The 64,558-nt window shown below is 46.0% G+C and overlaps 3 protein-coding genes across 3 annotated transcripts; 2 read left to right on the forward strand and 1 right to left on the reverse strand.

The window, feature by feature from the left end:
• Positions 1 to 8,487: 8,487 nt before the first annotated feature.
• LOC109756842 (uncharacterized) lies at positions 8,488 to 10,182 on the reverse strand. The gene is made up of 2 exons (XM_020315682.3): positions 9,307 to 10,182; positions 8,488 to 8,747 (listed from the first exon to the last, which is right to left on the reverse strand). Exons 1-2 carry the CDS (start codon positions 10,072 to 10,074, stop codon positions 8,691 to 8,693), a joined length of 825 nt encoding a protein of 274 aa, XP_020171271.1. The 5' UTR covers positions 10,075 to 10,182; the 3' UTR covers positions 8,488 to 8,690.
• A 24,044-nt stretch (positions 10,183 to 34,226) lies between these two features.
• Positions 34,227 to 38,261, forward strand: LOC109778068 (uncharacterized). Its single transcript, XM_020336619.4, has 7 exons — positions 34,227 to 34,527; positions 35,291 to 35,438; positions 35,530 to 35,583; positions 35,844 to 35,935; positions 36,572 to 36,798; positions 37,553 to 37,729; positions 37,806 to 38,261. The coding sequence occupies exons 1-7, from the start codon at positions 34,325 to 34,327 to the stop codon at positions 37,961 to 37,963; spliced, it is 1,059 nt and encodes a 352-aa protein (XP_020192208.2). The 5' UTR covers positions 34,227 to 34,324; the 3' UTR covers positions 37,964 to 38,261.
• A 4,006-nt stretch (positions 38,262 to 42,267) lies between these two features.
• On the forward strand, positions 42,268 to 45,320 carry LOC109778069 (histone-lysine N-methyltransferase ATXR6). Its single transcript, XM_045234409.2, has 6 exons — positions 42,268 to 42,707; positions 42,871 to 42,969; positions 43,889 to 44,112; positions 44,195 to 44,295; positions 44,376 to 44,588; positions 44,671 to 45,320. The coding sequence occupies exons 1-6, from the start codon at positions 42,356 to 42,358 to the stop codon at positions 44,828 to 44,830; spliced, it is 1,149 nt and encodes a 382-aa protein (XP_045090344.2). The 5' UTR covers positions 42,268 to 42,355; the 3' UTR covers positions 44,831 to 45,320.
• Positions 45,321 to 64,558: the final 19,238 nt, after the last annotated feature.

The raw sequence follows: 64,558 nt of genomic DNA on the forward strand, positions 1-64,558 counted from the left end.
CCATCAAACATGCATGCTACTTGTAATCCGCCATATTTCAAGTAAACTCCAAAAGATGGAAGCCTTTTATATGCCTCAATGAATGCAAGGCAGGTCACCAATCAGGTTATACATGTGACATATCCCTACGAATATATGGAAGTCAGTTGATCCATACAAACTTGGCAAACCTACTTCGATAACACAATCCTATAACAATACTAAAATAATGTGCTGTTAAGATCAAATTAAAGTTTTAAAACGATGCTTTCCTGCGTATTTCTAGTAGCGATAATTTTCCTGCATAATTCTACCGGCGGTAGCTTTTCCCCGCATTTTTCTGACGGTAATAGCGCACTGCCTTGTTCAAGGTTCATTACCTAGAAATGTTAATTCAGTGGAGATAACATGTAGGATACTACTGTGCCGACCGGTCAGCCACCTAAAACAAAACAATCGATGAATCAACATGCAACACCCACACAAAGTACAACTTTTTCTCCTACCAGATGTGCCTAATACTCATAATTAGTCACAGTACTTTAATATGAAATTTCTCCTTATGAACTATTTGCACCTTATGAGTCAGTCATAGTATTTTCAGATGAACTTTTTCTCCTACCAGATGTGCCTACTACTCATAATCAAGATATACATGTATGATTCGTAAGGTGAAAATATTTCATAAGGAGAAAAAGTTCATCTGAAAATACTATGGATGATTATGAGTAGCGTGAACATTTGGTAGGAGAAAAGTTGTACTTTGTGTCGGTGTTGTATATTGATTTGAAACGGCCCATTATTTTCAAAGTCAAGATTTCAGCGATGCCGCCTCGTTTGCATATATTAATTCTCCAATGCTTTTCATTGATGATGCCAGTACACCGAAAAAGAAACAAGCCTTCTCTCAAGAGGTACCAACATTGGTCACAGCTTGTAATACTCACTAAATAAGCACTGCACGTGGCGAACAATAATTGAATTTAGGTTGGTTGAAATTATATTTTTTGCTTCTTACAAAAATGAGATCCAAGAAGTTCATAGCATTGTTGTCTGAGGTTAATGTTACTATTCTCTCAATTGACGTTGCAGGGTTCTTTGTATAAACCCCTAGTGTGACGAGGAACTGAGGCCAAAAGTGGGGATGCTATTTGATGACATTGGCTCGGTAATGGAATTTTATAGAACATATGCACACCATGTTGGATTTGGTGTACGTCTTGGGCATCAAAAGATCGTTGATAATGTGCTTCAGTGGAAGCTCTTCTTGTGTGCAAAAGAAGGTTTTCGGCCCGAGAAAGGTATGGTTGTTGTTGATCCTTCAAAGAAAAGGAGAAAGGTGAAATTGACTATATGTGGTTATAGGTAATATTGTTCTTGTCGAACTCATGATTGCTCTTTAGTGATTAAACTGTCCAGTGCCTTCTCTATCCAGCATAGAAGCATTTAGGTTGTGTTTTGGGATGAATTTGTCTCTAATTTTCTTTCCATTTGGTATGTGCAGCAGACAATCGAATGGTATTTTGATGCATATTCATTTCATTAGGTAACGATGATTAAAAAATTAAGTACGAATGCATGACACTTCCATGGACCTGTCCTAACTGAATCTTATTTGCTAGGTGTGACATCTCCCAGCACAATAAAATTGATAAGCAAGAAGTAGCACAAGAAGATCGATAAGCAAGAAGCACTTGTACTGGAGGCAAAAGGCTATAGCTTTTTTGTTGTGTCCCATCAACATAGCAAAAGTTGATGCAGTTTCTAACGGCAATGCGTGTTCGGCGATGTTGATTTTAGTCCTTCATACTTATTAGTGTTGTCTGTGATGTACCAAAAATGATCCCCTCATGCTATGTAACAATATATGTATGTGTGTCTTCTGTTCTGTTATGTCTGGGATCGTGCAATTTAAAATGATGTTTGGTCATGATTTAAAGCGAATGGATTAATTGTCTCATGTCTAAAATATTTGTGATGATGTTCCCATGCATTTTAGACCAACATGTTTGGAGTTCTTGCATGATTCCGGATGTAACAGAGGCTACTAATGAAATCAAATATACGTCAAGTGGCCTACAGTACATATGAAATTTTTGTGCACAGGTAGATTTGAAAAATTGTCATATTTATGAGGTACAGAATGATTGATATATCCGAAATTTTGGGTGGTTATTGCAAAAGTTATCTTCTATGTAACTAGTACTAGGGGGTTTTCAAGAAATGTACAATGAGAACCCTGGACGTCAATTTGTACCAGTCATCTTCCATCCAATGGCCACGATTCGTTTTTTCTATTCTTTCACCCTAGGCCCTTCTTCTATTGTAGTTGCTCCCGTATTATGCGGGAAAACTATCGCTGCCGGAATGCGCGGGAAATCATCTTTCATAAAACATTAATTTGATATCTATAGCACCTTTTTTTAATCATAATAGAAAGTGTTGTTGAAGTAGATTGGTCTAGTTGGTACAGATTAAATGACTTTTGTTGATTCGTCGAGGTACGTCACATGTATATCTTGTCAGTGATCTGCCTTGCATTCATTGAGCCATAAAATATCCCTCACCTTTTGTACTTTATTTAAAATATGCCTAATTACGAGTAGGATGCACCTGATGGGAGATCTGCCATCCATTCATTCATGGGGATATGTCACATGTGTATCCTGCTGGTGATCTGCCTTCCATTCATTGTGCTGTAGAAAAGCCACCAAATTTTGTAGTTTATTTTAAAATTGTTGATTGCGAGTAGGATGCTCGTCTGATGGAAAAAAAATGATAATTTGTAGGGGGTGTGGTATGTTGATTTGTGAATTGTTTTATTTTGCATGGCTGACCGGTCAATCTAGTAGTATCCTGCATATATCTCCGGTTAATTAGAATTTCTAGTTACTAGGTAATGAACAGATGCAACGACCTATCACTGTTGCAGATGTGTGGGAAAGGTATTGCTTTCAAAATTATGAGAGAAACTATTGTTGCTGGAAATACGCGGGAAATCATTGTTAAAAAACTTTAATTTGATCTTAATAGCACTGTTTTATTTTTGTAATAGGGATGTGTTATTGAAATATACCGATCAAGTTTGTATGGCTTAAATGACTTCCATTTATTTGTGGGGATATGTCACCTGTATATCATGTCGATGATCTGCCTAGCTTTCATTGAGCCATAAAAAAGCCGCTGCCTTTTGTAGTTTATATAAAATATGACTGAAAATACACCTAAGACACTACTCTTAAAACTAAACTACTGCTGTTTTCAACTCTAAACTGCACCCAAGGAATTTTATTCGTAACTCCTAAACCATTTATCCGAATTGAGCAAATGATATAACATTGAAAAGCTGTTGAAAAAGGACTAACAATTTTGTGTTTAATTTTTTTTAAATCGCAATGGTTTAAGAATAGTTTTAAATATGTTTAAATTAATTTTGAATGAAATATACAAAAACATGAATTTTTTATCCGAACGAAGCAAATAGTATACAGTTAGAAAGCGATTGAATAGGGAAACTTTTTCATGTAGAGTTCTTCTTCAAACGGATGATGCTTTAAGAGGAGTATTCAAACACCGAAAAATGGCATCAATTTATTTGTTTCTAAACTGTGTCGGGATGAGCACGTGAACTTCTAGTAGCGAACTTTTTCATGTAGAGTTCTTCTTCAAACTGATGATGTTTTTTTTGCTTATCTCTCATCCCGAACTTCTAGGGTTGGGATTCCGAACTTCTATGTTTTATACCATCGAACTGTCCGCTTTTTTTCTTGTGCGTTTCTTGGTACTTTTCCATTTATTTATTTCTCTCTTTCTTAGAAACTCCTCAGATTTAACATATGGACTTGTATATTGTACGTACATGAACTTCTTGTGTTAGTCTCGAGAAATGCCTCCATTGTTTCCATGCAAATTTCAAGAAGTGAATGTATAGACTTCTCTAATTTCCATGGTGAACTTTCGTGACTCTAAACTTCTGTAACATGTCCCATGATGTTCTTGCCCTTTCCGATGAATCCACGTTGTTTATATTTTTATTTTGCCTTTACTTTTATATGAATTTCCCTTAATGTTGTATTTTAACTTCCAAAATTTTAAACCACGGGATTCCCTTTTAAACTTCATTTTCAGTTTTTTCTTCTAAACTTTTGAATTTTAAGTGTTACTTTTATTTTTATTTTCTCATGATCTAAACTGGTTACATCCTTTGAACTTCTTTCATTTATTTATTTTTCGTGTTTCTTACATGCAATCGAGTTACGCCCTTTTGAACTTTAAGTGTTTATTATTACTATTTTCTTTCTTATCAACCAAATAAGTTTCATCCTTTGAACATTTAGGGTTTGATTTTTCTTTTTAGTTTCCAGGAATTTGTAGTGGACATGTAGGTATATTGTTCTTTTTCAAACTTCCAGATCCACCGGGGATGAACCTCTAAGCCTTTTTTGAATTTTTTACTTTACTTCTCTTTTATTTTTGTAAACTTACTTGCGTTTAATTTTTTAAAATTCCTAAAAAAATTGCCCCATGAAGTTCTTTTTGTGGTGGAACTTCATTGGGTTTTATTTATGCACTTCTCGAGTCAGTTTTGCGAAATGCCTTTGATGTTTTTGAACATAAATTTCAAGAAGTGATCATATGGACTTTCTCCGACTTCTAAGGTGAATTTTTTCGCGCCTCCAAATTTTTGCAAATTTTTGTCTCATTAGCTTCCTGGCTTTTTCAGTGAATCCACACGGGGTTTTGTTTTGAACCTTTGTTATCTTAACTTTTCTGGATGTTGTCTCTAAATTTCCAAATAATCCACAATTGGTTTTTGGACTTTATATTCATTTTTGGCAACTATGAATTTCCATCTTTTAGGCTATTTCATCTAGACTATCATAACTTTGCAATATGAACTTCTTTATTTTAACTTTTGCCATCTCTTATTTAGGTTTTTCTTTACCTTTTCTATTTGAGCATGTAAAATTCTAGCGGCAACCTTTTTAGATTTTTAAACAAAAAAAATCACGATACTATGGGAACTCAAAGAAAAGACATTGCGATTTTTAAGTGAATTTCTTGATTTTTTTTAGAGTATATATATTTTTCGTCCCAAAACTCTTGGACCTTTTGTTGTGCAACCATCCCGTGTTTTCCCATGTGAACTTTGAGGGTTTTAGGTATTTTTAATTTAGTGACCTTCTTTTTATTTTTCACGTGGCTTTTTCTAAAACATCAAACTGCTCCATTCTTTTAGCTTGAACCTCTTTGTTTTAACTTGAACTTCCCTATTCGTCGGTTTGTATGGAAAATATGAACTTACCTTATCAGATGCTAGTGTTTACAATTCCACAAATGAAAGAGTTTTTACCCATGCACAAACATCTAAAACAAGTAATGATTTAAGAGAGCAGGAAATCACAAAGGAAAAAACAAGATATTTCTTAAGAATGTTCTCCCGGTTTGTTTCACGGTACACCCAAGAAGCAACACATGGACGGGAATGAAGACGTCGGTGAAGTAGCACCATGGACGGTGGCACATGAGGTTGGTGGTAGCTAGGGAAATTGCAGTGTTGCGGGTCCAAGACCGCCGGAGCAGTGCCATGGACGGGGGACGAGGGCCATGGTACTAGGAGCTCCATAGTGTCATTGGCTTGGGGTCGCCGAAGCTAGAGCAGTCGGCGGGGTGGGGGAAGATGATGGTGTAGCAGGGGGAATGCAAGCGGCATAGCGGCATGGCCACGGTCGGGGACCTCGATGGGACCTCGCGTGCTATCGGGAGATGAGGGCGTGGTGGGGCTGTTAGTGGTGGAGAAGTGTTGGAACCACGCGGGCCGCATCATTGGGGTACGGGGTGCCACAGGGTTAAGGCGGGCTCGCGAGTCGCGGCGGCTGGATGCGGAACAACGGGCCTGATTCTGGGGCGGTGTGAGTTGCAGCAGTAGCACACAGGAGTAGGTCGCGGTGGCACATTTGCACTGACTAGATTGGCAGCCTGCGGGGTCTGGCAGTAGTCACACATGTCGATGGTGGGGAGCGACGCAGTAGTTGGAGATGGAGGTGCGGAGGCAGCGCTCGTGGTGGGACAATGGGATGGCTTGCACACTGGGCCGACAATAGCGAACACGGGGAGGTGGGTTGGGATGTAGGAGATGGGATTAGGGTGAGATTTTTTTTCTCTTTTTTAGCCTCCTCGATTCGTTCGGTTTTCTAGATCTTGGGAACTAGGGCCCGCTCATATATAGGGGCGTCAGTTGCAAAATAATATTGCAGTTCTCTCATAGAGTTGTGTTGTGTTGCATGTTGTTCTCGCCCACATGGCATGCGTGTTACGTGTATGGATATAATGTGTATGTTGTGCGGAGGGGTTTGGATTGTGATATGCATTTGCTAGTTAAATGACTGGATTTTCATATCGCCGATCCCGGGTCCTGACACCCGTACTCCGAAACCCGACCCCTTTGAACACTATTTCTAAGGAGGGGAGAAATGTCTCTTCATGAGTTTATTCAAGTGATAGTGAATGGCATGCCTATGGGGAGCTCTTTATTACCTAAGGATGCTTAACAAATGATCAAATCTACCCTCATGATGAATATGTGGGAGGGTAGAAGGCGGTAATTTTCTAGTCCATGAGACTGTGACTTCCTAGTTGGGCTAGGGGGGATTGTGGCCCATGGGGGTAATTTTTCCGTCATATCAATGTTTTCTTCTTGAGCTTGGTCTTCTTTACTTCTTTGCCTTCAGCTTTCACTTGTTCTTTTATTCTCTCTTCCCATTTTGTCATTTTGACATGGTCTTTTATTTACTCTTCCTATTTTAACTTGGTCGTTTATTTTCTCTTCTATTTTTACTTCTTTGGACTTTTGTTGACCATGGTGGTTTGCCTAGACCCACGGTAGGTTGCTTTGACTTGTGTTGACTTACAAATATTCTTTGGCTCCCCTTGTGTCGAATCAATAAATTTGGGTTGAATACTCTACCCTCGAAAACTGTTGCAATCCCCTATACTTGTGGGTTATTAGTAGAGAAGTGTTGGAACCACACGGGCCACATCGTTGGAGTGCGGGGCGCCTTAGGGTTAAGGCGAGGAGTGGCGGCAGGATGCGGAACAACACGCGTGATCCTCGGGGGCTGTGAGTTGCAGCAGCAGCACACATGAATGGGTCGCGGTGGCACATGGGAACTAGCTAGATGGGATTTGGCGGCAGCCACGCATGTCGATGGTGGGGAGCGACGCAGTTGATCCGGGCATGGTGGTAGTTGGAGATGGAGGTGTGGAGGCAGTGCTCGTGGTAGGACAGCGGGGTGGGTGGCACGCTGGGTCGACAATGGCGAACATGAGGAAGTGGGTCGGGATGTAGGAGATGGGATTGGGGTGGATTTTTTTTCTCCTTTTCAGCCTCCTCGGTTTGTTCGGTTTTCTAGATCTTGGGAAATAGGGCCTGCTCATATATAAGGGCGTCGGTTGCAAAATAATATTGTAGTTCTGTCATAGAGTTGTGTTCTATTGCATGTTGTTCTGGCCCACATGGCATGTGTGTTACGTGTATGGATATAATGTGCATGTTGTGTGGAGGGGTTTGGATTGTGATATGCATTTTCTAGTTAAATGACTAGATTTTCATATCGCGATCCCGGGTCCAGACACTTGTAAGGTCCCCATACTCCGAAATCCGGACCCTTTGAGCACTGTTTCTAAGGAGGGGACAAATGTCTCCTTGCAAGTTTATTCAAGTGATAGTGAATGACATGACTATGGAGAGCCCTTTATTACCTAGGGATGCTTAACAGATGATCAAATCTACCCTCATGATGAATATGTGGAGGGTAGAAGGCGGTAATCTTTTAGTCCATGAGACTTTGACTTCCTAGTTGGGCTAGGGGGAATTGTGGCCCATGGGGGTAATTTTTCCATCATATCAATGTTTTCTTCTTGGGCTTGGTCTTCTTTGCCTTCAGCTTTCACTTGTTCTTTTATTCTCTCTTCTTATTTTGACATGGTCTTTTATTTACTCTTCCTATTTTGACATGGTCTTTTATTTACTCTTCCTATTTTGACTTGGTCTTTTATTTTCTCTTCCTATTTTTACTTGTTTGGACTTTTGTTGACCGGGGTGATTTGCCTGGACCCGCGGTAGCTTGCTTGGACTTGTCTTGACCACTTTGACTTTTGTTGACTTCTTTTGCCCTTTGTTGACCATCCAGTGGATGCCATGTAGGACTCGGGAGGGACCCAATACAAGTTTAGCTATTCCCTCAACAACACATATACGTGGCATCCAGCCATAAGAAAGCAAAGCTTGACATTTAACCAAATGTAGAAGCAAAACATCCCAGCATAATAAAGGCATGGCAGCAAAGCGTCTACCCATATGAAAGGAAAGCTTGACATATCTTTGGCGTGACCCTAAATTGGCGCCTAAATTTGATGCTATATCCCTCTACTTGCGATAAAAATACATTTAACGCAAAGCACAAGTAGCGATAAAAATCCTAGTACATAGATATACTATTAGCCTTGCTCTAATATCATTAACCGCAACCACACATAAAACGTTGCTACCTTTATTGCGTTAAATTTGCATTAGGTACATCATTATCCGTCATATAAAGCGCATACATGGTTGCTACCTTTGTTGCATTAAATTGGCAACATGTTGCGGTGCATAAAGCAGCTGCATTTTTAGCGATACTTTATCTGTCAGCCGTACGGTGATACTCCCTCTATGTCGGCTTGTAGCTCCATGGACTAATCTGCTTGACGCCCTTGCGGATGTTGGCCTGCCAGAAGAAACATGTTTTGCATTATTGTATTTGCATGCGTATGCGATGTGAAACAACTGATAAGAACGGGTGTGCACCAAATTTTGTTTAATTTCAGCCTGCTGTGGACTTCTATTCTTCTAGATTCTTGAGAAATTTGTGTATTTTCAGTGCAGCAGATAACTGGAGAGACCGACTAAAACACCAACAGGGGATGGGCAGATGTTCACTCGAGACTCGATTTGGGAGTGAGATCCAAATTTTCAAAATTGATAATGTGCCCATGCCATGGAGACCGCATACAGGATGAACTTCAGAAACTTTTCTATCAGATTAGATTGTGGCAATGTGTGTTTTGTTTGTTTTTTGAAGGAGTGTGTTTTGTTGTTTAGGAATTGGTAACATGCATAAAAGTAGTTTGCTTAATACTGTTTTACTTGTTGTCTCTCTCATATCTATCCATTTCTGGGACAAGTAATAGGGGAAGTATAACCAAAAGTAATAGCTACAGTAGAGGAGTGCAAACTCTGTCCTACGAAGAAACATAGCAGAGAGAAGGGAGAAGAGATTAACTCACCCAGAGATGCGATCTGGACATAGTGGGAAGGCTTCGGTTCCTCCTAAACCTCGTGATCCTCACCGACCCCTTGGCGCCGTCGTCGCCTACCTCGCCATCCTCCGAGTCCTCGCGCCCATCGGCTTGCCTGCGGCTGTGGTCATCAAAGAAGTAGGACATCGACGAAGACGACGAGGAGGACGCCGACGACGCCGCGGGCGAGAGGCATGACGCGTCCGGCGCCACGGCGTAGAGCTGACAGTGGCCGCCCTCCTTGCTGCCCGCTGTTGCCGCGCCCTTCCTCCAAGCAAAGAGGGCCCCGCCGGCGCGCAGATTCATCTGACAGCTCGCCGTCCTCGCGATCCTCCTAAGCGGCCTCGGCGGCTTGTTTCCGCCGCCGCCGCCGCCGAAGTAGGGGCCCTGGAGCACGGTCCTGGGGGAGGAGAGCGGGTGCTCCGCCGCTTGCAGCCGCGGCGGCAGCTTCAGCTTCAGCAGCACGGGGCGCGCATGGGCGCCGTGACCGTCCTCGTGACCGCCGGCCACTCTGGCAGTCGGGCCGCCGTCAGCAAGAACTGGGGCTGGGCTCGCGGAAGGGAGCGACAGGGCGCTCGGCCGGGCTGCGCGCAGCTTGGGTTTCCCCGGCGCGTCCTCCCAGAGAAACGGCACCGTGACGTGTGACCGGAACGGTGGCGGGGACGGGCACGCCGGCGAGGAGTCGAGGTCGAGCACCTTGCTCGTAAGCGACCGAGCGCGGACGTGGTAGAGCGCGGGCGCCTTGCCGGTGCTCATCGTCGTAGCCTCTCCCGCTCGCAAGACGGTCGTCCGTCGTATAACAGGATAGGCGAGTGCTGCAGAATGCAGGGGCTGCTCACACACGACGAGTGAAGTAGACGGGGAGCGGAGGCCGGCGCGTGTGGAGGCGTGACGCTGATAAATGGAGCGAAGTCGCACGGCATACGCATCGCATGACCCGTGAAATGAAATGGACAAGCGTGGATGGAGAAACCGATGAAATGGCGCGCCTTGAAGTTTTCAGCGAGGGGGACAGTGCGGCCGGCTGATGGATGGAGACGCGCATGACCCATCGTCTACGCCAAATGCAGCGTTACCCCGGCTCCTTACCGGTCCATGCAAGGATGCAACGGACAAACAAACTACTTGAATCCCGGCTCTCTCACGGCCAGTCATCCCTGTGAAGTCACTACAGGAAATAACTGCTACCGGCCAAAAAAATATATGTTTGCCGAGTATTCAAAATACTTGGCAAAGGGCAAAAGTATTACTCGGCAAAGCATGCTGGACTTACAACATCTCCAACGCCAACCGTTCGATTGTACGGTCCGGACGTGTTTTCACATCCAACACGATTCTGTATCGGTCCGCTTGGCGGTCCGGACATACTTTTTTCCGTAAACTCGAAACAATGTGAGGGGTTTTACGGGCATTCGGACCGCTGCCACGCCCATGTCTGACTAACCTGACCCACTCAAAATCATCCTCCTCTCCCGCGTACTTTCCCGCCCAACGCCAGCTGCCCGCATTCATGCCGCTGTGTAGCGGCCGCTCCGCATTGACGCCGGCCTAGAGCGGACGCGGCCTCTCACTGGCGCCGGCATTGAAGAAGCGCGCCAGCCGAGAGCGCCGCCCGCACCGCGCCCCCGTAGTCTGCGCTTGTTTCATGTCGGAGAGACGTTTACTTGACGGGTCGGGACGGATATCTATAACTCTCGTTCAATGCCCGTCCGTACGTATGCCGTCATTAAGCAGACTCGCCGGCCGAGGAACCAACTCCGACACCGCGCATTGACACACCCGGATGCTTGGCCTCACCGGAATCCTCTATTTAAAGGCGGACACACAAAGCTAACTCCACACCACAACACATCCGCTCCACATCCTCCTCCCTTGCATCACATCCGCCATGACCACAAGCTCTAGCGCTTTGTGGGAGAGCCTATCCTCGGAGCAGAAGCACGATGGCAGACCCTCCGCGCCTGGCGGATCGAGCAGGGTATGCCGGCCAGCTCGCCCGAGGTCGCCGACAACAACCCCAAGATGGAGACGGGCTCCAGCGATGACTTCGCACTGGACCCCGCGCATGTGCATGACAGCTTGACCATGGAGCAGGCGCAGACACACTTCGACGCCGCCATTGCGGAGGAGAAGCCTGCGTCGGCGCCTATGTTGGCGTTCTAGCAGGCGCAGGAGGAGCAGCGATACAACTTATTCCTCCTCGAGCAACACCTGCTGGCGGAGGACCAAATCTACGACGAGCTTGCAAGCAAAGGAGGCCGTGACCGCCATGGTCGAGCCGAACCCGGGAGCAGCGGGCGCTCTTAGAGGCCGCATGTGCTGAAGCCGCCGCTGGCAACACAGAGGTGGCGCAGCCGGACATGGACACGCTCAAACACGCGCTGGTGTTGGCAGTCCGTCGTCGACCTCGCATCCACCGACACTGACGACGGACAGTGAAGGAAATATGCCCTAGAGGCAATAATAAAGTTGTTATTTATATTTCCTTATATCATGATAAATGTTTATTACTCATGCTAGAATTGTATTAACCGGAAACTTGATACATGTGTGAACACATAGACAAAACAAAGTGTCCCTAGTATGCCTCTACTTGACTAGCTCCTTAATCAAAGATGGTTAAGTTTCCTGAACATAGACATGTGTTGTCATTTGATGAACGGGATCACATCATTAGAGAATGATGTGATGGACAAGACCCGTCCGCTAGCTTAGCATAATGATCGTTAAGTTTTATTGCTATTGCTTTCTTCATGACTTATACATATTCCTTTGACTATGAGATTATGCAACTCCCGAATACCGAGGAACACCTTGTGTGCTATCAAACGTCACAACGTAACTGGGTTATTATAAGATGCTCTGCAGGTGTCTCCGAAGGTGTTTGTTGGGTTGGCATAGATCGAGATTAGGATTTGTCACTCCGAGTATCAGAGAGGTATCTCTGGGCCCTCTCGGTAATGCACATCATGATAAGCCTTGCAAGCAATGTGACTAATGAGTTAGTTGCGGGATGATGCATTACGGAATGAGTAAAGAGGACTTGTTGGTAACGAGATTGAACTAGGTATGAGGATACCGACGATCAAATCTCGGGCAAGTAACATACCGATGACAAAGGGAATGACGTATGTTGTCATTGCGATTTGACCGATAAAGATCTTCGTAGAATATGTAGGAACCAATATGAGCATCTAGGTTCCGCTGTTGGTTATTGATCGGAGATGTGTCTCGGTCATGCCTACATAGTACTCGAACCCGTAGGGTCCGCACGCATAACGTTCGATGATGATTTGTATTATGACTTATGTGTTTTGGTGACCGAAGACTGTTTGGAGTCCCGGATGAGACCACGGACATGACGAGGAGTCTCGAAATGGTCGAGAGGTAAAGATTGATATATTGGACGATAGTATTCGGACACCGGAATGGTTTCGGAGTGTTTCGGATATTTATCGGAGTACCGAGGGGTTACCGGAATCCCACAGGGAAAGTAATTGGCCAACATGGGCCATAGGGGAGAGACAGAGCAGCCCACAAGGGGTGGCACGCGCCCCCCCCATGGGCAGTCCGAATTGGACAAGGGAAGGGGGCGCGGCCCCCCTTTCCTTCTCCCTCTCCCTCTCCTTCCCCATTTCCCCCTCCGAAAGAAGGAAGGGGCGACTAGGACTAGGAGTCCTAGTGGGTCTCCCCCCACTTGGCGCGCCCCCTAGGGCCGGCCTCCTCCCCTCTCCTCCTTTATATACGAGAGCAGGGGGCACCCCAAAGGACATCAATTGTTTTTTAGCCGTGTGCAGTGGCCCCCTCCACCGTTTACTCCTCCGGTCATATTGTCGTAGTGCTTAGGCGAAGCCCTGCGCGGATCACATCACCATCACCGTCACCACGCCGTCCTGCTGATGAAACTCTCCCTCGACACTTTGCTGGATCAAGAGTTCGAGGGACGTCATCGAGCTGAATGTGTGCTGAACTCGGAGGTGCCGCACGTTCGGTACTTGATCGGTTGGATCGCGAAGACGTTTGACTACATCAACCGCGTTAAACTAATGCTTCCCTTTTGGTTTATGAGGGTACGTGGACACACTCTCCCCCTCTCGTTGCTATGCATCTCCTACATAGATCTTGAGTGATCATAGGAAAATTTTGGAAATTGCATGCTACGTTCCCCAACAGTGGCATCCAAGCCAGGTCTATGCGTAGATGATATGCACGAGTAGAACACAAAGAGTTGTGGGCGATCATAGTCATACTGCTTACCACCAACGTCTTATTATGATTCGGCGGTATGGTTGGATGAAGCGGCCCAAACCAACCTTACATGACCACGTTCATGAGACCGGTTCCACCGACAGACATGCAACTTGTTTTGCATAAAGGTGGCTGGCGGGTGTCTGTTTCTCCAAATTTATTTGAATCGAATTTGACTACGGCCGGTCCTTGTTAAAGGTTAAAACAGCACACTTGACGAAAAATCGTTGTGGTTTTGATGTGTAGGTAAGAACGCTTCTTACTAGAAGCCCATAGCAGCCACGTAAAACTTGCAACAACAAAGTAGAGGACGTCTAACTTGTTTTTGCAGGGCATGTTGTGATGTGATATGGTCAAGACATGATGTGATATACGTTATTGTATGAGATGATCATGTTTTGTAAAAGTTTTCGGCAAATGGCAGGAGCCTTATGGTTGTCGCTTTATTGTATGAAATGCAATCGCCATGTAATTGCTTTACTTTATCACTATGAGTTAGCGATAGTTGTAGAAGCATTAGTTGGCGAGACGACAACGACGCTACGATGGAGATCAAGGTGTCAAGCCGGTGACGATGGAGATCATGACGGTGCTTTGGAGATGGAGATCAAAGGCACAAGATGATGATGGCCATATCATGTCACATATTTTGATTGCATGTGATGTTTATCTTTTATGCATCTTATTTTGCTTAGTACGGCGGTAGCATTATAAAATGATCCCTCACTAAAATTTCAAGGTATAAGTGTTCTCCCTGAGTATCCACCATTGCGACAGTTTGTCGTGCCGAGACAACACGTGATGATCGGGTGTGATAAGCTCTACGTTCACATACAACGGGTGCAAGACAGTTTTGCACGTGCAGAATACTCGGGTTAAACTTGACGAGCCTAGCATGTACAGACATGGCCTCGGAACACTGAGACCGAAAGGTCGAACGTGAATCATATAGTAGATATGATCAACATAGAGATGTTCACCATCGAAAACTACTCCGTCTCACGTGATGATCGGACATGGTTTAGTTGATATGGATCACGTGATCATTTAGATGACTCGAGGGATGTCTATCTATGTGGGAGTTCTTAAGTAATATGATTAATTGAACTTAAATTTATCATGAACTTAGTCCTGATAGTTTTTGCATATCCATGTTGTAGATCAATGGCCCGTGCTACCGTTCCCTTGAATTTTAATGAGTTCCTAGAGAAAGCTAAGTTGAAAGATGATGGTGGCAACTACACGGACTGTGTCCGTAACTTGAGGATTATCCTCATTGTTGCACAGAAGAATTACGTCCTTGATGCACCACTAGGTGCAAGGCCTGCTCCATGAGCAACTTCGGACGTTATGAATGTCTGGCAAGCTAAATTTGATGACTACTCGATAGTTCGGTGTGCCATGCTTTACGCCTTAGAATCGGGACTTCAAAGACGTTTTGAACGTCATGGAGCATATGAGATGTTCAAGAAGTTGAAGTTAATATTTCAAGCAAATGCCCGAGTTGAGAGATATGAAGTCTCCAACAAGTTCTATAGCTGCAAGATGGAGGAGAACAGTTCTGTCAGTGAACACATGCTCAGAATGTCTGGGTACCATAACCACTTGACTCAACTGGGAATTAATCTTCCGGAACAATGGAGCAAGCCACTGACTTATTGGAAATAATACATGCTGATGTATGCGGTCCGATGAGTGTAGAGGCTCGCGGCGGGTATCGTTATTTTCTGACCTTCACAAATGATTTGAGCATATATGGGTATATCTACTTAATGAAACACAAGTCTGAAACATTTGAAAAGTTCAAAGAATTTCAGAGTGAAGTGGAAAATCATCGTAACAAGAAAATAAAGTTTCTAAGATTTGATCGCGGAGGCGAATATTTGAGTTACGAGTTTGATCTTCATTTAAAACAATGTGGAATAGTTTCACAACTCAGGCCACCTGGAACACCACAGCGTAATGGTGTGTCCGAACGTCGTAACCGTACTTTATTAGATATGGTGTGATCTATGATGTCTCTTACCGATTTACCACTATCGTTTTGGGGTTATACATTAGAGACAGTTGTATTCACATTAAATAGGGCACCATCTAAATCCGTTGAGACGACACCATATGAACTATGGTTTGGCAAGAAACCTAAGCTGTCGTTTCTTAAAGTTTGGGGTTGCGATGCTTATGTGAAAAAGCTTCAGCCTGATAAGCTCGAACCCAAATCGGAGAAGTGTGTTTTCATTGGATACCCAAAAGAAACTGTTGGTACACCTTCTATCACAGATCCGAAGGCAAGATATTTGTTGCTAAGAATGGACCTTTCTAGAGAAGGAGTTTCTCTCGAAAGAAGTGAGTGGGAGGAAAGTAGAACTTGATGAGGTAATTGTACCTTCTCTCGAGTTGGAAAGTAGTTCATCACAGAAATCAGTTCCAGTGATGCCTACACCAATTAGTGAGGAAGTTAATGATGATGATCATGAAACTTCAGATCAAGTTACTACCGAACCTCGTAGGTCAACCAGAGTACGTTCCACACCAGAGTGGTATGGGTATCCTGTTCTGGAAGTCATGTTACTAGACCATGACGAACCTACGAACTATGAGGAAGCGATGATGAGCCCAGATTCCACGAAATGGCTTGAGGCTATGAAATCTGAGATGGGATCCATTTATGAGAACAAAGTATGGACTTTGGTTGACTTGCTCGATGATCGGCAAGCCATAGAAAATAAATGGATCTTCAAGAAGAAGACTGACGCAGACGGTAATGTTACTGTCTACAAAGCTCGACTTGTTGCGAAAGGTTTTCTACAAGTTCAAGGAGTTGACTACGATGAGACCTTCTCACCCGTAGCGATGCTTAAGTCTGTCCGAATCATGTTAGCAATTGCCGCATTTTATGATTATGAAATTTGGCAAATGGATGTCAAAACTGCATTCCTTAATGAATTTCTTAAAGAAGAGTTGTATATGATGCAACTAGAAGGTTTTGTCGATCCTAAATGTGCTAACAAAGTGTGCAAGCTCCAGCGATCCATTTACGGAGCAAGCCTCTCGGAGTTGGAATATCTGCTTTGATAGTGTGATCAAAGCATATGGTTTTATATAGACTTTTGAAGAAGCCTGTATTTACAAGAAAGTGAGTGGAAGCTCTGTAGCATTTCTAATATTATATGTGGATGACATATTATTGATTGGAAATGATATAGAATTTCTGGATAGCATAAAAGGATACTTGAATAAGAATTTTTAAATGAAAGACCTCGGTCAAGCTGCTTATATATTGGGCATCAAGATCTATAGAGATAGATCAAGACGCTTAATTGGACTTTCACAAAGCACATACCTTGATAAAGTTTTGAAGAAGTTCAAAATGAATCAGTCAAAGAAAGGGTTCTTACCTGTGTTACAAGGTGTGAAGTTGAGTCAGACTCAATGCCCGACCACTGTAGAAGATAGAGAGAAAATGGAAGTCATTCCCTATGCCTCAGCCATAGGTTCTATCATGTATGCAATGTTGTGTACCAGACCTGATGTGTGCCTTACTATAAGTTTAGCAGGGAGGTACCAAAGTAATCCAGGAGTGGATCACTGGACAGCGGTCAAGAACATCCTGAAATACCTGAAAAGGACTAAGGATATATTTCTCGTTTATGGAGGTGACAAAGAGCTCGTCATAAATGGTTACGTTGATGCTAGCTTTGACACTGATCCGGATGACTCTAAGTCGCAAACCGGATACGTCTTTATATTGAATGGTGGAGCTGTCAGTTGGTGCAATTCCAAGCAAAGCGTCGTGGCGGGATCTACGTGTGAAGCGGAGTACATAGCTGCTTTGGAAGCAGCAAATGAAGGAGTCTGGATGAAGGAGTTCATTTCCGATCTAGGTGTAATACCTAGTGTATCGGGTCCAATGAAAATCTTTTTTGACAATACTGGAGCAATTGCCTTAGCGAAGTAATCCAGATTTCACAAGAGAACCAAACACATCAAGAGACGCTTCGACTCCATCTGCGATCAAGTCAAGGAGGGAGACATAGATATTTGCAAAATACATACGGATCTGAATGTTGCAGACCCGTTGACTAAGCCTCTTCCACGAGCAAAACATGATCAGCACCAAGACTCCATGGGTGTTAGAATCATTACAATGTAATCTAGATTATTGACTCTAGTGCAAGTGGGAGACTGAAGGAAATATGCCCTAGAGGCAATAATAAAGTTGTTATTTATGAAAGAACATGCGGTGCCCCATGTTTGGTTTTGGTAATTGATGACAATCTCTATGGACTAATGGTTGCCTTGAGTTATATTTGAAGGATTTGTCCATAGGCATTTCTTGAAGTCCATGTGTTGGTTTCAAGGAGTTTATGTGGTGACCAAGGTGTTATTAAGGAATTATCCAAAGATTGGTCATGTGAGAGTTGAGCTTATTGCAAGCATGTCTTGAAGAAGAAGATTGTGTGATCATTCATGTTTACCTTCTAGACATCATCCAAATGAAGAGAGTTGGAAAGAGTCAAGGTTGATCAAGACTAAGTCAAGAGTGAATCAAGTTGATCAACACACAAAGCGCACAAGATGTACCGAGGGATCAAGCGATCCCATGGTATGGTAAGCATTGTCAATTACGCTTTGTGTACTAACCTATGGTCTTCGTGAGAGTTCCTTGTGGGGTTAGGTTGCGGTGTGCAAGTTCAAGTGAAGCGGGCAAGTTCAAGTAAAGCATCACGAAGAGATCAAATGCTTGAAGCTTGCCATCCATTGTGGTGACAATGGACTTGTGAAGATGTGCGGAAGGGTGGCTCACCCATAGTGGAGTATGGAGGAGCAATCGACTAGTCTTCATCGAGCCAACGCAATCAAGAAAGGTGGTCCATCTTGAGGGAGTCAAGATCGTCATCATCTAGCTCAAGTGGACCATGTGCAAGGCAAAGGTTTGCTCTTGATAGGTTTTCTATTTTACCGGTCTCATGATGGTAGTTGGGAGTGTTGGAAATATGCCCTAGAGGCAATAATAAAATGGTTATTATTATATTTCCTTGTTCATGATAATTGTCTATTGTTCATGCTATAATTGTGTTATCCGGAAATCGTAATACATGTGTGAATACATAGACCACAACATGTCCCTAATGAGCCTCTAGTTGACTAGCTCGTTGATCAACAGATAGTCATGGTTTCCTGACTATGGACATTGGATGTCATTGATAACGGGATCACATCATTAGGAGAATGATGTGATGGACAAGACCCAATCCAAAGCGTAGCACAAGATCGTGTAGTTCGTTTGCTAGAGCTTTTCCAAATGTCAAGTATCATTTCCTTAGACCATGAGATTGTGCAACTCCCGGATACCATAGGAGTGCTTTGGGTGTGCCAAACGTCACAACGTAACTGGGTGGCTGTAAAGGTGCACTACGGGTATCTCCGAAAGTGTCTGTTGGGTTGGCACGAATCGAGACTGGGATTTGTCACTCCGTATGACGGAGAGGTATCTCTGGGCCCACTTGGTAATGCACATCATAATGAGCTCAATATGACCAAGTGTTTGGTCACGGGATCATGCATTACGGTACGAGTAAAGTGACTTGCCGGTAACGAGATTGAACAAGGTATTGGGATACCGACGATCGAATCTCGGGCAAGTAACATACCGATTGACAAAGGGAATTGTATACGGGATTGATTGAATCCTCGACATCGTGGTTCATCCGATGAGATCATCGTGGAACATGTGGGAGCCAACATGGGTATCCAGGTCCCGCTGTTGGTTATTGACCGGAGAGTCGTCTCGGTCATGTCTGCATGTCTCCCGAACCCGTAGGGTCTACACACTTAAGGTTCCGTGACGCTAGGGTTGTAGAGATATTAGTATGCGGAAATCCAAAAGTTGTTCGAAGTCCCGGATGAGATCCCGGACGTCACGAGGAGTTCCGGAATGGTCCGGAGGTGAAGAATTGCATATAGGAAGTCCAGTTCCGGCCACCGGGAAAGTTTCGGGGTCACCGGTATTTTACCGGGACCATCGGAAGGGTCCCGGGGGGTCCACCGGGTGGGGCCACCTATCCCGGAGGGCCCCATGGGCTGAAGTGGGAGGGGAACCAGCCCCTGTTGGGCTGGTGCGCCCCCCTTGGGCCTCCCCCTGCGCCTAGGGTTGGAAACCCTAGGGGTGGGGGGCGCCCCACTTGGCTTTGGGGGCAAGCCACCCCCTTGGCCACCGCCCCCCCTTGGAGATTGGATCTCCTAGGGCCAGCGCCCCCCCAGGGGCCCTATATAAAGAGGGGGGAGGGAGGGCAGCCGCACCGAAGCCCCTGGCGCCTCCCTCTCCCTCCCGTGACACCTCTCCCTCTCGCTGAGCTTGGCGAAGCCCTGCCGAGATCCCCGCTGCTTCCACCACCACGCCGTCGTGCTGCTGGATCTCCATCAACCTCTCCCTCCCCCTTGCTGGATCAAGAAGGAGGAGACGTCTTCCCCAACCGTACGTGTGTTGAACGCGGAGGTGTCGTCCGTTCGGCGCTCGGTCATCGGTGATTTGGATCACGACGAGTACGACTCCATCAACCCCGTTCACTTGAACGCTTCCGCTCGCGATCTACAAGGGTATGTAGATGCACTCTTTTCCCTCTCGTTGCTAGAAGACTCCATAGATTGTTCTTGGTGATGCGTAGAATTTTTTTTAATTTCTGCAACGATCTCCAACAGTGGCATCATGAGCTAGGTCTATGCGTAGTTTCTATGCACGAGTAGAACACAAACTTGTTGTGGGCGTAGATGTTGTCAATTTTCTTGCCACTACTAGTCTTATCTTGTTTCGGCGGCATCGTGGGATGAAGCGGCCCGGACCGACCTTACACGTACGCTTACATGAGACAGGTTCCACCGACTGACATGCACTAGTTGCATAAGGTGGCTAGCGGGTGTCTGTCTCTCCCACTTTAGTCGAATCGGATTTGATGAAAAGGGTCCTTATGAAGGGTAAATAGAAGTTGGCATATCACGTTGTGGTTTTACGTAGGTAAGAAACGTTCTTGCTAGAAACCTATAGAAGCCACGTAAAAACATGCAACAACAATTAGAGGACGTCTAACTTATTTTTGCAGCATATGCCTTGTGAGGTGATATGGCTAAAAGGATGTGATGAATGAAATATATGTGATGTATGAGATTGATCATGTTCTTGTAATAGGAATCACGACTTGCATGTCGATGAGTATGACAACCGGCAGGAGCCATAGGAGTTGTCTTTATTTTTTGTATGACCTGCGTGTCATTAAATAACGCCATGTAAATTACTTTACTTTATTGCTAAACACGTTAGCCATAGAAGTAGAAGTAATCGTTGGCGTGACAACTTCATGAAGACACGATGATGTAGATCATGGTGTCATGCCGGTGACGAAGATGATCATGGCGCCCCGAAGATGGAGATCAAAGAAGCAATATGATACTGGCCATATCATGTCACTATTTGATTGCATGTGATGTTTATCATGTTTTACATCTTATTTGCTTAGAACGACGGTAGCTTAAATAAGATGATCCCTCGCAATAATTTCAAGAAAGTGTTCCCCCTAACTGTGCACCGTTGTGAAGGTTCGTTGTTTCGAAGCACCACGTGATGATCGGGTGTGATAGATTCTAACGTTCGAATACAACGGGTGTAAGCCAGATTTGCACACGCAATACACTTAGGTTGACTTGACGAGCCTAGCATGTACAGACATGGCCTCGGAACACGGAAGACCGAAAGGTCGAGCATGAGTCGTATAGAAGATACGATCAACATGAAGATGTTCACCGATGTTGACTAGTCCGTCTCACGTGATGATCGGACACGGCCTAGTTGACTCGGATCATGTTTCACTTAGATGACTAGAGGGATGTCTATCTGAGTGGGAGTTCTTTGAATAATTTGATTAGATGAACTTAATTATCATGAACTTAGTCTAAAATCTTTACAATATGTCTTGTAGATCAAATGGCCCACGCTAATGTTGCCCTCAACTTCAATGCGTTCCTAGAGAAAACCAAGCTGAAAGATGATGGCAGCAACTATACGGACTGGGTCTGGAACCTGAGGATCATCCTCATAGCTGCCAAGAAAGATTATGTCCTAGAAGCACCGCTAGGTGACGCACCCATCCCAGAGAACCAAGACGTTATGAACGCTTGGCAGCAGCGTGCTGATGATTACTCCCTCGTTCAGTGCGGCATGCTTTACAGCTTAGAACTGGGGCTCCAAAAGCGTTTTGAGCAACACGGAGCATATGAGATGTTCGAAGAGCTGAAAATGGTTTTCCAAGCTCATGCCCGGGTCGAGAGATATGAAGTCTCCGACAAGTTCTTCAGTTGTAAGATGGAGGAAAATAGTTCTGTCAGTGAGCACATACTCAAAATGTCTGGGTTACACAACCGCTTGACTCAGCTGGGAGTTAATCTCCCGGATGACGCGGTCATTGACAGAATCCTTCAGTCACTTCCACCGAGCTACAAGAGCTTTGTGATGAACTTCAATATGCAGGGGATGGAAAAGACCATTCCTGAGGTATATTCAATGCTGAAATCAGCGGAGGTGGAGATCAAAAAGGAACATCAAGTGTTGATGGTGAATAAAACCACTAAGTTCAAGAAAGGCAAGGGTAAGAAGAACTTCAAGAAGGACGGCAAGGGAGTTGCCGCGCCCGGTAAGCCAGTTGCCGGGAAGAAGCCAAAGAATGGACCCAAGCCTGAGACTGAGTGCTTTTATTGCAAGGGAAGTGGTCACTGGAAGCGGAACTGCCCCAAGTACTTGGCGGACAAGAAGGCCGGCAACACCAAAGGTATATGTGATATACATGTTATTGATGTGTACCTTACCAGCACTCGTAGTAGCTCCTGGGTATTTGATACCGGTGCGGTTGCTCATATTTGTAACTCAAAGCAGGAGCTGCAGAATAAACGGGGACTGGCAAAGGACGAGGTGACGATGCGCGTCGGGAATGGTTCCAAGGCCGATGTGATCGCCGTCGGCACGCTACCTCTACATTTACCTACGGGATTAGTTTTAAACCTCAATAATTGTTATTTAGTGCCAGCTTTGAGCATGAACACTGTATCAGGATCTCGTTTAATTCGAGATGGCTACTCATTTAAATCCGAGAATAATGGTTGTTCTATTTATATGAGAGATATGTTTTATGGTCATGCCCCGCTGGTTAATGGTTTATTCTTAATGAATCTCGAACATAGTGTTACACATATTCATAGTGTGAATACCAAAAGATGTAAGGTTGATAATGATAGTCGCACATACTTGTGGCACTGCCGTCTTGGTCACATTGGTGTCAAACGCATGAAGAAGCTCCATGCAGATGGACTTTTGGAGTCTTGATTACGAATCATTTGATACGTGCAAACCATGCCTCATGGGTAAGATGACCAAGACTCCGTTCTCCGGAACAATGGAGCGAGCAACCAACTTATTGGAAATCATACATACTGATGTGTGCGGTCCAATGAGTGTTGAGGCTCGCGGTGGCTATCGTTATGTTCTCACTCTCACTGATGACTTGAGTAGATATGGGTATGTCTACCTAATGAAACACAAGTCTGAGACCTTTGAAAAGTTCAAGGAATTTCATAGTGAGGTTGAGAATCAACGTGACAGGAAAATAAAGTTCTTACGATCAGATCGTGGAGGGGAATATTTGAGTCACGAATTTGGCACACACTTAAGAAAATGTGGAATAGTTTCACAACTCACGCCGCCTGGAACACCTCAGCGAAATGGTGTGTCCGAACGTCGTAATCGCACTCTATTTGATATGGTGCGATCTATGATGTCTCTTACCGATCTACCGCTCTCATTTTGGGGCTATGCTTTAGAGACTGCCGCATTCACTTTAAATAGGGCTCCGTCGAAATCCGTTGAGACGACACCGTATGAATTATGGTTTGGGAAGAAACCTAAGCTGTCGTTTCTAAAAGTTTGGGGATGCGATGCTTATGTCAAGAAACTTCAACCTGAAAAGCACGAACCCAAGTCGGAAAAATGCGTCTTCATAGGATACCCTAAGGAAACCATTGGGTATACCTTCTACCTTGGATCCGAAGGCAAGATCTTTGTTGCCAAGAACGGGTCCTTTCTGGAGAAAGAGTTTCTCTCGAAAGAAGTAAGTGGGAGGAAAGTGGAACTTGATGAAGTACTACCTCTTGAACCGGAAAGTAGCGCAGCTCAGGAAGATGTTCCTGTGGTGCCTGCACTGACTAGAGAGGAATCCAATGATGATGATCAAGGTACTTCGGATCAAGTTACTACTGAACTTCGTAGGTCCACGAGGACACGTTCCACACCAGAGTGGTATGGCAACCCTGTCCTGGAAATCATGTTGTTAGACAACGGTGAACCTTCGAACTATGAAGAAGCAATGGCGGGCCCAGATTCCAACAAATGGCTTGAAGCCATGCAATCCGAGATAGGATCCATGTATGAAAACAAAGTGTGGACTTTGACAGACTTGCCCGATGATCGGCGAGCGATAGAAAACAAATGGATCTTTAAGAAGAAGAAGGACGCGGATGGTAATGTTACCATCTATAAAGCTCGACTTGTCGCTAAGGGTTATTGACAAGTTCAAGGGGTTGACTACGATGAGACTTTCTCACCCGTAGCGAAGCTGAAGTCCGTCCAAATCATGTTAGCAATTGCCGCATACTATGATTATGAGGTATGGCAAATGGACGTCAAAACGGCATTCCTTAACGGCTTTCTTAAGGAAGAATTGTATATGATGCAGCCGGAAGGTTTTGTCGATCCTAAGAATGCTAACAAGGTATGCAAGCTCCAGCGCTCCATCTATGGGCTGGTGCAAGCATCTCGGAGTTGGAACGTTTGATTTGATGAGATGATCAAAGCGTTTGGGTTTACACAGACTTATGGAGAAGCCTGTGTTTACAAGAAAGTGAGTGGGAGCTCTGTAGCATTTCTCATATTATATGTGGATGACATACTGTTGATGGGAAATGATATAGAATTCTTGGGAAGCATAAAGGCCTACTTGAACAAGTGTTTTTCAATGAAGGACCTTGGAGAAGCTGCTTATATATTAGGCATCAAGATCTATAGAGATAGATCAAGACGCCTCATTGGTCTTTCACAAAGTATGTACCTTGACAAGATATTGAAGAAGTTCAATATGGATCAGTCCAAGAAGGGATTCTTGCCTGTATTGCAAGGTGTGCAATTGAGCACGGCTCAATGCCCGACCACGGCAGAAGATAGAGAAAAGATGAGTGTCGTCCCCTATGCCTCGGCCATAGGGTCTATTATGTATGCCATGCTGTGTACCAGACCTGATGTAAACCTTGCCGTAAGTTTGGTAGGAAGGTACCAAAGTAATCCCGGCATGGAACACTGGACAGCGGTCAAGAATATCCTGAAGTACCTGAAGAGGACTAAGGATATGTTTCTCGTTTATGGAGGTGACGAAGAGCTCGTCGTAAAGGGTTACGTCGATGCTAGCTTCGACACAGATCTGGATGACTCTAAGTCACAAACCGGATACGTGTATATTTTGAATGGTGGGGCAGTCAGCTGGTGCAGTTGCAAGCAAAGCGTCGTGGCGGGATCTACATGTGAAGCGGAGTACATGGCAGCCTCGGAGGCAGCACATGAAGCAATCTGTATGAAGTAGTTCATTGCCGACCTAGGAGTTATTCCCAGTGCATCAGGGCCGATGACTCTCTTCTGTGACAACACTGGAGCTATTGCCCTTGCCAAGGAGCCCAGGTTTCACAAGAAGACCAGGCACATCAAGCGTCGCTTCAACTCCATTCGTGAAAATGTTCAAAATGGAGACATAGATATTTGTAAAGTGCATACGGATTTGAATGTCGCAGATCCGTTGACTAAACCTCTTCCACGAGCGAAACATGATCAACACCAGAACTCTATGGGTGTACGATTCATCACAATGTAACTAGATTATTGACTCTAGTGAAAGTGGGAGACTGTTGGAAATATGCCCTAGAGGCAATAATAAAATGGTTATTATTATATTTCCTTGTTCATGATAATTGTCTATTGTTCATGCATGCTATAATTGTGTTATCCGGAAATCGTAATACATGTGTGAACACATAGACCATAACATGTCCCTAGTGAGCCTCTAGTTGACTAGCTCGTTGATCAATAAATGGTTACGGTTTCCTGACCATGGACATTGGATGTCATTGATAACGGGATCACATCATTAGGAGAATGATGTGATGGACAAGACCCAATCCTAAGCATAGCACTAGATCGTGTAGTTCGTTTGCTAAAGCTTTTCTAATGTCAAGTATCATTTCCTTAGACCATGAGATCGTGCAACTCCCGGATACCGTAGGAATGCTTTGGGTGTACCAAACGTCACAACGTAACTGGGTGGCTGTAAAGGTGCACTACGGGTATCTCCGAAAGTGTCTGTTGGGTTGGCACGGATCGAGACTGGGATTTGTCACTCCGTGTGACGGAGAGGTATCTCTGGGCCCACTCGGTAATGCATCATCATAATGAGCTCAATATGACTAAGTAGTTAGTCATGGGATCATGCATTACGGAACGAGTAAAGTGACTTGCTGGTAACGAGATTGAACGAGGTATTGGGATACCGACGATCGAATCTCGGGCAAGTAACGTACCGATTGACAAAGGGAATTTTATACGGGATTGATTGAATCCTCGACATCGTGGTTCATCCGATGAGATCATCGTGGAACATGTGGGAGCCAACATGGGTATCCAGATCCCGCTGTTGGTTATTGACCGGAGAGTCGTCTCGGTCATGTCTGCATGTCTCCCGAACCCGTAGGGTCTACACACTTAAGGTTCGGTGACGCTAGGGTTGTAGACATATTAGTATGCGGAAATACGAAAGTTGTTCGGAGTCCCGGATGAGATCCCGGACGTCACGAGGAGTTCCGGAATGGTCCGGAGGTGAAGAATTGCATATAGGAAGTCCAGTTTCGGCCACCGGGAAAGTTTCGGGGTCACCGGTATTGTACCGGGACCACCGGAAGGGTCCCGGGGGGTCCACCGGGTGGGGCCACCTATCCCGGAGGGCCCCATGGGCTGAAGTGGGAGGGGAATCAGCCCCTGTTGGGCTGGTGCGCCCCCCTTGGGCCTCCCCCTGCGCCTAGGGTTGGAAACCCTAGGGGTGGGGGGCGCCCCACTTGGCTTTGGGGGCAAGCCACCCCCTTGGCCGCCGCCCCCCCTTGGAGATTGGATCTCCTAGGGCCGGCGCCCCCCCAGGGGCCCTATATAAAGAGGGGGGAGGGAGGGCAGCCGCACTGAAGCCCCTGGCGCCTCCCTCTCCCTCCCGTGACACCTCTCCCTCTCGCTGAGCTTGGCGAAGCCCTGCCGAGATCCCCGCTGCTTCCACCACCACGCCGTCGTGCTGCTGGATCTCCATCAACCTCTCCCTCCCCCTTGCTGGATCAAGAAGGAGGAGACGTCTTCCCCAACCGTACGTGTGTTGAACGCGGAGGTGCCGTCCGTTCGGCGCTCGGTCATCGGTGATTTGGATCACGACGAGTACGACTCCATCAACCCCGTTCACGTGAACGCTTCCGCTCGCGATCTACAAGGGTATGTAGATGCACTCTTTTCCCTCTCGTTGCTAGAAGACTCCATAGATTGTTCTTGGTGATGCGTAGAAAAAAAAATTAATTTCTGCAACGATCTCCAACAGGGGGGCCGGGTTATAGGATCGATTGCCATACTATCAAGGGGGGCTCTCGATGAGTAGCTTGATCGCATCGTTCATAGAGAGCTCAAACCATTGCATTCTTGCATCATCTTTATTGGTTCTTGTTTGGTTCTTCTCTTTGTGAGTTTTGGAGCTTATGGTCATCTTGATGACAAGCTCGGGTTCATCGAAAACGGAGTTCACTTGCATCTTCTATGATGTTTTCGATGTTGGAGGTTATGCCGGTTCTTCTCGGTTGGAGGTTTCACTCCTCTATTTATTAGGCATACATCCTCTCACTATTTTGATGCTACTCGTCGTCTTGTATCCAACAAGATTGAGTTTGCTCAATTCGGAGCTCATATGAAGAAGTTTTGGCAGTTCTGTTTTTCTCCCTGCGGTAGTACCGCGGTGGCAGCGGTAGTACCGCTTGTAGCGTCAAGCGGTAGTACCGCTCTATTACCGCCTCAATTTTGGGTCTGCTCTTTTCGTGTCGGGTTCAGCGGTAGTCGCGCAGCAGTAAGGCACGGTAGTTCCGCCTATAAGCGGTAGTACCGCTCCGGCCGAGCGGTAGTACCGCTACTGCACTACTGCCACCGTACTCTGCTCTGTCCTGCCTCCTTTTGTCCCGTGTTCTGCTCCTCCAGCGGTAGTACCGCTTATCGGCGGTACTACCGCCCCAAGGTTCTTGTTTTGTTGCTCCTTTTCACTGCTTCTTCCGCCCGAGCAGTAGTACCGCTCGTGGAGCGGTAGTACCGCTCGTGTGCGGGCTAAGCACTTAACGGTTGGATTTTCCCCCTCCTATAAAAGGAGGTCTTCTTCCCCAATGAACCTTATCCTTTGAGCTCGTGTTCTCCCCCCATTGTTGACCTTCTTTGAGCTTGCTAACTCTCAATCCCTCCATGGATTCTTGCTAGTTTTTGAGGGAAAAGAGAGAGGAGATCTAGATCCACATTTCCACCAATCACTTTCTCCTCTTTGTGAGGGGAACCCCTTGGATCTAGATCTTGGAGTTCTTGGTGTTCTCCGTCTTGTTCTTCCTCTCATTTTCCTCCCTAGCATTAGTTGCTTCGGTGGGTTTTGAGAGAGAAGGACTTGGGCACTCCGTGTGCCCTTGCCATTGCATTTAGTGCATCGGTTTGAGTTCTCCACGTGATACGTGGAAGTTACAAGTTGAGAAGCTTATTACTCTTGGGTGCTTGGTACCCTTGAGCTTGTTCCTCTTGGGTGCTTGGGCGCCCTAGACGGTTGGTGGTGTTCGGAGCTCAATCATTGTGGTGTAAAGCTCCGGATAAGCGTCGGGGTCTCCAATTAGGTTGTGGAGATCGCCCCGAGCAATTTGATGGGTACCGGTGACCGCCCCCAAGGGTTGCCAAAGTGTACGGGTTCGGTGACCGCCCCCAAGGGTTGCCATTTGTACGGGTTCGGTGACCGCCCTCAAGGGTCCCTTAATGGAATCACGGCATCTTGCATTGTGCGAGGGCGTGGGGAGATTACGGTGGCCCTAGTGGCTTCTTGGGGAGCATTGTGCCTCCACACCGCTCCAAGCAGAGATTAGCATCCGCAAGGGTGTGAACTTCGGGATACATCGTCGTCTCCGCGTGCCTCGGTTATCTCTTACCCGAGCCCTTTACTTATGCACTTTACTTTGTGATAGCCATATTGTTTCTTGTCATATATCTTGCTATCACCTAAGTAGTTTTTCTTGCTTAGCATAAGTTGTTGGTGTACATAGGTGAGCCTAGTTGTTGTAGGTTTTGTGCTTGACAAATTAACCGCTAGGTTTATTCCGCATTTGTTCAAGCCTCAACTGTAATTATTTTAAAGCGCCTATTCATCCCCCCCCCCTCTAGGCGACATCCACGATCTTTCAATTTATATTTCCTTATATCATGATAAATGTTTATTATTCATGCTAGAATTTTATTAACCGGAAACTTGATACATGTGTGAATACATAGACAAAACAAAGTGTCCCTAGTATGCCTCTACTTGACTAGCTCGTTAATCAAAGATGGTTATGTTTCCTGACCATAGACATGTGTTGTCATTTGATGAACGGGATCACATCATTAGAGAATGATGTGATGGACAAGACCCGTCCGTTAGCTTAGCATAATGATCGTTAAGTTTTATTGCTATTGCTTTCTTCATGCTTATACATATTCCTTTGACTATGAGATTATGCAACTCCCGAATACCGAAGGAACACCTTGTGTGCTATCAAACGTCACAACGTAACTGGGTTATTATAAGATGCTCTGCAGGTGTCTCCGAAGGTGTTTGTTGGGTTGGCATAGATCGAGATTAGGATTTGTCACTCCGAGTATCAGAGAGGTATCTCTGGGCCCTCTCGGTAATGCACATCACGATAAGCCTTGCAAGCAATGTGACTAATGAGTTAGTTGCGGGATGATGCATTACGGAATGAGTAAAGAGGACTTGCCGGTAACGAGATTGAACTAGGTATGAGGATGCCGACGATCGAATCTCGGGCAAGTAACATACCGATGACAAAGGGAATGACGTATGTTGTCATTGCGGTTTGACCGATAAAGATCTTCGTAGAATATGTAGGAACCAATATGAGCATCTAGGTTCCGCTGTTGGTTACTGATCGGAGATGTGTCTCGGTCATGCCTACATAGTACTCGAACCCGTAGGGTCCGCACGCATAACGTTCGATGATGATTTGTATTATGAGTTATGTGTTTTGGTGACCGAAGACTGTTTGGAGTCCCGGATGAGACCACGGACATGACGAGGAGTCTCGAAATGGTCGAGAGGTAAAGATTGATATATTGGACGATAGTATTCGGACACCGGAATGGTTTCGGAGTGTTTCGGATATTTATCGGAGTACCGAGGGGTTACCGGAATCCCACAGGGAAAGTAATTGGCCAACATGGGCCATAGGGGAGAGACAGAGCAGCCCACAAGGGGTGGCACGCCCCCCCCCCATGGGCAGTCGGAATTGGACAAGGGAAGGGGGCGCGGCCCCCCTTTCCTTCTCCCTCTCCCTCTCCTTCCCCCTTTCCCCCTCCGAAAGAAGGAAGGGGCGACTAGGACTAGGAGTCCTAGCGGGTCTCCCCCCACTTGGCGCGCCCCCTAGGGCCAGCCTCCTCCCCTCTCCTCCTTTATATATGAGGGCAGGGGACACCCCAAAGGACATCAATTGTTTTTTAGCCGTGTGCGGTGCCCCCCTCCACCGTTTACTCCTCGGTCATATTGTCGTAGTGCTTAGGCGAAGCCCTGCACGGATCACATCACCATCACCGTCACCATGCCGTTGTGCTGAGGAAACTCTCCCTCGACACTTTGCTGGATCGAGAGTTCGAGAGACGTCATCGAGCTGAACGTGTGCTGAACTCGGAGGTGTCGTACGTTCAGTACTTGATCGGTTGGAACGCGAAGACGTTCGACTACATCAGCCGCCTTAAACTAACGCTTCCGCTTTCGATCTACGTGGGTACGTGGACACACTCTCCCACTCTCGTTGCTATGCATCTCCTAGATAGATCTTGAGTGATCGTAGGAATTTTTTTGAAATTGCATGCTACGTTCCCCAACAGACAGGTCACAGACCCCTCTGAGGAGAAGTAGGGCATGGGAGGCGGCAGGGCATTGTGTCCCAAGTGGGCCAATCCGTCTCCCATGTTCTACTATTCTTTGCGAGCGACCGCACCTTCACTTCACGAATCTTGAACCTCGCCGCTCATGGAGAAGGCAGATGGAGGACGTGGTCGCTGATGCGAAATACAAAGGACGTGGTCGCCTCGGCCGAGCATAGAGAGTTGACGAGTGAGCAATAGAAACGGGCCGGCCCTTTTAGCAACAAGGTTCTATACCTTGGTTTCTCGGTTTTGGGAGCATTCTAGAAGGTACCAGTCTGATTTTGCCGGTTTTGTTATTTTCTTTACTTGGTTTTTTCTGTGTTTGTTTTTGTATTTCCTTTCCTTTTTGTTTATTGTTTTCCTTTTTATTAACACAATTTTTTTAAAATATTGATGATTATATAAAAAAAATGTGCACAATTCCAAAAATAATGCTTTCGTCTTTCAGAAAATGTTTCAAAATTTCAAAAATGTTCAACTTTTCAACATCAACTCCCAAATTTGAACAAAATGTCCGTGCTTTCGAAAAATAAAAAAACATGTTTCCAAAAATGATTGCAAATGTTCGGTGTTTAAAAAATATTCAAATATTGAAAAATTAATATTTGGAAATTTAGAAATACTGGTCCACCTTTATCAAAAAATGCTCAAACAATGTTCACAAATTTGAAAAAATACTTATGTTTTTTAAAAAGTTTAGATTTTCAAAAAATACTCACTTTATAAAAAATGTCCGAGTTTTCATAGTATATTGTAAGTTTTGGAAAAATGTTCACACGTTTTATAAATGTTCACAAAATTATATAAAACAGATCACACTTTTTAACTCTATTTTCCATGGTTTCAAAGATGGAATAAAAAGACTAAAAATCTGGGACCTACACCTCTCGCGTAGTGCTACAATAGTCAGCTCGCCACAGCACCCTGAGGGCTTATAGTGCAAAGTAATAGGCAGGCCTAGTCGGGGTTCCCCGTGCGAAAGGGTTGCAATTTGATTCAGTAAGCGTCGTATAAAACCTCTTATCGAGAAGAGCGCATATACATGTTCGAGGTGTATGGTTACCAGAAATCACTAATGAAGGAGTTGTCTTTGCAAAAATCAATCCTACCATCCCATATTGTGATAAGTGGCGCACTACATGTTCACCATTTGTCAAACAACGCTTTCCCGGGCCGAGCCAGAATTCTTTATTAGAACGCCGGTAGGCAAAGCCCGAAGGAAGGCTGCTATCCTCTCAGCCTTCTTCCTTTTCGATGAAAAACAAATCGACATCTCAATGTCAGAAAGCGTTTTCCTGCATCCTAAGTGCTTTCCCTTTTTTCATAGATTCGTCTATTCAAAACAGTTTATCTTTTAAACCATGCATCCAAATTCCGATATGTTTTCCCTGTTGGATTTCTCGCACCGAGATCTTTGAAACTGGATCCAACGATAATTGGTTCTGACGAACTATTTTTCACAGAAAATGGGAAAAACGTGGACAAAAATAAAATGAAGGAAAAATATTCACGTAAACAAAAAAATGTTTCATACCATGCATTAAAATGTACTTGACATTTTAAAAAATGTTCACGCATTTTAAAATCTTTATTGCATTTCATTAAAAAGCATCTAAATAACGAAAATAACAAAATAGTGTTTGTGTGACTTAATAAATCTGTATTCAATTTAAAAATAGCTTATACGATGTAAAAAAATATTGGCATAGTTTAATATGTTTGACATTTAAAAAAAGATGTTCATCAGTTTTTTAAATGATTATAGAATTTTTAAAAAATGTTGGCATAGTTTCTAAAAATAGTTTCATACCATTCCAAAAAAATCTGACATTTTATAAAAAAATGACCACGGGTGCCAAGAATATGTTTGTGATATTCTGAGAAATGTTTGTACAATTTAAAAATATGTTCATGTAATTTAACAAAAATGTTTTGTTCATTTCAATAAGAAGTTCAATACTTTTAAAAAATGTTTAACTGTTTTCTTACAAATGTTCAAATAACTATTTAGAAAACAATTACTCATATATTTGACAAATGACATCGTATATCATCATTTTTTTAAGCTTATATACAAAAATTAACTTCATGTAGGGAAAAGTTTCACATGTATTTCAAAAAAAGGATAAAATGGAAAAACCCAAAGAAAACAAAAAAAAACGAAGAAAGCCAATGACAACCACTAAAACCGCTGAGAAAATCACAATAGGGGAAAAACAAAAAACCCAGCATGATAGCTCTTAAAAACAAAACCAGTCCATAGAAGCTTTCCGAAATGCACTAAGGCAAGGTTATCGTAAAATACTAAGACCTCCTCCCTTGCGCCTTTTGCGCCCGCTAGCGTGCTGGCGCATGTGCGCGGCTATATAGGCCACTGCCTAGCCATGTCCAGGCGCTTCCTCACTAGCTAGCGAACATGCGTTTTGACAGCGGTTTCTAAAAAAAATGTCCTAATAGTTGAACGATGACCTTTGATATCTGACTGTTGACTACTGGTCGTTGACTTTTAAAACTGCACGAGTTTCTTACGAAATGTTAGTTAATTTTAAGAACTTCATGCATTTGAAAAAATCACGGAAAAAGTTTCACAAAAATTTGAAAAAATGTTCGTGAAGTTTGAAAATATTCACCATTTATTTTTAAGTTCACAGATTTGAAAATTTTGCAAAGTTACTCACAAATCTGAAACAAAAATGTTCCTGGAATTGATAATTTTTTACGAATTTTAAAAAAGTTAATGGTTTCAAAATGTTCACAAAATTTAAAAATCTTGTGAAATTTTCGAATAAGTTCACCAGAATGATAAATACAGTTCATTAAAATTAACAATGAAATAACACTAAAGGAAAAATTTAACGAAAAATGAAAAAATTGAACAAGAGCCGACCTAAAAACCCCAAGGAAAATCGACCCAGGAGAAAACCGATGGAACCTATTAGAAGGCTCCCAAAACCGTTTAGAAAAACCTACATAAGCCGGTCCATATAGAAACTACACGAATGGGAGATGTGATTGTGTCATACCTTAGCGTGTTAACCGGCGTGTCAAGCGCCACATAGGAACTGGCGTAAAAATCAGTACAGGAATTAGCTGCCGTGCCCGTCGAGGAAGAATCACGTATAGAAATTTCAAACATAACTCCCATGGCAAAAATACTTTTAGCTGTAAGAGAAAAGTCTTTTTTTAGCAAAAGACAAAAGTTTTTCTGGAACAGAAAAAACCCGTGGCGTTTGGGCCTTGCTGGGCGCTGGGCCGCTCTCTTGGGCCGTCGACGGTCCAGCAGGCCCAGCTCCGACCCCGGCGAAAGCGAAGGCACGCACGGGCACGGACCGCTATCCGACTGCGTCCGGTTCAAAAAAATATCTCTCGCTCGCTCGCGTGGATTTCGTGGAGCAATTCCCATTCCCATTCCCATCCTCCTCACTCCCCCCGGCCACCATGGCGGCCGCCGCCGGCGTGTCCCCCTCCTCCCTCCTCCGCCTGCGCCTCCCCTCGCCCCACCCCGCCGCCTCCCTGCCCTCCCCCTCGCCGGCGCTACTCCGGCGCCGCCCCCTCCTCTCCCTCGCCGCCGCGCCCCAGCGCGCCTCCGTCGCCGCCGCCGCCGACTCCAGCAACGGCAACGGCTCCTACTCCGGTAACGGGTACGCGGCCCCGCCGTCCCTCGCACGGTTTGTTTTTCCTTTGTTTTCGCGGCAAGGCCGCCCGCTTTGGCCTGATGTCGCCGTGGCGAGTGCGCCGGCGGGGTGTTCGACGGAATGCATCCGCGTCGTGCCTGTTCCCCTGGAGAGTCGAGGCCGGATAAGTTAGCTGTAGCAGACGGCGTCACTGACAGGGCTACATATTTCACTAGGTATATCAGTAGCAGTCAGGCCCCTGAATCGACGGTGTGGAATCATGCTCGCGGCCATCCAGAGGCAGCTTATCTGGGTCGGTAGTGGCCTCGTACGCACATATCAATTTTGCAGTATTTGTTGTCAATATGGCATATCAATTGCGACTTCTCTCTAGGTCCTGATGCAATTAGCTGCTTGCCTGCCGATTTCATCGTATCGACAGTTGAAGCACTTTCATGTTTAGGGCATCTACAACGCCGGGCGCTTGTGCAGGCGCTAGGATTTATTTCCAGCCCATTTAGCAGTTGCGCTGCTAAATCCTGGTGTCGGATGTGGCATCGCTGCCAAAGCATGCATCGGGTGCTTACGTATTTTTCTTGCCGCAATAAGCGCCCAGGTTGTTCACTTTAGTCCAGATTATTAGCGTCAGCCGTTGGAAGCTCAGGCGCTTAGGTGTTCTTGCAATTTTCTGACATTTATTTTTTCCTTCATTAGCGCCTGCACAGGCGTCTCCCATTGGAGATGCCTTTAACACTTTCCATGATGCACCCTGCCCTCTTTCATTTGGCAGAAGCCAAGCATCGCTGATGCCACCGTTCAGCGGCCTTATGCTTGATGAAAGCTCCAGGTCTAAAAGGCCGTATAAATGGCAAAGGGTTTTGCTAAAGGTAAGCGGCGAAGCGCTTGCCGGAGATCATACGGAAAACATTGACCCAAAGGTGAGGCGGCTTTTGGTGGTGTATCTTTGAATTTAAACGGCTCATGTGTGTGTACATCATGTAGTTAATGTAATTATGTGGTCTGCTGCAGGTTACAATGGCAATTGCAAGAGAGGTTGCTTCCGTCACCAAACTAGGCGTAGAGGTGTGCCATCCGTGCTGCCTTCATTTTTTTGCTGGTTATTTATTGGATTACGTTTATGAACAATGAAAATGATTCATTCCAAATAGATAGACTGGTACCAAATGAAGTGAATTTGGGTTGTTTCGGTCTGATGGTATTAATTCAACACTTGAATTGCAATGCATTCCAAGCCAGAGTTCTCATGTTATGTGTATATGTTTCTCTTGTCTTCTCTAGTAGAATAATGTGTTGTACACATTTAAAAAGGAGAGTAATTGCAGGTTGCTATTGTTGTTGGTGGCGGCAATATCTTCCGTGGGGCCTCTTGGGCTGGATGTAGTGGTCTTGACCGCTCCTCTGCGGATTACATCGGGTATGAATCATACTCCATGCCTGTTGTAAACTGCAGTATTAAATAATTCTATCAACCTGTGGTCAGCTGCCATGAGATGTGCTATGAGCTCGAGCCATGCAATATCAACACATTTTGGTAGGAGCAGGGCGTGCTTGTTATTTAATTCATGCAAACTATTTGGCCAGTTTAATGTTTGTGCTATTATGGTTCATTGTGCCCATTACGTAAGCACATTTATATCTGTTATAACAAGAATTTCATTTCAATAATCAACTGGATGTAACTATAATTGCATCTTACAAACCATAATCCATGCCAACTTTTTGGCTAGTATAATATTTGTAGTATCATGGCTCACCGTACCCATCCCGTAAGCACATCCTAATCTGCCAGAATAGGAATTTCCGTTGGCGAATTAACTTAACTGAGTGTAACTATAATTGCATCTTACAAACCATTTAATCCATGACTATATATTGTCTACATTTTTGTGCAAACTCAAGGCCACCTGTAATTTATAACCTAGTTTCTGTCCATTATTATTTTTTGTTACAAAGACATTTCTTGTTAAGTAACCACATGATTTGTCGTTATAATAAATAATTTGGGCTGAATCTGATTGTGCAACCTTTTTTCTGTTTTCCCCCAATTCAGTATGATGGCCACTGTGATGAATGCAATATTTCTTCAAGCAACAATGGAGAGCATTGGGATACCGACCCGTGTCCAAACTGCATTCCGTATTTCAGAAGTTGCAGAACCATACATACGCCGAAGAGCAATCAGGCACTTAGAGAAAGGAAGAGTTGTTATATTTGCTGCTGGGACAGGGAACCCATTCTTTACAACTGATACAGCTGCTGCTCTCCGTTGTGCAGAAAGTGAGTTTGTCGTTAATCTTCGCTATGCAGTATGAACCGCTTTAATCATTAAAAGTTGGAGAAATTTCTTTCACTTAGAAAAACTGGTGCTTATGAATGGTTCTTGATAGTCCAGTGTCTTCTCATGCCATAGGTTTAGCTACATATATGTAATACCGTGAAACATTCAGTGTATTTTTTTCATCTTATTAATTGTCATGCTCCTTGCAATTGTGGGTAATGGGACTACATGACTACCCACATAAGCACTCCACTGAGTTTACTTGATGATGTATTAAGTATATTAAGTATTACTGAAGATCCCTGTGCGTATTAAGTTGAAAATGAAAAATGACAGTCCAACAATTAGGTTAGAGAAACAATGCATCTATTTAAGCTGGTTTCTGATTCTAGCTTTATTTTTCTGGGACAGTTGTGTATTTACCTCTTTTTGTATTAATTAGTGAATAGCAGTATGGTTACAATCATGGTCAACTTGGCCCAGCACGCAGGCCGGCACAACGTTTAGCAAAAAAAAACACACAGTACAGATCTACAATATTGTGCTAGCCCATGGGCAACATTGTTGGCCTCTAGTTATAGTGTGTTTACTAATCTTTACATAAACAGTGATAAATCACAATCTGTGTTGTGCCTATAGAAACATATTATTACGAGGTATAGGCTACTTTTGACATGAACAGTACCGTTTGAATAGTAACTTTTTTTCTTTGTTTATTTTGCCTTGACCATTCTTCTTGTATTATGTGTATAGTCAATGCAGAGGTAGTGCTCAAGGCAACCAATGTTGATGGTGTGTATGATGCGAACCCTAAGCATAACCCAAATGCCCGCATTCTCGAGACAGTGAGCTATAACGAGGTTATCTCAAGAGACCTCTCAGTAATGGACATGACTGCTGTCACACTATGCCAAGAGAACAACATTCCTGGTACAGGGGATATCGGTTTTTGAGGCTTCTTACTGTTTCCGATCGTCGATTTTAATCTTGGTGCTTAATTTTGCAGTTGTCGTGTTCAACCTCCAAAACACTGGAAACATCGCGAAAGCCATCGTTGGCGAGAAGGTCGGTACCTTCATAGGCTGCACAAGGAATCTGGAATACCGCGAAAGCACGGAGGGTTCACTGGATCAAGAAGACAAGATCTTGGTTAGTGAGTGGTGAATCCAAGAGCAGTGTGTCTCCCTAGCTGGATTATAGAATAGATTAGCTATCCAAGTAGTACCGGTTTAATTGTAATACTCGAAGAAGAGAAATCACTCTGGACATAAAAATTCGCAGAAAACTGCTGCTATGCTGTGTATGATAGAATGTAGGAGTAGTCTCCTGTGGCATGTATGGTGGCTGAACCTAAATAATACTTCTATTGCTCCTGATGGTATTGGTGAGCAACAGAAGGTGAGGGTTTCTAGTCTGGTTTCCTCTCTACTTTCTTTACTGGAAAATTTGTGGGAGGTCCAAACAGTGTATTTTATTTTGAAAAACGTAGATAATATTTACAAGATCGAGAGCAATGCCATTTGATATTACATATCTGCCCTCAAATGTGCCGTCCATGTGTGACTGGCATGTGGGCCTAAGAAAAGAGAATGTCCAATGTTGTACTAGTACAATACCATGGAGGGAGTACAAAATTTGGACTTGACAGAAAATCTGCAAAGTATCATGGAGCACATGGCTGTTTTCCAAATGACCCACATATTTTTGGAAGTAACAAGTTGCCCAAAAGTAAATGTTATTTTCAGTAGAAAACGTACATGACACTTGACAATTCAAGCATTTCTTGTGCCAGTGAGGTGGTTCCATTGTTCATGATATAACTTCCTACAGTATTCTACCGCAACTGTAATCTAAAAAGGAGTAAAAAAAAGATCCCCTTGGAGAAAAAAAACACTAACACAAATGATATAACTTACCACCGACAAATTCAGTGAGGGAGAAGATGCGATTTCAAACTTTGGAAAAGAAAAAAGAAAAAGCCAAGTGCTAAAGATGCAGAAAATCAAAAACAGTAAATGCCTTAAAGTAATAACATGTACTTTTTATTGTGAAATAATTCTTTTAAAATATGAAACAAAGGACATATGCAATAATATCGTTCCTATCTCTCCACATGGGTGATAATCTATTCACTACACCACGGTGGGTGGAGATATCAACCCTAGTCAGCGCTCGTGAGATGATTTCACGTGACACAAAGATATGCATTAACTCTTCATGACAAGGCATCATACGAAACACCCATATCGATTTCACGAGTCAATGCATTGTTTTCGTACGACCCACATAACTTCATTAACCTAATGCATCTTCATCGTTCATTCCACCCTCGATAGTCCAATAGGACCAAAGATAAAACTCCCCTCCCTTGAAGGACAAAATTTGTAATCTATATGCCATAACTTTGAAACTGGTGGAAGAGACAATGTGGTTTCAAAATTCTGAAAAAAAAGCCACGTGGTAATGTGGATATGTTCTCTTTTCAATTTTTTTAAGGTAGTAACATCTACTTCTATAGCAAAAATAGATCTAAAATATGAAACAAAGGTCATATCACCGCAATCATTCCTATCTCTCCACAGGGTGGTGATATATTCACTACACCATGGTAGGTGAAGCTACCAAACATAGGATTTGTCGGTGCTCACAAGATAATTTCATATGACTCATAAAGGCACATTAACTCGTCGCAACAAGGCATTGTGCCAAATGATAACCATTTCACGTGCGCGGCTTATCCGTACAATCCGCATAACTTCATTAACCTCATATTTTTCATTGTCCAGAACAGACCATACTGCATTATTCTACGCTCCAACAATAGTCTAAGAGGACCCAAATAATACTCATGTCCTTTGAAGAGACAAGTGCTAAACTATATGCCATAATTTGGTACTAAAAGAATTGGTAAGCAAGACTGTGATTTCAAAATGGTAGAAACAAAAATAAAGCCACATGATAATGTGGAAGAGGTTTTGTTTTTCAAAAGATGGTGATCTATTTGCTACGCTGCAGTAGGTGAACATATCAACCCTAGGATTTTATCAGCACTCGCATGATGACATCTACGATAGAAAAGATGCATCAACTCTTCACCACAAGGCATCGCACGTAACACCCATATCCATTGCATGTGCACGGTAGTGTTTGTATGACCTACACAACTTCATTGACCTCGTGTATTTCATTGTTTTCCATTGTGTATAGAGGTTTTTTTTGCGGGGACATTGTGTATAGAGTTAATCGCATCCACGGTACGCAAACTTGCATGGTGGGTGAAAGAAAAATTTAAAAATAACACAAATTGATCACACAAGTCAGATTTCCGTCAACTATAACACCAACTATGTGGACATGGCGAGTCAGCATGAGAGCAGGCCAACACACTCTCAAAATCGAAAAGCATTAATGGATTCATTTGAATTATGAAACAAATGACATATCACAATAGCATTGTCTCTCCATGTACGTGGTGGTCTATTCACTACACCACGGTAGGTGAGCATATCATCTCTAGGATTTATCAGCGCTCGCATAATGATTTCATATGACTCAAAAGATGCATTAACTCTTCGCGATAAGGCATCATATGGAACACACACATCCATTTTCACGTGCAAGTGTAACCGTGTCCGTACAATCCATGTAACTACATTAACCTCATATCATCGTTCATAATTGAATATACTACATTATTCCATCCTTGATAGTAATCCAATAGGACCAAAATATAACTCTCCTCCCCTGAAAAGAAACATTGCTGATCTATATGCCATATTTTGGTAATCTCAGAGATGGTGTGATTTTAAAATTTTGAAAAATAGTTAAAGTCACATGGTAATATGGAGAGGATCTCTTTTCCAATATTTAAAAAATGCTTGAAAAATGTAAAGTCTAATCTTTTTATAGTGGAATAAATATCACTTCTGGCATTTCTTATTTACTCTAAGTATGAATATATCGTAATACCATTGTAGTTTAACATCTTACACTAATATTGTCCATATCTCTCCATGTGGGGCGATGGTCTATTCACACCAACGCGGTAGGTGAACAATGAACCCTATATTTGTCGATGCTCGCAAGTTTTCACATGACTCGAATAGATACCGTACGATATCATACGAAATACCCATATCCATCCATTTCCTAGTGAACAGTGTCTTACAACCCTCATAACTCCGTCAACCCCACATATTTTCCCATTTATTAATAGAACATTCTGCATTATGCGATCCCCCAAGAACAACTTGAAAACTCTCAGAAGAAAATCAACAACTCATAAGTACAAAAAAAGGGAAATAACAACTGGCGAACGTTCCCTAGGAGGGAGATCTTAGTGAACGCCCCCACAACCATTGGATTCAGATCAAATGGATGGCAAAAACAAATTAAATCATTGGCTTATTTTGGCGCTACATGGCAAAGTTATCTTCCGATCATGACAAGTTCTGTAAAATTGCCATGACAACTTTAGTTGAAATTGCATGACAATTTGAGCGTTCGCTGGGAAAATGCTCCTAGAGAACGTTTCCCAGATATTGCCATCCAAAAAAACCTCCATTGGTAACACCAGGAAGCGATTTCGTCAAGCTTAGGGAAAAGGCCACGTGGCAATTCAGAAGGAGGTCTCCTTTTCAAAATTTGAAAATAGAATAAATGCTCGAAATTAATAACAACCAATTTACAGCAAGATATTTCCCTTTTAAAAAGTTGAAAACAATAATTGCTCGAAATTAATAACATCCAATCTACAGGAAGATATTTCCATTTTAGAAATTTGAAAATAATAAATGTCCGAAATTAATTTCGTCTACATTTCCAGCGAGAGAATATATTCTTTTTGGCCGGCGTTTATTAATTTCCAAAAATATTAGTCTGCCGCAATAATGTCGTCTATATCTCTCCATGTGGGCGCTGGCATGCTCGCATCACCCTCCGGTAGGTGAACTTATCATCTCGAATAGATTTTTTTCACGCCAACGATTGATCTCACGTAATTAAAAAAAACATTTTAACCCTTCGCGCCACGGCACTGCACGCGCCCGTTCCCGCGCTATAACATTAATTATTTTTCACACCGACTTTCAATCACGTGATTCAAAAAAATGTGTTAACCCTTCGCGCCATGGCACCGCGCGTACCCGTTCCCGCGCTGTAACCGCATGCCGCGGGGTACCCTTCCCGCGTGTAATCGGACATCCCGCATTTGTCCCGCGCTCCAGCATTGGTCCAAGAGGATCAAAACAAAATCACCTGGCTTGATAACACAATGTATGTGTGTGTGTGAAAGGATTTCAAAAGATTTTGAAATTTTGGTTGTTATTAAAGAGGAAAGAAACTGATGGGCAAACAAATTTTGGCAGGCAGCAAGGAGGGTTGGACCTTGGGGAGGGGCGACATTTCCAACGGTCACCTCCGGGTTTCTCCTATTTACACACCTCCCCCCAACGGCGAAGGCCAGACAGAGTGAGAGGAGAGGAGCCCACCGGCCTCGCCGAGTCACAGCCCCCCCCCCCCCCCCCCCCCCCCCCACCACACCCCTCCCGTCCCCCCATGGCACCCCTCGCGCCGTCGACGGCGGCGGCGGCGGCGAGCTCGCCGGAGCTGCGGCGGAAGCGGACGGCGGCGGCGCCCCCGCCCCGCTCGCCGCCGGAGCCGCGCCGCTTCTGCTCGATCTCCGACGTGATGCGCCGGGCGCGCCCCGTCGACGCGCCGCCGCCCCTCGCCCGCGCCCGCCACGTGATGGCCCTCTGCGGGGCCTGCGGCGCCGGGGACCGCGACGAGGAGCTGCTGCTCTGCGACATCTGCGACCGCGCCCGCCACACCTTCTGCCTCCGCCCCATCCTCCCCGCCGTCCCGCTCGGCTCCTGGCTCTGCCCCGACTGCGCCCCGAACTCCATCATTCGTGCGTCCCTCCGCCCGCCGCCGCTCGATCTCGCCATTCCCGCTCCCCCCCCCCCCCCCCCCCCCCCCCCCCCCCCCCCCCCTTCTCGTGTCCGCGCTCGCTCTCGCTCCCCTGCCGTGAATTTCATCTCATCTCGTCCTCTTGTTGGTTGAATTTCTGTCAGGTTTCCCGTTGAAGCAGAGCAAGATCGTGGATTTCTTCCGGATCGAGAAGGCCGCGGAGGGCGGCGCTGTCCGGCCGGCAAAGTGCGGGCTTTCTCAGGGTAATTTTTTCTTGTCTCTGAAATTTTGAATCGCATGGATTCTGTTTATCGCATGGCTTAAGCTAGGGAGTCTGCGATGAGGAATCGTCGCTGAATCGTTACACATACTGCATTGCCACCTGCTGATGATGCAAATAATTCATAAGGTGTAAATAGTTCATCTGTAATACTTGACTGATTAATATTCGAGAAAAAAAATACTTGACTGATTACGAGTATGATGCACATCTGGTAGGAGAAAAAGTTGTATCTGTTGTGGGTGTTGTGTGTTGATTCGTTGATCGTCTTGTTTTGCTAGGCTGACCGGTCGACACACTAGTATACTGCATATGTGGGTGTCACAGTGGACTAGAATTTCTAGGTAATGAACATTGAAAAATGCAGTGAGCTATCACCGCAGGAAATGCGCGGGAAAGCTACCGCCGCCAGAATTGCGCGGGAAAACCATCACTGCTGGAAATACGTGGGAAAGCATCGTTAAAAAAATTTAATTTGATCTTAATAGCACTCTTTTAGCAGGATTGTGTTATTGAAGTAGGTTGGTCAAGTTTGGACTTCCATTGATTTGTACACATGTATATCAGGATAGTTCGCAGGGATACGTCACATGTATTTCCTGTTCGTGATCTGTCTTGCACTTATTGAGCCATAAAAAGCCGCCACCTTTTGTAGTTTATTTAAAGTAGGACTGATTACGTGTACGTTGCACTTCTAATGGGAGAAAAAGTTATCTTGTAGGGGGTTGTTGTATGTTGATTCGTGAATTGTTCTGTTTTGCCTGACTGACCGGTCAGTACAGTAGTATCCTGTTTGTTGGGACACATCAGCTACTTGAGCATTCAACTGCATATATCTCCAATCCAATAGTATCCTGCATATAGCTCACTGCATTTATTCATTACTTCATACTTGTATACAGATGCTAAGAGGCGAAAGAGACGATCTCTTGTTATGCACAAGAAGAAGAGGAGGCTACTGCCATTTGTGCCCACTGCAGATAGAGTTCGAAGGCTTGAACAGATGGCTTCTGCAGCCACTGCATTGACATCTTCGAAAATGGAATTCAGTAATGAGCTGACTTATGTGCCGAGTATGGCCCCTATATCTGCCAATCAAGCAAAACTTGAGGAAGGTGGTATGCAGGTTAGCAATTTTTTATACTTAAAACAGTATAATGTATTTCTTGATCTGTTGGTGCCTGACGATACACTTGTTGACTTTGAAGGTTCTTTCAAAAGAGGACAAAGAAACTATTGAATTTTGCAGAAGCATGTTGAAAAGAGGAGAATGCCCTCCTCTTCTGGTGGTTTTTGATTCCCATGAGGGGTATGTTTTCGGAATTATTCTTCTGACGTTTCTTCATTTTTCAGTATGGAGCAATTAAACTAACGCATATTTGTTTTCAGCTTCACTGTGCAGGCTGATGCATATATTAAGGATCTCACATTCTTAACTGAATACGCTGGCGATGTTGATTATTTAAAGAACAGGGAAAATGATGGCTGTGATAGTATAATGACCCTTCTATCACCAGCGGATCCTTCCCAGAAGCTTGTCATCTGCCCTGACAAACGTGGAAACATCGCCCGCTTTATTAACGGCATCAACAACCACACTCCGTAAGTAGTCGCTGCCTATCCTTATGAATGTACATGTGTTAAGCATTACTTACGCCACTCTAATATTGTCCAATTCCTGCAGTGATGGAAAGAAAAAGCAGAACGTCAAGTGTGTGAGGTACGACATCGACGGCGAGTGCCATGTCTTGCTGGTCGCCTGCCGTGATATAGCTCGTGGTGAGAAGCTGTACTACGACTACAATGGGCATGAGTATGCGTACCCAACGCATCATTTCGTCTAACTCCCCCAATAGTTCTGACCTGCCCAGCATCAAGGAGTCTGGGCGATTAATGGCGGCACTTTCAGCATTGCCGCTGAAATCCAGTAACTTATATACAGTTCAATTGCCAGAAGAGGTCCCCGATGGCGAACAATATACATGCTGATGTTGTTAGTATCTAGTAGTGAGAACAGTCTTCATTCAGCTGTGGAGAGAGACAAGTGGGATCTTCGTTTTCTTTTTCTCCTGACCTCCCAAGATGCCGTCGTCTTATTCATATTCATTATTGTTGCGGAGTTCCTGCTCGACTTGAGTCTTTTTTGGGGATTCATGCCCCTTTCTATAGGAGTAAATATCTATCTGCCCCTGTCTCTCTCTGTCGAATGGTTAAGTAGCTGTTGTGTCCCAATTAGTGGTACATTTGAAACTGGAAGAGAAATGTTTCACCCCATTTGTTGGGGAATTGTTCTCTATGTTCAGTTATTTCGGATGGTGAAATATGCTTTCCCTATTGGTGCTGTGGTTTTCTTTTACTTTGTTATTATTGCCCTATCGCTGCTGGGTATTTTATTTATTTGTTCTTTTGACACTTCCCAACTTTCAGAAGCCGTGGCAAGCTACCAGCGGTGATCTTGAACTTCGTTGCCTTTGTAACCTTTTGAAGTTGATCCCCAACTAACTTCAGAACTATATGAATTCTTAAAATGAAATCCAGTGCTGCTGATTTCGCCAAGAAAAGTTTTTGCAGAGAATGTATCCAGTGCTACTGTGTATGTGTTTAGATCATACTATGCTATGAACCCATAACTTGTCAACTAAAAAGTTACCAAATGTATAATTGATTTGACACCATAGAAATAAAATGTGTCATGCTATCAATTTAGTTCGACAACTAGAAGTTACAAAGATTTTTTTTCAAACTACGCAGGAGATGTGTTGAAGGACTATGGATAAGAAAAAAGATAAAGTAGATTTAGACTAAGTACAATTTGTCGTACACTCCAAGTCTTCCCCCATGTTATACTCCTTATATGCCCCTTGAGAGTCAAACTACCAACATTGAAATCTTTTAGGGGTTGTTTGGATTGTGCCAGATCCAACCCCGCCAAACTATGGCAACACGCCGCCCTGGAAGTATTAATCTCACAGAGCGGGCCTCGAGTGGGCCAGCCCAATTAGGTGTCAATGAATCCGGTTTTGGGAACCTTTTAGAATGTTTCGGTCCATTTTTTCATTTCTTTATTTTTGTTGTTGTTTTCCTCACGGATTTATTTGTTTTTTATTTTGGTTTTCAATGGGTTTTTGGGGCTTTAATGGTTTTTACCTTTCTTTCTCGGATTTTATTAGGTTCTTTCTTTTTTTTCTCTGTTTTCTTCAGTGTTCTTTATTTCTTTCTCAGTTTTCGTCGGTTTTCTCATTGGTTGTCTTTGGGTTTCTTTTTTTTTTGCTATAACTTTAGTTTCCCTTTGCTTTTCACTGGTTTTCTTCATATCTTTTTCGGTTTTCACAATTTTTTCATTTTTGCGCCTTTTCTTTGTTTTTCTATGGTTTTTGTTTGTTTGTTTCTTGTTTTTTTTTCTCTTTTTTGCACCATTCCCACCTCCCGGTTTTCTTGTTTCCTTTTTCTGTTCAGTTTTCTTTCATTTGTTTCTTATGTTTCTTTAATTTTTTTAGTTGTTTCAACACATATCTAAATTTTTGTTACACAACGTACATCTTTCGTACACGTCAAGAACATTTTATAATACATGTTAAACATTTTTCAAATAAATGATTAATATTGTTTTTTCAACTAAATCAAATACTTTGATGTATATGTTTTTCATACACATTGCACATTTATACATATAAAACATTTTTTTAATACCGGTTTAACACTATATATGTATATGATTTTTTTTCAAATATATGCTTTGATATCTATTTTTCTTCATACAGAACATACATATTTCTTATACACCCCACACATTTTTTTATTCGTGTTCAACATTTTTCATATACAGTTAAACATTTTTCAAATATATGTTTAACATTTTTGAAAACTTATACTTTTTGCTGTCTACTTTTTTCCTTACACATTGTATATTTTTTCTATACACCAGAAACATTTCTTATATACACGTTTAACACTTTTCAAATACATGGTTAATATTTTTTAAATTTATTTTTTGGTGTTTACTTTTCCCCTAAACATTGGTATATTTTTTATATACATCAGGAATACTTTTTATATAGAGTTTACACATTTTCAAATACAACATTAACATATTTTCATATATGTTTTGATATCTATTTGTTCATACACATTTACAAATTTTTTATATAATATAAACATTTTTTGTACATGTTTAACATTTTTTATGCATGATTAACATTTTTCAACTTCTGTATATGAAGTGATATTTATAATAGATATAATCAGAAAATTTTGAAATACAAGCAAAAGTAAAAAAATAAAGCAGAAAACCCAATGCAAAGATGTGAAACAAAACAGAAGAAATAAAAGTGCTGAAGGCCTGTCCGCACTGGGCTGGCCCAATCGGATGGCTGCCTGAATTGAGACATCCTATTGTCTCGCGTCAAGCAAGACATAGGGGCGCCCGCACCACATACTCTTTTTTACCTCAAAATAAGTCCCACATACCTTTTTTTTCAGTTGAAACCCGTCCCACATACACATGCGTGCCAAGCAAACAGATGCACAATCCCACGTAGGAGCCAACGATGGTTAAGCCACGCACTCCCTTCGTTTTTATTCGTTTTTATTTAGTTCATGTATTAGCTTTGCTCAAAGGCAAGCTTTATAAACTTTGACAAAGTTTATAAATAAAAATATTAACATATGCAATGACAAATCAATACTATTAGATTTATTATTGAATGTACTTTCACATCACATTGAATTGTTATGATAAATGTTCATATTATTTTCTATAAATTTGGTCAAACTTTGACAAAGTTTGACTTTAGTCAACTCTAATACATATAGTAAATAAAAACGGAGGGAGTACCTACGTAATAGTGATTTTCTATTTGTCGCATTTTGCGACAGAATGTCGAGGGTACACACATCCTTCGTTGCAACATGGGACGGCCCAAACAACAAACAACAACAAAAAATCTTTTAGTCCCAAACAAGTTGGGGTGGGCTAGAGGTGAAACCCATAAAATCTCGCGACCAACTCATGGTTCGGACACATGGATAGCAAGTTTTCACGTACCCCTGTCCATATTGTCGCAACATGGGACGGCCCACATTGTCTTTTTTTTTGTGCGAGCATCCCGGTTTTGGGAAGATTAGAAGGTTCTGACCGGTTTTGGGAACCTTCTAGAAGGTTCCTGAATCGGTTTTGCCTTCATGATTTGTTTGTTTTTCTTCTTCATTTTATTTCTTCTCTTTTTTACTTTTCTTCTCTTTTTCAGTTGTTTTTTCTTCATTGTTTTTTCAGATTCTTCTCTTTTTTATATTTCATTTTCTTTGTTCTTTTTCTTGTTCCAAACAATTACAAATTTACAAAAATGTTTAGAATTTAAAAAAAAATCTGTTCACAATTTAAAAATGGTTAGAAATTTCAAAATTGTTTGCAACTATTCAAGTATTTCCTAGTTACGCTGCTCCTTAGACTTTGGGCGCCTCATTTGTCAGTACTAGCAGGCATAAGGCACACCTAAAAATTTCAAACAATGTTTAGAAATTGTAAAACTGTTTGCAACTTTTCAAGTATTTCCTAGTTACGCTGCTCCTTAAGAGCATCTCCAGCCGCGCCCCCAACAGGCCCTCCCCAGGCGTTTTTGCCGCGGCGGCTGTGACGCCCCCGATTTGACCGTACACTAATCATGCACGCAAATGTGTACGACCAAGATCAGGGACTCACGGGAAGATATCACAACACAACTCTAAAACATAAATAAGTCATACAAGCATCATAATACAAGCCAGGGGCCTCGAGGGCTCGAATACAAGTGCTCGATCACAGACGAGTCAGCGGAAGCAACAATATCTGAGTACAGACATAAGTTAAACAAGTTTGCCTTAAGAAGGCTAGCACAAACTGGGATACAGATCGAACGAGGCGCAGGCCTCCTGCCTGGGATCCTCCTAACTACTCCTGGTCGTCGTCAGCGGCCTGCACGTAGTAGTAGGCACCTCCAGTGTCGTAGGTGTCGTCGTTGACGGTGGCGTCTGGCTCCTGGACTCCAACATCTGGTTGCGACAACCAGAAAGATAGGAAAGGGGAAAAAGGGAGAGAAGCAACCGTGAGTACTCATCCAAAGTACTCGCAAGCAAGGAGCTACACTACATATGCATGGGTATATGTGTAAAGGGGCATATCAGTGGACTGAACTGCAGAATGCCAGAATAAAAGGGGAATAGCTAGTCCTGTCGAAGACTACGCTTCTGGCCATCTCCATCTTGCAGCAGGTAGAAGAGAGTAGATTGAAGTCCTCCAAGTAGCATCGCATAGCATAATCCTACCCGGCGATCCCCTCCTCGTCGCCCTGTTAGAGAGCGATCACCGGGTTGTATCTGGCACATGGAAGGGTGTATTTTATTCAGTATCCAGTTCTAGTTGTCATAAGGTCAAGGTACAACTCCGGGTCGTCCTTTTACCGAGGGACACGGCTATTCGAATAGATAAACTTCCCTGCAGGGGTGCACCACATAACCCAACACGCTCGATCCCATTTGGCCGGACACACTTTCCTGGGTCATGCCCGGCCTCGTAAGATCAACGCGTCGCAGCCCCACCTAAGCACAACAGAGCGGTCAGCACGCCGGTCTAACCCTATGCGCGCAGGGGTCTGGGCCCATCGCCCTATGCACACCTGCACGTTGCGTACGCGGCCGGAAGCAGACCTAGCCTAGTGGCGTTCCAGTCCAATCCGGCGCGCGCCACTCAGTCGCTGACGTCAAGAAGGCTTCGGCTGATACCACGACGCCGGGATACCCATAACTACTCCCGCGTAGATGGTTAGTGCGTATAGACCAAATGGCCAGACTCAGATCAAATATCAAGATCTCGTTAAGCGTGTTAAGTATCCGCGAACGCCGACCAGGGCCAGGCCCACCTCTCACCTGGGTGGTCTCAACCTGCCCTGTCGCTCCGCCACAAAGATCCACTTGCGGGTACTCCTACGAGCCGACCCGACTTTAGTCATCACATGTGTCATGTATGTAGTATATAAGTATATACCCGTGATCACCGCCCAGGTGATCACGGTCCGATAGTATAGCACAGCAGACGGACAAGAATGTAGGGCCACTGATGGAAATCTAGCATCCTATACTAAGCATGTAGGATTGCAAGTAAAGGTAACAACAGTGGTAGCAAGGATAGGCTATGCATCAGGATAGGATATCGGAAAACAGTAACATGCTACACTACTCTAATGCAAGCGGTATAGAGAAGAATAGGCGATATCTGGTGATCAAGGGGGGGGGGGGGGGCTTGCCTGGTTGCTCTGGCAAGTAGGAGGGGTCGTCGACTCCGTAGTCGAACTGGGCAGCAACAGTGTCGGTCTCGTAGTCTATCGGAGAGAAGAGGGGGAAGAAACAGTAAATACAATGCAAACATAAGCATGACGATGCGTGACATGACAATGAACGGTGCTAGGTGTGTCCTAACGCGACAGTAGGTGGTACCGGCGAAGGGGGGGGGGGGACATCCGGGAGGTATTCCCGATGTTTCGCGTTTTCGGACAGACGGACCGGAGGGGGGAAGTTGCTAGTTCGATAGGTTAGGGAGGTGTGGTGGACGAACGGACTGCGTATTCGGATTCGTCTCGTTGTTCTGAGCAACTTTCATATAGAAAACATTTTCATCCGAGTTACGGTTTAAAAGATATGAATTTTCAAAGTTTTATTTGAAATTCTGGAATTTAATTTAATTCGAAATTTGGATTTATGACATCAGCATGATGTCATGCTGACATCAGCAGTCAACAGGGGTTGACTAAGTCAACTGACATGTGGGTCCAGTGGGACCCACCTGTCATTCACTGTTTAGGTTAATTAGGATTTAGCTAATTAATTATTATTTAATTAAATTAAACAGGATTAATTAACTTAGTTAATTAATTAATTAATTAAAATTATTTTTATTTTTATTTTCTTTCTTTATTTATTTATTAATTTTTATTAATTAATTTATTATTATTATTATTATTAATTTATTTTATTTATTATTTTATTTTTAATTATTTTATTTACTATTAATTTATTATTATTTATTATTTCTTTTTTTTTCTTTTTTTTTGTAAACGTTCTGGGGCGCTGGGGCCCGTTTGTCATTGGGCCAGGGGGGTCGGGCCCAGTGGCCAGTGGCTCAGGTGGGGCGAGGCCCACTAGGCAGTGGCCCAGGTGGCACTGCGGCTACGGGCGCAACGGGCGGGGTGCTGGGCGCGCACGGCGCACGCCGGCGCCGGCGGCCAGGGTCAGGGGAGGCGGGGCTCCGACGAGCCACCAGAGGTGGGGCAGAGGGGCGAGGCCTCCGCGGCGACGGGGCGGAGATCGGCGGAGGGGAGGCTGCGGGCGTGCGGGCGGGGTCGCCGAAGGAGGGAAGGGCGTCGGGGCCGGAGCAGCTGGAACGGGACGGCGGCGGCACAGCCCGCGGGCAGGGCGGCACGGAGAGAAGCGCGGCGGACGCGAGCCCGCCCGGAGCTCGGGCGCGGGGCGCACGGGGGAACGGGGGGGCGCGGGGCGCGAGGTCGGCGCGGGCGCGCGGGCGAAGGCCGTGCGGGCGTGCGGGCGTGGCCAGGCACGTCGGGGCGCGCCGGAGCGCGAGCGGGGCGGCGGTGACCGAGAGGAGAGGGGGCGGGCGACGGAAGCCGGTGGCCTCACCGTGGGGCTGCAGGGTCACGGCAGTGGGGGTCGAGGGGGAGACGGGGACGACGGCGATGCGGTGACGAGGCGCAGTCCCGGCGAGGAGGAGGAGGCAGGCCGGCGAGGCAGCGGTCCGGCGAGGCGAGGGCGAGGCCGGCGGGGGCGGTCGGCGACGGTGGCCTCCTCTCGATCCCGTTCTGGATCGGGGGGAGGGAGGAGGAGAAGATATTTTGGGGGGGGGGAGTGAGAGGTGGCTGTCGGTGGGGGGGCCTGGGGAGTGGATAGGGGAGAGAGGTGGGCTGGGGGTGGAGCTGGGCCTTTCGGCCGGGGGGGGGGGGGGGAATGGTGCTGGCCGGCTGGGCCTGGGGTTGGCCCAATTGGGCCAGGTCCAGTGGGGGCTTTTTTTGTTATTTTTTTGTTTTTGTTTTGTTTTGCATTTTCTTGTTTTGCATTTTCTTTTATTTATTTTTTTTCACCTTTTAATCCATTTTAAAATACTTAGGTATTTTCTAAAAAGGAGTTTTCTCCACAATAATTACCAGTGTATTATTTGGCACCCACCGAACATTTTTGTTTAAATTTTTGAAAACTTTTTATTTTCCACTTTAAATTGAATTGAAGTTTGAATTAGGAGCTTGAGAGAAACGTGATTCAAATGTGATCAAGCCCTGTTTAGTAACATGATTAGCTTAATCACAGAGAGTTACTGTAGCATGATTCTCGGGGTGTTACAGATCTCCTCCACTACAAGAAATCTCGTCCCGAGATTTAGGAGGTAGAAGGAAATAGTGCGGGGTATTCTTCGCGCAGACGATCCTCTCGTTCCCAAGTGGCCTCATCTTCAGAATGGTGCGACCACTGGACTTTGAGAAACTTGATCGCCTTCTGACGTGTGCGGCGTTCAGCTTGGTCGAGAATGCGGACCGGATGTTCCTTATAGGAGAGGTCTTGCTGCAATTCGAGCACTTCATGATCCACAGCTCGGATTGGATCCTTGAAGCAACGGCGGAGCTGTGACACATGGAACACATCGTGAACCTGAGAAAGGTTCGGCGGTAGCTCCAGTTGGTATGCCACTTTTCCACGCCTTTCGAGAATAGTGAATGGGCCAATATAGCGAGGAGCTAGCTTGCCCTTGATCCCGAAGCGGTGAGCACCCTTCATAGGTGTGACTCGAAGATAAGCCTTTTCGCCAGGTTGATAGACCATGTCTTTATGATGACGGTCATACTGACTCTTCTGACGTGACTGAGCAGTCTTGAGATTTTCGCGAATAATGCGGACTTGTTCTTCGGCATCTTGGATAATATCCGGACCGAAGAGTGGACGTTCCCCAGTTTCTGACCAATTCAGAGGGGTCCGGCACTTTCGTCCATATAACACTTCGAAGGGGGCCATCTTCAGACTAGCTTGATAGCTATTATTATAAGAGAACTCAGCATACGGGAGAGATTCCTCCCATTTCTTGCCGAAGGAAATAACGCAAGCTCGAAGCATGTCTTCGAGAACTTGATTGACGCGTTCAACTTGCCCTTGCGATTGAGGATGAAACGCAGTACTGAATGACAGATGAGTTCCCATAGCTTCTTGGAAACTTGCCCAGAATCTTGAAGTGAATAAGCTGCCACGGTCTGAGCTGATAACCAATGGAATACCGTGGAGTGAAACAATCCTGGTCATATAGAGCGTTGCCAACTGGCTAGCAGTGATCGTTTCTTTGACCGCCAGAAAATGTGCAACTTTGGAAAGTCGGTCAATGACGACAAGAATAGCATCATTACCTTTCTGTGATTTGGGAAATCCAGTGACGAAGTCCATCTCAACATGGTCCCATTTCCATTCAGGAATAGAGATAGGTTGCAGAGTTCCAGCAGGCCTTTGATGTTCTGCTTTTATACGTCGGCAAACGTCACACTCAGCAACATAACGAGCAATGTCTTACTTCATATTAGACCACCAGAATCTCTGACGGATGTCTTGGTACATCTTTGTACTACCAGGGTGGATACATAGAGGCGTATCATGAGCTTCTTTCATAACTTCCTGTGTCATATCCAGGTTTTTCTCTGCACATGGCACCACTAGGCGGCCCTTGAAGTATAGGGTGCCATCTTCAGCAATGGTGAAGAATGAGGGCTTTCCTTCTGCGAGGTAGCGCTTAATCTTGTGGGCTTCAGAGTCATACTTCTGTAGCCTTTTGATGCTATCCACGAGATCTGGTTTAGCAACTAGGGTATTGAGGGATCCCTGGGTAACAACGTGGAGGTTCACCTTGCCAAACTCCTTAGGAGGGGGAGTGAGTGCACCCGAAGGGACAATATGGAGGTTCAGCTTCCTGAATTCTTCAACAAGCGAGGGCTGAACTTTGTGAACCTGGAGGTGGTTGCAGTAAGACTTGCGGCTCAAGGCATCAGCCATTACATTAGCCTTGCCTGGCGTATAGGAAATACCCAAGTCAAAGTCTGCAATAAGCTCCATCCATCTCTGCTGACGGAGGTTCAGATCTGGCTGAGTAAACAGATACTTCAGACTTTGGTGGTCAGTGAAGATCTCGCAACGATTACCGAGAAGGTAATGTCGCCACTGCTTCAGCGCATGAATGACATCAGCAAGTTCGAGGTCGTGAACTCGGTAGTTCTCTTCGTGAGGGCGCAATTGCCGAGAGGCATAAGCAATCACTTTGCGGTCTTGCATTAGGACACAGCCTAATCCTTGACGGGAAGCGTCACAGTAAATGACAAAGTCCTTCTTAGTATCAGGTGGAGCTAGAACTGGAGCAGAAGTCAACTTGTCTTTGAGTGCTTGGAAACTTTCCTGACATTTGTCTGTCCATTGGAACTTGACACCCTTATGCAACAGGTTAGTCAGAGGCCTGACGATCTTAGAGAAGTGCTCGACGAATCGACGGCAATAGCTGGCGAGACCGAGAAAACTTCTGACTTGCTTAACGTTCTTGGGAGGAGTCCAATCAAGAATAGCCTGAACTCGTTCAGGGTTGACGGCAATACCATCCTTAGAGATGACATGCCCGAGATAGGTTACTTCGGGTAGCCAGAATTCACATTTGGAGAACTTGGCATATAGTTGATGCTCTCGTAGCTTTTCCAGCACAAGTCGAAGATGTTCGGCATGTTCTTCTTCGTTCTTGGAAAATACCAGGATATCATCCAGATAAACCACGACGAACTTGTCGAGGTAATCCATGAATATATAGTTCATCAGACGAGAGAAGGTGGCTGGAGCATTGGTTAAACCGAAAGACATGACGGTGTATTCGTATGAACCATAGCGAGTCACGAAGGCGGTCTTTGGGATATCCTCTTCTCGAACACGGATCTGGTGGTAGCCCAACCTCAAGTCGAGCTTAGAGAACACTGACGAACCTGCCAGTTGATCATACAGATCATTGATCCGAGGAAGGGGGTATTTATTCTGGATGGTAGCTTGGTTTATAGGACGGTAGTCTTGAACTAACCGGTTTGTCCCATCCTTCTTCTTGACAAAGAGAGAAGGTGCTCCCCAAGGAGAGCAACTTGGGCGAATGAATCCCTTGCGAAGAGATTTGTCGATTTCCTCCTTAAGCTCAGGGAGTTCATGCGGCGGCATTTTGTAGGGTCGCTTGGCTATAGGAGTGGTGCCTGGTTTCAAGTCGATGATGAATTCGACAGCTCTAGCAGGGGGAATCCCTGGAAGTTCTTCAGGAAACACGTCGAGGAATTCACGCACGACGGGAATGTTTTCAATGCCCTCGAGTGGTGCAGTGTTCAATGCATTCAATGCATAGAGCCTTGCCTCGGCATTTTGCACCAGATGAGCTTGGTAAGCAACTATTTCATCTGAAGGGTGTAGCAGATGGACGGTTTTAGTGGCGCAAACTATAGAAGCAGTATGCGCTTTCAACCAATCCATACCCAAAATGAGGTCGATGCTAGACGACTTCAGGATAATGGGAGAGGCATAGAATTCCAGCCCTTCGATTTCCACGGGGACATCGATGCCAACCAAGGAGGTTTGACACTGTCCCACGGGGGTTTTGACCAATACAGAGGTGTTCATCTCCTCACATTTAACGTCGTGCTTGTATGCAAAATCTTCTGACATGAATGAATGCGATGCACCTGTATCAAATAAAACGGATGCTGGTACTGAATTTACGAGGAGTGTACCCATCACAGTAGCAGGCTGGTCTTGAGCCTCGTTGAGATCAACGTGGTTGGCATGAGCACGACCATAAGACTTAGCATTGTTGTTGCGGGGCTGATTGTTACCACGGCCAGTTGCTGGAAGGGCCAGTTGATTCTGGTTCTGGTTGCATTCTCTAGCACGGTGTCCTGGTTGACCACACCTGAAGCACAAGCCATTATTCGGAGTGGGAACAGGAGCTTGGGATGGTGGAGCTGGAAGTCTTGACTGCCTAGATGGTGGTGGAGGCAGACGAGGTGCAGCATATGTCTGCCTTGGGGCAGATGCATTTGGACGGTACATGCTGTTCGGGATCCATATCTTACGCTTCTGTGAGGGCGGGCCCGAAGATGAGCCCGTGTCACGGTTGCGCCTGTGAGAGCTCTGGTATTCCTGCAGACCAGTTTCGACATTGAGGGCCTTGTTCACCAAGGTGGCGAAATCGGCAAAGTCATGCACTAGAAGTGCGAGCTTGATGTCAGCTTGAAGGCCATCACGGAACTTCTCCTGTCTGCGTGCATCAGTTGCAATGTCTTCTTCAGCATAGCGGGACAAGTCCAGAAACTCCCGCTGATAAGCTTCGACAGTTTTGTTGCCTTGGGTGAGGTTGCGGAACTCACGCTTCTTCCGGTCCATGACTCCTTGAGGAATGAAGCGGGCACGGAAAGCAGCTTGGAAGTCTGGCCATGTGATGATTGTTCCAGCTGGCAGAGTACGCCTGTGGCTGTCCCACCATTGAGCTGCGGGTCCCTTCAAGAAGAAGGAAGCAAAGGTGACATAGCTGGCAGGGGCTACATCAGCAGACTCCATCTCATAGGTGATGTCACGGAGCCAGTCATCAGCATCCAGAGGCTGAGTTGAGCTGCGGTAGATGGTTGGGTTGAGGCGTATGAAATCTTGAAGAGTCACTTGAGCTGGCTGCTGGTTCATATTGGGGCGAGGAAACTGGGCCATCATATTTTCCATGAATTGGCGGTTCAGTTCAAACTGTTGGATCATACCAGCCATGTACTTAGGTGGTGGTGGGGCATCGCCACCACGACCACGACCACCTGGTCTAACCATCCTGCTAATATATAACAGGGGTAGTTCAGCATTGAGAAATTTGCAATGACAAGAATCATTCATGATGAAACATGCATAATGAAAGGAGCACGATAGCTACTACATAGTAGTCGGCATAACTTTACAAAAGGGGTCATGCATAGAGTTCAGTACATAGACTAAAACATCATAGGCGGCACACAGGCTTGCGGCGACTGCAACTAATACTACAAGCAAGCCTACATCAGTCCCAAGAGGTACTGTGGAGGTAATCGTAGCCCGACAGCTGGTAGTGAGGCAACGGATAGCCCTCGACGTCAGCAGACTGGGGGCCGCGGATACTCAGGTGTAGAGCCCGACGCTCAGGTGGCAGAAGAGGGCCAAGTGCGGGAGAGTAGCCTCCCACCTCTGGCCAACCGACACTGTGGGGCATCACGGTCCTGGCTGGGTAGATTGCAGTACGCGGTACCTGTCCAGATCGGACAAAGGGGTGCAGCAGCGTCAGAGCTTGGTAAAGGTGCTGACGGGTGGTGTACATCTCGTGGCGAAGAGCTCGGTTAGCTCGATCCAGCCCATCAGCATGCAGAACAAGGTGCTGATGGTAGAAGGGCTCTCGGGTGACAGTGGAGTAGGCAGCAGTATAGTATCCCTCCGCACCAACATCAGATGCGATAGCAATGTGCCTGAAAGGGGAGGTGTCCAACTCCCGATACTCTCCACGAAGACGTGTCAGAGCAGCATAGGCAGCATCGTGGATAGCCATATCGATGGTCACACCAACACCATGTGCGGTGTGCAGCACAGTAGTGGAGTCATACTCCCGAGAGTAGAGGTGGACGATGGCACGGTACTGCTCCTGGTTAAAGTCCTGGTACTCCTCGTAGACGGTGTACTCAGGGTGCCAGCGATAACCCAGATAGGTCATCATCTCAGCTAGCACCGCAGGTGATCCCGAGGCACCAATGGCCGTCGTGTGGCGAACGACCTGCCTCGTGGGTTCCATCTGAAAGCAAAGACGTTTCAAAGGAGTCAAATGCCAGTGTGTGAATTGTTCAAAATACTACTCTAAGAAACAACTATGGCTTATCCAACTTTGGGGTGAATGTGGTCACGGGATCCTAGTGTTAGAGTTAGTAAATTCGTTTAACCCGAGTAGAAGAGAGTTCAGAGTCCCAGAGTAAAGGTCGAGGAGTAAAAGATCCTAGTACCACCCAATGGCGACGTGGGCCCGTAAGACACACAGCCATGTTAGTAAAAGTTTTGTAATGTCTAGACTCGACTTCGGCCAAGGAGTGTGGAAAGGGGGATTCCTACAGGCAGTCGGCTCTGATACCAACTTGTGACGCCCCCGATTTGACCGTACACTAATCATGCACGCAAATGTGTACGACCAAGATCAGGGACTCACGGGAAGATATCACAACACAACTCTAAAACATAAATAAGTCATACAAGCATCATAATACAAGCCAGGGGCCTCGAGGGCTCGAATACAAGTGCTCGATCACAGACGAGTCAGCGGAAGCAACAATATCTGAGTACAGACATAAGTTAAACAAGTTTGCCTTAAGAAGGCTAGCACAAACTGGGATACAGATCGAACGAGGCGCAGGCCTCCTGCCTGGGATCCTCCTAACTACTCCTGGTCGTCGTCAGCGGCCTGCACGTAGTAGTAGGCACCTCCAGGGTCGTAGGTGTCGTCGTCGACGGTGGCGTCTGGCTCCTGGACTCCAACATCTGGTTGCGACAACCAGAAAGATAGGAAAGGGGAAAAAGGGAGAGAAGCAACCGTGAGTACTCATCCAAAGTACTCGCAAGCAAGGAGCTACACTACATATGCATGGGTATATGTGTAAAGGGGCATATCAGTGGACTGAACTGCAGAATGCCAGAATAAAAGGGGAATAGCTAGTCCTGTCGAAGACTACGCTTCTGGCCATCTCCATCTTGCAGCAGGTAGAAGAGAGTAGATTGAAGTCCTCCAAGTAGCATCGCATAGCATAATCCTACCCGGCGATCCCCTCCTCGTCGCCCTGTTAGAGAGCGATCACCGGGTTGTATCTGGCACATGGAAGGGTGTATTTTATTCAGTATCCAGTTCTAGTTGTCATAAGGTCAAGGTACAACTCCGGGTCGTCCTTTTACCGAGGGACACGGCTATTCGAATAGATAAACTTCCCTGCAGGGGTGCACCACATAACCCAACACGCTCGATCCCATTTGGCCGGACACACTTTCCTGGGTCATGCCCGGTCTCGTAAGATCAACGCGTCGCAGCCCCACCTAAGCACAACAGAGCGGTCAGCACGCCGGTCTAACCCTATGCGCGCAGGGGTCTGGGCCCATCGCCCTATGCACACCTGCACGTTGCGTACGCGGCCGGAAGCAGACCTATCCTAGTGGCGTTCCAGTCCAATCCGGCGCGCGCCACTCAGTCGCTGACGTCAAGAAGGCTTCGGCTGATACCACGACGCCGGGATACCCATAACTACTCCCGCGTAGATGGTTAGTGCGTATAGACCAAATGGCCAGACTCAGATCAAATACCAAGATCTCGTTAAGCATGTTAAGTATCCGCGAACGCCGACCAGGGCCAGGCCCACCTCTCACCTGGGTGGTCTCAACCTGCCCTGTCGCTCCGCCACAAAGATCCACTTGCGGGTACTCCTACGAGCCGACCCGACTTTAGTCATCACATGTGTCATGTATGTAGTATATAAGTATATACCCGTGATCACCGCCCAGGTGATCACGGCCCAATAGTATAGCACAGCAGACGGACAAGAATGTAGGGCCACTGATGGAAATCTAGCATCCTATACTAAGCATGTAGGATTGCAGGTAAAGGTAACAACAGTGGTAGCAAGGATAGGCTATGCATCAGGATAGGATATCGGAAAACAGTAACATGCTACACTACTCTAATGCAAGCGGTATAGAGAAGAATAGGCGATATCTGGTGATCAAGGGGGGGGGGCTTGCCTGGTTGCTCTGGCAAGTAGGAGGGGTCGTCGACTCCGTAGTCGAACTGGGCAGCAGCAGTGTCGGTCTCGTAGTCTACCGGAGAGAAGAGGGGGAAGAAACAGTAAATACAATGCAAACATAAGCATGACGATGCGTGACATGACAATGAACGGTGCTAGGTGTGTCCTAACGCGACAGTAGGTGGTACCGGCGAAGGGGGGGGGACATCCGGGAGGTATTCCCGATGTTTCGCGTTTTCGGACAGACGGACCAGAGGGGGGAAGTTGCTAGTTCGATAGGTTAGGGAGGTGTGGTGGACGAACGGACTGCGTATTCGGATTTGTCTCGTCGTTCTGAGCAACTTTCATATAGAAAACATTTTCATCCGAGTTACGGTTTAAAAGATATGAATTTTCAAAGTTTTATTTGAATTTCTGGAATTTAATTAATTATTTAATTTAATTCGAAATTTGGATTTATGACATCAGCATGATGTCATGCTGACATCAGCAGTCAACAGGGGTTGACTAAGTCAACTGACATGTGGGTCCAGTGGGACCCACCTGTCATTCACTGTTTAGGTTAATTAGGATTTAGCTAATTAATTATTATTTAATTAAATTAAACAAGATTAATTAACTTAGTTAATTAATTAATTAATTAAAATTATTTTTATTTTTATTTTCTTTATTTATTTATTTATTAATTTTTATTAATTTATTTATTATTATTATTATTAATTTATTTTATTTATTATTTTATTTTTAATTATTTTATTTATTATTAATTTTTTATTATTTTTTATTTCTTTTTTTTTCTTTTTTTTGTAAACGTTCTGGGGCGCTGGGGCCCGTTTGTCATTGGGCCAGGGGGGTCGGGCCCAGTGGCCAGTGGCTCAGGTGGGGCGAGGCCCACCTGGCAGTGGCCCAGAGGGGCGAGGCCCACTAGGCAGTGGCCCAGGTGGCACTGCGGCTACGGGCGCAACGGGCGGGGCGCTGGGCGCGCACGGCGCACGCCGGCGCCGGCGGCCAGGGTCAGGGGAGGCGGGGCTCCGACGAGCCACCGGAGGTGGGGCAGAGGGGCGAGGCCTCCGCGGCGACGGGGCGGAGATCGGCGGAGGGGAGGCTGCGGGCGTGCGGGCGGGGTCGCCGAAGGAGGGAAGGGCGTCGGGGCCGGAGCGGCTGGAACGGGACGGCGGCGGCACAGCCCGCGGGCAGGGCGGCACGGAGAGGAGCGCGGCGGACGCGAGCCCGCCCGGAGCTCGGGCGCGGGGCGCACGGGGGAAAGGGGGGGCGCGGGGCCCGAGGTCGGCGTGGGCGAAGGCCGTGCGGGCGTGCGGGCGTGGCCAGGCGCGTCGGGGCGCGCCGGAGCGCGAGCGGGGCGGCGGTGACCGAGAGGAGAGGGGGCGGGCGACGGAGGCCGGTGGCCTCACCGTGGGGCTGCAGGGTCACGGCAGTGGGGGTCGAAGGGGAGACGGGGACGACGGCGATGCGGTGACGAGGCGCAGTCCCGGCGAGGAGGAGGAGGCAGGCCGGCGAGGCAGCGGTCCGGCAAGGCGAGGGCGAGGCCGGCGGGGGCGGTCGGCGACGGTGGCCTCCTCTCGATCCCGTTCTGGATCGGGGGAGGGAGGAGGAGAAGATATTTTGGGGGGGGGGAGTGAGAGGTGGCTGTCGGTGGGGGGGGGGCCTGGGGAGTGGATAGGGGAGAGAGGTGGGCCGGGGGTGGAGCTGGGCCTTTCAGCCGGGGGGGGGGGGGGAATGGTGCTGGCCGGCTGGGCCTGGGGTTGGCCCAGTTGGGCCAGGTCCAGTGGGGTTTTTTTTTGTTATTTTTTTGTTTTCTGTTTTGTTTTGCATTTTCTTTTATTTATTTTCTTTCACCTTTTAATCCATTTTAAAATACTTAGGTATTTTCTAAAAAGGAGTTTTCTCCACAATAATTACCAGTGTATTATTTGGCACCCACCGAACATTTTGATTTAAATTTTTGAAAACTTTTATTTTCCACTTTAAATTTAATTGAAGTTTGAATTAGGAGCTTGAGAGAAACGTGATTCAAATGTGATCAAGCCCTGTTTAGTAACATGATTAGCTTAATCACAGAGAGTTACTGTAGCATGATTCTCGGGGTGTTACAGCGGCGCCGAAAAAACGGCCCAGTCGCCCCCCAGAAGCCCGTTTTTCGCCGGCTCGGGCCAAAACTGGTGCCGGCGGACCCAGGCAGAACCCGGCGCCCTGGGGGGCGCCTGGGGCGCCGGCACAAGCGAAAAGGGTGCGTGGGTCCGCCTTGTCGGCGAGTCCAGCGCCTATTCCCGCCGTTTCTTCCCGCTTTTCCCTCACTTCCCTCCCATTTTCTCCTTTCCTCCCGCCAATCTCCCTTCCGGTCGCCTCCCAGCTAGCCGCCATGCCACCGAAGAAGTACGTCGTCCCCCGTGCGGCGGCAACCGCGACCGCCTCCGTCGCCCAGCCGAAGCAGAGGAAGCCGAGGGCGCCGCCGTCCAAGCCACCGGGCATGTCAAACGCCGAGTGGAGGGCGGAAGTTCAGCGACGGGAGGCTGTCACCGCCGACCGGCGGAACAGGGCCATCGCCAAGAATGCCCACAACAACGCGGCGCGCGCGGCTGCGGCTGCCTCATTGGCGGACCAAGCCGAGGCCGAGGCGACTCGCGCGGGGATGATGAATCCACCCGGCAGCGACGCCCAGTACGCGCCCTGGGGCCAGCAAGGCGTCGGCTCTCCGTCGCCGCAGCCATGGGGATCGCCCTCGCCGGGCTACGCCAACGGGGACGCGCACGGTGGGTTCAACCCAAACGTCACCTTCCCCCATGGACACCGGGCCCAGCGCACGCCCTCGCCCGCCTTCGCCGGCGTGCAGTACCCTCCATACAACTACTCGCCGCCTGCCCACGCTTCCTCCCCGACGCCCCCACTCCGCCGTGGCGCGCTGCCCTTCTCGCACCTCGGCGACACCGACGACACCGAGGCCGACATGGACGACATCATCGCGGCAGGTTCGGCCGTGGCCGCCGCGTCTCTCGAGTTCGTCACCCAGAACGAGACGGTGGATCTCAGCGGCGGCATGGACGGCGAGCTCGGCTACGTCTACGGCGAGGACGAGCAGGAGGAGCAGGAGCAGGAGGAGGAGGACGAGGAGGAGGAGGAGGAGGAGGAGCCGGCGCCTGTTCCGGCGAAGGGGCACAAGAAGAAGAAGCGGGCGGCCAGGTCAGGCGAGCCGCGCATCAAGTGGGCGTCCAAGGAGGAGGAATGCCTCGCCGACCACCGGCACGAACCAGAGCATCGAGATGTACTGGGACCGCATCAAGGCCGAGTTCGACGAGCGCAAGCTCGTTGACCCCTACTTCAAAGGCGTCTACATGCAGCACGGCTCGAAGGCGATGACGAACCATTGGGGGCGTATCCAGGGGCGTGCAACAAATGGCATGGGGTCGTCGAGGAGGTCGCGGCTCGCCCCGAGAGCGGCGCCAGCGTTGAGGATCAGGTATGCCAAGCCGGTCTCCCGCCTCTCTTCGTCGTCTGTGCCCGCCAACTGTTTGTTCCTCCGCGCAGTTGCTGCGCATGTTCGCCCTGTATCGGCAGAGCAACCGCGACGCCGAATTCAAGTACCTCCAAGTTTACAAGCGCATTGACAAGTGCGAGAAGTGGGCGGAAGTCCGGCGCATCCTCGACAAGGCCAAGGAGACCTACAAGCCGGACGCACCGACTCTGGGCGTGTCAGAAGGGCGGCCGGACGGCAACAAAGGTGCCAAGAAGGGGAAACACGCCGACGCGGCCACCGCTCGAGTGCAGGAGTCCATCGAGCACTGCCTCGCTGACGCACAGGCCCGGGCCGTCCTTCGTGAAGAGAAGACCGACGCGCGGTGGTCGGCGTTGATGTCGAGCAGCGCCGCCAAGCTCGACCTACTCCGGACCAACGTCGCCGCGAAGAAAAGGAACACCGACCTGGCTTTCCTGCTGGGCGGGGCGGACATGCTCCAGAGCAACGACGAGGCGTTCAAGGCGTGGTATTTGGAGGAGCGTGGCCTCATCCTGAACCAGCTTCCCTCGAGGGCGCCGCCCACGCCCACGTCCACGCCGACGCCCCTGCCAAGCCCGAGCGATGATGCCGTCGAGACTCCCCGCAGCACAGAAGCCACGCCGACGCCGCCAAGCACAGAGACCCCGCCAAGCCCGCGCACGCCGACTCTGCCGACGCCGGAGACCGACCTCGCCGTCTGATGCACGCGCGTCCTTTCTACTTTTTGTACGCCGAACTTTTCATCCGATCGCCGAACTTGTGGCCGCTTGATCGCCGGATTTGTGGCGTCTATTTTGTGCGCGGAAATGCCTACGTTTGAAGTTGCCGCGGCTGGGGGGCGGCGCCTGGGGGCGTGGCTGGGAGCTAGGTCGCCCCCAGGAGCCAATCTAGCGCCGGTTCGCCCCCAGGCCGCTCTTTTTCGGCGCCCTGGGGGGCTGAACGGCTGGAGATGCTCTTAGACTTCGGGTGCCTCATTTGTCACTACTAGCAGGCAGAAGGCACGCCTAGAAATTTCAAGATGGTTAGAAATTTCAAACAATGTTAAGAATTTTTTAAAAAAATCTGTTCGCAATTTAAAAATGGTTAGAAATTTTAAACAATGTTTGTTGCTTTTAAAATTATAGTTCCGTTTTAGAAAAATGTTCTAGAACTTTAAAAAATGGTTGTATTTATAAAAAAATGTCGGGAATTTCAAATGATGTTCT

This window comes from Aegilops tauschii, chromosome 3, assembly GCF_002575655.3.
Source record: "Aegilops tauschii subsp. strangulata cultivar AL8/78 chromosome 3, Aet v6.0, whole genome shotgun sequence".
NCBI classification, from domain to species: Eukaryota; Viridiplantae; Streptophyta; class Magnoliopsida; order Poales; family Poaceae; genus Aegilops; species Aegilops tauschii.

Excerpts from the sequence above, each read along its gene's own strand:
- LOC109778069 (XM_045234409.2), top strand. The coding sequence starts at position 42,356 with ATGGCACCCCTCGCGCCGTCGACGGCGGCGGCGGCGGCGAGCTCGCCG. Across the intron at positions 42,708-42,870 it reads CGCCCCGAACTCCATCATTC|GTTTCCCGTTGAAGCAGAGC; the intron begins GTGCGTCCCTCC and ends AATTTCTGTCAG. Across the intron at positions 44,589-44,670 it reads GGCATCAACAACCACACTCC|TGATGGAAAGAAAAAGCAGA; the intron begins GTAAGTAGTCGC and ends CAATTCCTGCAG.
- LOC109756842 (XM_020315682.3), bottom strand. The coding sequence starts at position 10,074 with ATGAGCACCGGCAAGGCGCCCGCGCTCTACCACGTCCGCGCTCGGTCG. Across the intron at positions 8,748-9,306 it reads TGTCCAGATCGCATCTCTGG|GCCAACATCCGCAAGGGCGT; the intron begins GTGAGTTAATCT and ends TTCTTCTGGCAG.
- LOC109778068 (XM_020336619.4), top strand. The coding sequence starts at position 34,325 with ATGGCGGCCGCCGCCGGCGTGTCCCCCTCCTCCCTCCTCCGCCTGCGC. Across the intron at positions 34,528-35,290 it reads GGCTCCTACTCCGGTAACGG|AAGCCAAGCATCGCTGATGC; the intron begins GTACGCGGCCCC and ends TTCATTTGGCAG. Across the intron at positions 35,584-35,843 it reads TCACCAAACTAGGCGTAGAG|GTTGCTATTGTTGTTGGTGG; the intron begins GTGTGCCATCCG and ends GAGTAATTGCAG.